Source organism: Lygodium microphyllum, chromosome 27, assembly GCF_053477565.2.
Source record: "Lygodium microphyllum isolate KBCC chromosome 27, Lygodium_microphyllum_v1.1.10, whole genome shotgun sequence".
In the NCBI taxonomy this organism is placed as follows: Eukaryota; Viridiplantae; Streptophyta; class Polypodiopsida; order Schizaeales; family Lygodiaceae; genus Lygodium; species Lygodium microphyllum.
Genome location: NC_141161.1, coordinates 121,665,253 through 121,737,341, shown reverse-complemented (window position 1 = coordinate 121,737,341; position 72,089 = coordinate 121,665,253). Strand labels below are relative to the sequence as shown.

The following is a 72,089-nucleotide window of genomic DNA, read 5'->3' as shown; positions in this document are numbered from 1 at the left end:
TTGATGTTCTTTAGTATGACTTTGAAGGGAAATGCAACTTAGTGTGGTACTATCAAATTACAGCACATTCAATTGCCACTATGCAACCATTCTACACTGCATTTCGTAGAGAGTTCTCTCTTGAAAATGTCAATATTGGCTACATGTCCTATACGAGACTCGATAGGAATTTAATGAGAGTATAAAAGCGTATGCTCAAAATCTATACAAAGTCTTTCAGGATTTGGGTAATACCATCCAATTACTCCATGCCACTCAATTGCAATTCTTCTTGAGAGGGTTAATTTTATGAACCAATTGCACTTGAGCAACATGGCACTAAATGATTTAGATGTAGCTATCACAATAATAGAGGGAGTCGAGTTAAGAATTTAGGCTGCTTATGCCACAAAAGGGCAAGCCCTCTCAATGATGACTAGGATGGTGCCAAATGTAGTACTAATAGGATATAGTTCAATACCTACACCACCCAATAAGATCATGGGTCAAAGTCAAGGGACTTTAAACCAATGGTTGCCTCAATTACCGGCTCTTGTAGGGCTGAATGTTGCCCGACCAAAACCCATGATGTTTATGAGCAATAGGCAGGGATCCACCATAAACCAAGGGTTTGTCTAGCCACCAACCCCTTTACTGATCATAAAACTTAATGTGAAGATGCCTCCTAATGCCACTGGCTACAAATATTTTACATCGAATATTGTTGAGGAAAGATATAATGAAACATTACATCGACATGATTATTGAATAATATTGGTAGATCACGTGGATGTTAATTTCTTGAAGTGTCAGTAAGATCTGGTGGACTCTAAAAAGCCTGAGATGAGGTGGGTCCATCAAGATTTAGTTGCGAGTGGTATGGTGGTCAACACTTCCCTTGAAACTGTTCCAATATTAAATGTGATATATGTGGGAAGTCTGGCCACTTAGCCAACACTTGTTGGAGCAAGATTAGTTCCCTTTAGCAAGGAACGAGATAGCCATGTCCTATTCATCAAGGATAAGAAAACAATATTTAGCAAGTTGAGGGATTGAAGCAAATTTTGCAAAGAGGAAAGGTTGTTGTAGAAGAACTACCTAGTGCTAGTGGCATAAGTCTCATTGAAGTAGTGTGTGTTGATGCCACTCATGCTTTTAGTTTATGAGCAATTATGAGAGGTTAGAAGGCCAAAGATGGAGATAAAAATAATGTAAAACTCGTTGAGAAAAATCTTAAATAGGATGATAAGAGCAAGCGAATCGCTAGCCTTGACGTACAAGGTGTATTCTGAAGGTTGCTGCTGATAGCAAAGCAAACCTAAATAAGGGGCCAACAAAGAAGAAAGTAAAGGCCAAGAAAGAGTCACCTTGAGGGAGTGAGCCCTAAAGTGAAAGCACGGAGTAGAAGCAAGAGCTATGGTGGAAGGAAAAAGAGTAAGAGAGAGAGATTCACAAGATATGGGAACTCCAATAGTCACAATGTGTGATGGCCTTCATGTCACTACAAGAATAAAGAATGAAGTGACAATGATGGGTGTCCTCCACCTGCATTGTATAGGTGTGTGGGTATGTAGGTACTATCAGTGTAAGTAATATACGAGCAGCTCAGTGCACGGGCACCTTTACCCCCCAACAACCTCCCACTTAAAGATGAATGTGTTCCTAGTGAGGAGAGAATAAGAAAAAAGTGACAAAGTACAAATGTACATAAGTACAACAAGATGAGGAAAGATGTCATCTCATCCAACATCCATCAACTTCCTAAAAAAGGCAAAACGTTATGCTAAGAGACTTTTAATGAGCAGATCTATAGGATTTTGATCAGTTGAAATCTTGATAAGCTCAATGGACTTGTCCTCAATGACCTCTCAAATAAAGTGGTAACGCATCTCAATAATGTGCTTTGCCCTCACATGGAAGACCAGATTCTTGGCCCAACTAAATAGCACTCATAGAATCCGAATGCAATGTAGGGATCACATTAGTAATGCTAAGGTCTACCACTAGACAGCCTAACTAGAGAGCCTCCTTGCAAGCCTCACATTGGCAACATTATACTTTGCCTTTTTAGAAGATAGGACATGCATTTGTGCACCCTAGACATCCAAGAAATAATGCCTCCAACAAAGATGAAGACATAGCTAGAGGTAGACTTCCTATTGTCTACATGTCTTATATAATCAGAGTCAGTGTATCCCACAACTCTTGTATCCTCGCAACCATAATAAATGCATATAGCTGATTTGCCATTCAAGTACCTCATGATACCCTTGACGGCATCCCAATGCCATCGGCCAGGTGTAGCCATATAGCATGCCACAACCCCCACTACAAATGATGTGTTAGGACGAGTGGTTGTCATAGCATATAGCAAACTACCCACCATGGATACATAAGGGATCTTGGCTATCTTAGCCTTTTTCTCATTATATTGTAGACAATTGGCCTAACTAACTTTCATGTGAGAAGGTAAAGGACATCCAATAGGCTTAACATCCTACAGATAAAACCGCTCAAGGACCTTCTAGATGTACTCCTTTTGTGAGACAAGTAGAGGAGCCTCTTAGAGCAATCACACATAATGCACATCCCAAAAACATGTGAGGTTTGTCCCATGTTCATCTCAAAGCTCTTCATGAGCTAACCTTTCAAGGCATCCAATTCATCATGAGCACTCCTAGCAATTAACATATCATCCACATAATGACTCGTTTAAAGAGGTGCCACTTTAGCATTAGTGTGGTTAAATGCCAAAAATGAAGTAAAAATGGAAGAATTTATAGTAGAAATAAAGAGGTGTCAGAGTTTTCTAAGTGAAAGCACGTGCCTTGGAATGCGTTGGAAGAGCTTGCTAGGCAATCGGAGTTTGTTAGATGACCCATTTAAAGATGTATAACTTTCAACTTATAAAGTAGCTACCTAATCCAGAAGCTAAAAATAGTGTGCAAGATGCCAACTTAGTAGAAAATGATGCCACAAATGCGGTTGTGTTTTCAAATCTCAAATCTGAGTTTGTTTGGGCCTTTGATTTTAACCAAACCACTTGCCAACACTGTGAACACAAAGGAATAAACTAGTTTTTTGGTTGATTAAGCTTAAGCGTTAAGCGTTAAGAAACTCTAGAATCTCATGATTGGGGGGGGGGGGGGGGGGGGGAGGGGGGGTGGAGAGGGGGAGGTGCATTTTTTGGTGCATCCCCTCAATCTCCATGAATGCAATTTTGGAATCAGTAGAGATTCAAGGAGTAGCCTTGGCCATGAGATGTTGAATTTTTTCACTCCAAATCGCCACAAAAAGCATGCAAAATTATGCATTCTATTGAAAGTTCCATTTTCAGTATTTCTCTCTTCTCTTTCTCTCTCACCATAATTCCTATTCATGTGGGCTAAGAGGATGAGAGAGAATAGGTGATGGAATGTGGTACGATACAAGAAACAGAGCGAAGGAGTATGAAGGTTACTATTACAGTTGTGTGGAGCATTAGCGGGCTACCTAAGCAAGTTTGAAATCATAAAAAACTAAGCGATTTTATGAAATATTTATTGGTAAGTCTCGATTTCAAAGGAAATTTGACTCTATTTCTATTTACATCATGTAATTGAGGTGCATATGGGTCAAAATTCGATATGAAAGTAATATGTATTGCGTTCAAGTGCTGTAACTTCAAACATTTAAATTTTTTGTTATTATAATGCAAAAATTAATTATTCAAGTCATGCAAAACTGGTAAAATCAAGAAATATGATTATAGTTAATAAAATTGATGAAACTAATGGTGCATATGGGGCAAAATAATGCATGCTAGTTGGAATGGTTGTGTTTCTCTATTTTATTATTAAAAATTATAGAATTATCAGTAATTATGATAAAAATGTTTATGCATCCTAGAAAGGCATTTAGGCGTTTAGCGAATACTTAAAGGAGTGGAAGCATGGGTTAGCCTAGTCCCATCTCTTCAATGCTAGACTACGCTAGAATAAATCATGAAAAGAATGATTTTGCAAATCACGTGGTTGTTTTATTAGCCAAAATTGTTTGAGCACCATGTGGCATGACACATTGCACATACATATAAGCATGGTATTGGAATGAATCATGAAAATAATGATTTCGCACATCACATGGTTGTTTTATTAGCCAAAATTGTTTGAGCACCATGTGGCATGACACATTGCACATACATATAAGCATGATATTGGAATGAATCTCCTAGATGCATATCAATTGTCTGCAAACTCATTGACTCATGTGGAGTGAAAGAGGATCCCTAACTGTAGGTTAGAGCGGTTATTTCTTGGGAAACAATTATGTGAGGCTATATAAAATCTCCTAGAATGATAAATCTTAAGAGAGAAGCATGTTATGATGTCTTATATGTTTCAAATGGCACATCTTGGGGACAATCCCTAGGGTGTGGGAGAGTCATAGGGGCCACAACACAATTAGTTGGGGGGATGCCCTTTATATTTGTGATTCAAGGTGAGATAGTCACCTAAGTGTGAGAAACTCCTTTGCTTGGAGTCGAAAGGGGTAGTTAGTTAGACTATAATTTAAAATTATATTTACAAATGCAACAATTGAATGAACTATTTATAGTACCTAGATGCTCTTTGCTATAAGGCTATGTGGGGTTGTTTGAGTGTTTAGGAGTCCCAAGCTAGAGTCATTAGAGCCAGTGTGTTGGGCCCATTTAAGATCTCGACAAATAGTAGTCTCTGAATTTTGATAAAAAAACATTATCAGAGTATATAATGGAATGAAATATTTTCATGCTGTCTTCGACTAAATGCATTAGCTACAACATTAACCTTTCCATATTAGTATTTGACTATAGGATGGAAATTTTGTAAAAAGAAAGTCATTGAAAATGCTTGTCAAATATTAAAGATTGAGAAAACAAATGTTTATTAGCCTATTGATCCATTTTAATAAGAACTACAAACCCCATAAGATAATGCTTTTATATTTCTAAAGCATGCATGACAACTAGTGGTTTCTTACTATACATAATATTTTTACTCAAAAGATTTTAATTTTTGACTTTCATAGACAATTGACCTTTACCCCAAGAACCTCCCATTCAAAAGCGAATGTGCCCTTATGGGAGTATAAGAAGAAAATGAGATACTATCTACTATCCATTAGCACCTCTTGTAGTATGCAAAGCACTCAGAAGATAAACTATTTGTGAGAATATCTATAGGATTATCATCCATATGGATCTTAACAATCTCAATGAACTTGTACTCAAGCACCTCCCTAATGAAGTGATACTTCACTTCCATGTGCTTTGTCTTTGTATGAAAGATAGCGTTCAATGTCAACCGAATGATACTTTGACTATTACAATGCAATGCATGTACCTCTCCTAAAATGGCCAACTCTTCCACTAGATGAGTAAGTCATATATAATTTTATTTGTTAGATAAACATTATAGCTTCCTTGTAAGCCTCAATGACAATCTCACTGTTTTTTTAATAGCTTCAACCCAAAATCCATTAGTGAAACCATCATCAAAGAGCATACTACGGACCCTTTCCTAAATGGTCATGTTTATCTTCTTAGCCCCATCGTTTTGAGAAAGATTCTCAAGAGTTGTCAATTCTCTCTTGATACCACATCTTATACAAAAGTTTGTAAAGGCATGTGAGGTGTAATCTCCACCATTATCAATCCTCAAGCACTTAAGCTTCTTGCTCAATTGATTCTCTACAATTGCTAGGAACTTTTAAAATGCATCCAAAACATCACTTGGCTTGTGAAGAGGATAAGTCCAAACCTTTATTGTGGCATCATCTATAAATGTGAAAAGGTACAAAGCTTCACCCAATGAAATCCTGGGCATTGGCCCACACAAATCACTATGAAACAAATCAATACATTTCTATCTTCTACTCCCATTACTTCTCTTATGCAATATTTTTATTTGGTTTTCAAAGAGATAATGCTCACAAAATCCAACAAATTTTTTTCAAGGAAGATAGTTCAAATTATAAAAAGCTTTCATTGTAATGAGATTGACACATACCCCAAATCGGGATGCCATAATAAATAGATAGTTGTTCAATGATAGATAGAACATGATCTTTAACACCAAAAATATGCAAAGAATACAAAGTACCAGATTTTAGCCTATAAACTTGTTAGGCTATACTTTCTTTTTTGTATAAGTCACTAAGATTTTTCCATACACCATATTCATTTGCCATGTCTTTCACATTAAGATACACAAACTTTAGAGTGTCAACATAACAATAGAGCATGCCAGTTTATCCAATTCCTCCCGTACATTTGTATCCATTTCCTTCGGCTAAATTCCACTATATTTGATCGGCTTTACCTACTTCTTCAGGACTAATACATTGTATATTTGCTCTTTCCAATATGAAAAGTTCATACCATCAAGCTTTTCAATATTGAACAATGTATTCTTGTAGCTCAATGACAAAGCCGTAATGGAAAAAGTATATTTGCACATTAAAAATGACAATATATATCCAACGACAACCTCAAAATAGACCAAGGGACTGCAAAATGGAGTGTCCCACAAATCCAAGTAATGACTATCCAATATCAAACTAGCATACAACTAATGTAAAAATGATATTTTAGCACTTCGAAAGACATGAATTTTTTGCAAGCTAACCTAAGTATTATAACCATCTTTTGAGCATATAACAATCCCTAGAGACCAAGTACATGTAGATTGCCTTTAGAAATTAAATTTAGCCTATATAATCTCTATAAATTGAGCATAAATCGGCATGGAAAATCCTTTGAGATGATAAATGCATAAATTTTTTTGTGTAATCCAAGGTCGAGAGTGATTTGAGAATCTCCCTATGTGCAAATTAGTCATTGTCGATAAACCTTACAGAAAGGTTCTTATGATAAAATGGATGCCCTCTAGCTTTAGATAATAAAAATATATAGGACAATGATATGAGTAGCATGAATGATGAAAATGCATTAACACGGATTTTTAAAACCATAAATAGCATCCTTGTGCATCCAAATTAGTAGTACATTCCATAAACATTGCGATCTTTGAAAATCATCAAATCTCTCCTTCTTTGTGTTTCTCTATCATAGACACAAGTAGAATGCCTACTTCAAAACAAGTAGAGCCTAAGCTTAAGCAGTTCCCTTTCTAGATCCAAGTTGACCTCTTTCTTTAAACCCATTGCTTCTAAAAAGCAGGTTTCCTCTATGCATAAGTATCCCTTGTGGTTGCACACATCAAAACCATATACCAAGATGTCTTCCAAGTATCTAAATCCAAGCTATTTTTCTTCAAAGCTAGACACATATGGTTGTCAAATCACTACAAAAGTGGGCTGTTAAAACCCTATAAAGGACATAGATCAAGCTCTTAACTGCTTTGCAAAGTTATTATTTGTCCTCGAAATTCAAAAGTAATTTTATAGGTGTGATAGTCAATATTAGGATTATATTGATAATGGAATGGTATATCCAAGATAATATTAGAAGACTATAGAGGGGTGACCAAGAAATCATGCTTTTCTTTGTAGAAACCCATGGTTCTTTCCACTCTGTTTATTTCTCAAATACCATTATATTAGATTCCTTGAAATTAGAATTTAATGTCATATTAAGATGATGTGGTTTCTAAATGTAATGTTTTGACCAATTCTTTGGAAATAAAATCATGTGAGGTACGATCATCATATAAGAACCAACATTGGAATCATTGATAAAACCTTTCATACGAAGCAATGCATGTATGGATATAGAACTACCTATTTATGATTTCTCTTCACTAGCTACCTCTTGTTGAAGTGAACTGGTCATCCAATAAAGTGTACAATCTAGAATTTCTTCTATGTTATGTAGCTTTATTGTAGTAGAATTCTTGGGAGGTAACTTTACATGGAAATTAGCATGAATATGGCATAGCTTCCCAGTCGATAGCAAAAAATGTGAGGTCATTTGCATTGAATATTTAAGTTGGTACTTTGGGGCTCCTCTTTAGTTTTAGAGGGTTTTGCTTTAGCTCCATTTTTAAGTGATACATTAGGTGTCCATGGAATTGTGCTTGTGCTATTACACAAAAACAAATGTTAGATCTTTTCAAGGAATGATTAGTACATACTAATGTTTTTTTCCTTGGTTGTTGCGAATAAGATAAGCCATAGTCTAGAATTCTTTATCTACATTGTGAGCATAGGAAATTGCTTTATAAGGCGAAGAAGCTTTGAAGGGTGTTTAACTTTGCTTGAATTCCTAGTTGCAACCAATTTCATATTTTTGTAAGGAGGCGCTGCTAGAATCTCCTAGTATATGTGGCTATAGTATCTCCATCTTACCATGAGAGATTGGCCCAATTGCATCTAGCATATAAATGAACTTGTGTAGCTAATAATGATTCCTTTACCTTGCAATGTAAGTTGCCCCATATACTAGGCTTATTGTCATTATGATGGAGAACATTCCACCAAAGGGAGGCTTTATCAAACAAGTAATTAGTATTGCATTTATGTTTTGTCCTTTTTGGTAAAACATTCCTCGATGAAATAATCATCAAATTGGTTGATACAAGATAAATTAGCTTTGCCATCATTGTGGCTGTAAAATTTTGCAAATTCAAAGGACTTACAGCTATTTCTTTTCTCTTCTTGTACTTGATATGCATCAAAAACACCATGAAGGATGCATGTGATGCAATCATCTTCCTTTTGGGATGCTTGGGCCCAATGTTGTTCACACTCTTGTAGAATGTGTATGATCTCCATTAAAGTGTGTTGAAGAAGATCCACTTGTGGCATTGAGGAGTAATTTTGGGCACATGAATATTACCTTCAATATCATTTGGATCCATTGCTTGATGTTGTGTAGACAAACTCTTGCTAGAGAATTCTTCTTGTCAACTTGTAGAGGTAGTACCACAATAGTGAGATAATGAGAATTTCGGATAGAAGCTTGTGTTGTGGAAGGGAACATATTACCTTCTATACAAATGAACTCTTCAATATACTTACTACAACTTAGAGTAGTAGCACAGTAGCAATGAGATATTGAGATAAAGGCTTGTGTTATTAAAAGGGAATATCAATATACACACAAGCTCTCAAGTCCTCTCATACTTGAACAATGAGATACCACTAGAGGCAAATTATTTGGGAAGTGTGTACTACCATAATCAAAGGGGATAGAAGCCTTGGAAGTTGACCAAGAATTAGTTTGCAAAGGCTTTAGGATAGTATAATCTTTGTATAGCTTAATGAAGCTTTAATGTCTAATAGTTTTCATAAACTATCAGTGAGTAAACTCCATGTGGGTAAAGCAAGAAGGATAGGATTAATATCCTTGTTCTGCCCTCCCTCTAATTTATCAATGTTTGAATGGTAATTTGTTGTGCAATGTGATTTTTGGGGCCTCATAGCGCATTTTTCAAGAGGAGGTAGGATTGTGGTAGAGAAGTTGTGGTAACCATCAGAAAATTCAAGGCAACATGGAGACCAAAGGAAAATAGTAAGAAATTCAATCAAAATGGAAGTCAATAATAATCGGGCTTCTATCTCTTTTCACAACTTCGGGAGTTGGAGGGATTTGAACTTGTACCTCTCATGATTTTGCATACTTTTCCTACTTCCCTTTGTTTGCATATTCTAATGGAACCCTCGAAACTATACTTATTTTGCACTTCTGGTCCTCTTGAAAACAAACCACTAACAAGAGAAGCAATTAGTTGATCATGTGAAAGAATAATACAAAATTGACAAGTTATTCTAGACAAATCATTCTTTAGAGAAGAAGTATCTATTGGTCAAGGCTATCTAGCCACAATATTTGCAATCTATATTCTTGACTAGACGTCAAACAACATGCAATCTACATGTTTTTCATGTGAGATAGGCTTGGTGTATAGACATCCTTTTAGGTGCCTATGATGTAGGAGGATGCTTGATCAACAACACAGAATCCATATATGCCTTGAATATGATTTATCATGATTGGTTGTCCCAATGTTTAAAAAGGCATAAGGCTTCCAACACCCATCTAATTAGGTGTGCATCTATATAGTCACATGTAGGTGCCCCACTTTTCATAATAACAATATCCCACTTCCACTTACTTTGCTTCTTCTCTCTCTCTCTCTCTCTCTCTCTCTCTCTCTCTCTCTCACACACACATACACATGTACACATAGAAAATGTTATGATATTTCATGCTTGAACATGTGTATGCAATGTGTATGTACTCTAAAAACATTAACCAATACACGTACACTATTAAAAAAGAGTTGAACATATGGGATAGAATGATACTTTTAATAGTTGAGCATGTTTATGCAATGTATACATGCCTTAAAACTTACATAAATGTAGACTATAAAAACACATGGACAATACATGCATACATACACAAGTACATGTGTACATGTACATGTACATGCACACATACTTGCACATAAATGTATATGAGAGAAAAAATGGAGAGTGAGTGTGCAAAGGAGAAAAAATAGATACACACTAAAAAAACACATGAACACATGCACATATACAAATACATCCACACAAATATATGTGTACATATATATAATCTATACATATACATCCTCATATATACACATGCGTACATATGTACACATGAGATGAAGAAATACAAGTCGAGAGGAAGAAAAAGAAATGAGCGAAAATAAAAATGATGGAAGAGAGAGACTATACATATTTATAAGACCACATAAATAGATACACGTATTAAACACATATATATACATTTATGAGACTACACAAATAGATACACATTAAAATGCAAACATATATATGTATACATATACACATATATGCACACAAAGCATAGGAGAAACAAAAAGAGACAAAAAGAAAAAAATGTGTATAGATACTATATATGTATGTGTGTGAGTGAGGGGAAAAAAAAGAGAAAAAAATAATGAGTATGCATTTTTATGAGACTATACAAATGGACACATGTATAAAATACATGCACACATCTTAACATGAGTGAAAAAAATAAAAAGATAGAAGTGAAAATGAATACATACTTATAATCATGCACATGCCCACATATCTAGACACACAAATATATACATGTATATTTACATGCAATGCATATATACGTGTACATATATATACACATGCATATATAGTATACACACATGAGATAAGAAAGATGAGAAAGAAGGAAAAAGAGAATAAAATGATGAGACCTAAAGAGAGGACCCATTTATGAGACCACCACACATGCATACATATACATATGTATGAGAGAGCATATAAAGAGTAAAGAGAAAAAAAAGAAAAAAAAAATGTGAATATATACATATATATCATTCATACACGTATACACACACACATATATGAATGTGTGTGTTGCCAAAGATTTCAAAGTTTGGATATTTCATAGTTTAACCTCCCATGAACCCTCTTGCCACATGAAACATACCTTTGAACCCCAGTGCGAAGCATCGGGAGAACACCAGCACGAAGCACAGGGAGAATCTAAGTGCGGAGCACCTAGTACCTTTTAAGTCCAAAATAAAGCACAATATAAGGAACAAGCTATAAGGTAATGCTCGGACACACCTCATTCGCTCTTTGCAAATGTGATGATGCTTAACAGAGGGGGAGTTGGTCACTCAAATTGTCGTACATGGGTAGTGTCATAGTAAAATCCAAGGTCCCTTCAAATGATATGCAATACTCTTAAAGTGCAGGCTACCCTGAGGACCCGTGCAGATGGGAGACAGACAGACTGTGGCAAAAGGGGAGAGAAATGAGCTTAAGGCATCCATTTTTGCATTTGTTCTAGCAGTCGATTAAGAATGGGGAGAACCAGGCAAACAGGAATAGTAACCGTAAGTTTCAGGGATGGGTCCCCCTTAATCACATAGCCCAACAAGCACAGCAAGACTGGAGGTGGTTGCAACAAGTATGAGTAAGCTAGCATTGCAAGATGAGCAGTTATGGCCAGCTGACAAGCAGACACGCATGGTGGGTCGAGAGACACACAGAGATTGGATGTCCCCATACAACGTACATTCAACAATTGTCTTATATCTTCAACCATGTACCAATGCAAGTGTATTGCCTATGTAGTCAATCACACAATTTACAAGTAATGTTTCTACACAGGATGTGTATGCAGAAACTCGGTACCCAAGATTTTGTTATAATCAAGAGCTACGGAGTATCAGGGCAATTACATTCCATTGCAGGAATCAGTCAGCAGAGCAAACTGATTACCAAGGTGTGGCCGATCTATGATTAGTGAACAATGAAGGGATTTAAAGCTTCTATATTTCTCCCCTTGCAATGTGTCTAATCCCTTCAACCACCGTAGTCAGACAAAGACTTGCTGGGGAGTCTTTTTGGCCAAAACAACTCGCCTCCTCCTTCCCAACCATTTGCTCAACCACAACGGATCCATGGAGATTATAGTATAGCCTGCCCTTGCATAGAGACACCTTGCCGCTTTATCATCCTCATACGCCTGCAGCACCAAGTACTCGAAACCCCATTCCAATGCTGTCAAATCACATGCTTGGAGCAAAACGGTAGCAATTTTCTGACGCCTGTTTCCACATGATGACTTATAAGCATATATATTTTCATGGTAACCCACATTTTCATGCACATCCATATCACTTGCAGCAGTAATAGAATTACTGACAGAAGAATTAACAAGAAGAAATTGCAGGAACGCATAAACAGATAAGCAGAGAACAATGGGAGAGCAATTTCTACCTGTAAAGCCCAGTGTTCTACTCTAGTAATTTCATATATTGAACACCTCAAGACATAAACAAGAAGAATTAACAAGAAGAAATTGCAGGAACGCATAAACAGATAAGCAGAGAACAATGGGAGAGCAATTTCTACCTGTAAAGCCCAGTGTTCTACTCTAGTAATTTCATATATTGAATAATAAACATCAGTAGAAACAAATGTGGAAGAGTGATAATACCTACTCCCTGACAAGAGAGTGACTCGTGAGGGCAGATATGCATAACAATCCCTCTAGGGGTGAGGGAAGATGCAAGCAAGATGTACATACTCTTAAGGAAGTGTATGAACACAACCCGTGTAGTATGAATAGTCAATTGTGAGACCTGATCCTAGGTGATATAGATCATAAGATAAAACAAGAGGCTAAAGGAGGATGCTCACCAATTCATTCATTCATATGCATTCTTAGGTGAGAACTTGATCATTTTCTGTGGGCTTTTTTTAAATTTGGATAAGTTCACCTTGATCATTTCTATGTGCTCCTCTTATAATTTGCTTGTGTATGCTGTTTTTGTAATTTGGAAAATGTGTCAACTTTTTGTGCACACTAGATTAAGGTTTTTAGCAATGACCAGGTAAAAACAAGTTTCCATCTGCACCTTGCAATTTCAAATCATATACAACTTCTATTTCTGAAAAGAACTGTTTTGCAGGTATAGAAGACATTACAAAAAGCTGATCCAAAAATTGCCAACAAATGACATGGTTGAGCAGATAAAACATATAGCCACTGCCAAAATATCGGAGTCAGGAGCCTCCTAACAAATCAAGTCAGTGTTATCCCAGCCAAAAGTGAAAACATATTGTGCAGCTTTACCTCAGTAGTATGCAGACAAATGGACAAAGCTCCTAATATCCCCAACTGACTCAATGATGGAACAGACTAACAAGAGATAACTGAAGCTTAGACCCCTTCTCAAATTCTGGAATTAGAAGGAGCATTGATTGAGGCAAAGGAAGAGATTTCATTAAGAGTTTCACCTCATCATCCCTTGTGGGATAATATACAGGCTGTAGCTCTTGCTTTAGGACCCAGTTCCAAAGATAATGAGCCTATGTACTTCTTGTGAGCATGAAACACCAAGCTTTTTATAACAAGGAAAAAGAAAATTCCATTATAGACACCTTAGCAATAATAATGATCAAGGTGCATATGAAATAACAAATCTGACCTCTGATAGTGCCAAACCATATAAGGTGCAAATCAGGTAGTCAAGTACAATCAATGAGACCAATCCATCCAATCCACAGCAAACGTACAAAAAAATTGACAGATAAAATATGGTGATTTGTACAGTCATTTAAAAATACACAAGAAATTAAGGGTTAATCTAGTAAATTTTACTTTCTCAACATGAGAGTTATGACCCAAGAAAGAAATAGAGTGTCACAAGGCATTATCTATTCAGTACTAACTTTGAGCTTGTTGCTTCAACAATGAACAGGACAAGAGTCCAAAGACCAAATGTAAATACTTCAACCCAACGAGTACTAATAAAGATAGGGCTGTAACTTGTAAGAGAGAGGTAGAGGAAGAGGAGTTGGTAAGGGAGGTAGGCCTAGAGGTGGAGGAAGACGACAATTTTCGATCTTTCTTTCTTTTTTTTCCAAATTGGCAAGGTCTTTTTTTTTTTGGGTCTAGCCCCGACTGGATGGATCGGACGAATCCGACCAGACTAGATGGATCTGACAAATCTGTTCCGTCTATGAATGGAATGCAACTATGGTGCAAAAGTCACAATTTTGGTGATCTTCCCAAACTCGCCATAACTAGGAAAGGATGCATTACATATTAAATCTTCATTAGCTCATTAAAACAGCCCCAAAACTCATTGATTAACAAAGTTATATGTCCCATTAGCCAAAACCCTAACTTTGGGAGGATCCACATCTATAAATAGAAGGCTGCCCAAGCACTTAGTCCAACCCCTAGCAATTGCTGCCACATCATCTGCATCGCCTAGCACCTTGTCCACTCTTGCCATCTACTATTCCAACAACCACTCCTAACAACATTTTCAATCAAAGCGGGTCGCCCTGCTGTCCAGCCACTTCCAATACATGCTGCAGCTTGCATTTACTAGAGTGCAGGCTCAATCAGCATTATCATCACCTAGCCTCCTACTGCTGTTGATGATCAGCTGACATCATCCTCAAGTGATTACATTGCTGCATTGTTCTATTGCTAGAGACTATTGTGGTTACATTGTTGCATTTACATTGTTCCAACCCCAAAGATTGCTGTGCTTTGGTTTCCAGCCTATTGCCTTTCCGTTTTCAACATCACTACACACTCCAACTAGCATTACAAACCTAGGGATCTGCCTTTGGTGGACATCACCCTCCAACTACTCCTATTGCTTTGCTTTTGAGCATCTATACACTCAATCATTCATTTGCAGCATTCATTCATTCACTTCAAAGTTCTCTTTCTTCTCTATTTGTTGGGTGTAAAGTCCCTTCGTCTCCGTGTAAATAGACTTATGGGTGTGAACACATCCTTAATGTAGCCTAACATATAAATACATTCTTTTTATTCTTTGTGTACCATCACATCGGTACACCTATCTCTGCGTTCACTCTTCCTCTAACTCTCAGCTCATCTCTACTCTTCAGCTAACACTTTGACCTTGCATGCCATTGCGCACTCTCACCCCTTCAAACTGGTATTAGAGCACGACGGTCCAAGCTCGCAGACGAGGCAGGTGGAAGCAACAGCCAGCACGATAGGTGCAAGCAACAGCCAGCACTCAGTAGTCGTAAGTGAGGGATAACAATCGGGCAGAACAGACAGCAGGTCCATCATGGACCAGCGGTCAACAGCGGGCAGCAGAAGGCGTGACGGAGCATTAGACAGGCGTCAGACGAGGCGTGACGGCGGGCATGACAGGTGACATGTGTCAGACGGGTGTGACGGAATCAGGCGGTGGACTTGCGACACACCAACGCCACAAGGCACACCGCGACCACAGGCGGGAGTTGGGCAGGCGTCGCGTCGCTTGACAGGTCACGGACCTGAATGTCGAGTCAACGGACCCATATTCCGTTTTTTTTTTCAGAAATATTTGAGATTATCTTTACCTCCTCTCTTCCGGGTGTTCCCACGCGCAAGCACAGTGCACAGATTTGTGTAGATTTAGGCCCAAAAATTTGGGGCTTTTCCAAATTGAGTGCTACTCATGCAAGATCGAGGCATCTGCGTCAGAAATTGCAAACATTATGCGCATTTGAATTGGAGATTTCGCCAAATTTATTGAAATTCGCTCATCCAAGTGAAATTTCTCAACATTGGACCCATAAAATTTGGGGCATTTGCTATATTGGCAAAAATTTGGTCAACTGAGTCAGATTGGCTGACATTGGTGCACAATTGGAACCGAGAAATTTGGGGCTTTTGCAAAATTTTGTGAAATTTTGCTAAATTTGCCTGTTTTATGCTTTCAAGAACATGTATTAATGCAATAGGGGCAGATTGGTCAGTGAAATTTTGGGGTTTTTTACTGAAATCTGTGGATTTTGGCAAAATTAATGCGTGGAATGCACTTTGGGAATATTTCTAAAGCAATCTTGTTGCCATAAGCAAAGTGATTTGAGCATTTTTTATCTCCCATTTGTGTGATTTTGGAGAAATTGCAGAGAATTCTTGGTGTTTTGGGGTATCACAAGTTGATACGAGCACATATGTATGCAGTACACATGTTGGGCAGCTCCCATTGAGTTGATGTATTGCTGATTATTCATGTTGCAAGAGTCTTAGTGATCATTTGCAAATCTGGGATTGGTGCATATGTATTTATGGTGATATTGCTGAAGTGGGAGTTATCTGGCAGTGATGTATGCATTTATTGTATGCTGAAATCGCAGTCATACTGCTGAAAGTCATTCATTCTACTGCTGTACATGTACTTGGACCGAATCTTGCTATTATTTGCTGAAAAATTGGGCTGAAATCAGCTGAATATTCAGCTCATTTTTGCTGTCATAAACTTTTGCTGTCATAAATTGCAACATTGAATTTCTGGTGCATTGATAAAAAATGGCTGCAAATGCTTCTAGCAGCAGTGACACAAAATCCCTCTTTGAAATCAAGAGGTTTGATGGCACTGGCTTTGACTTGTGGAAGGATAGGATGCAAGGCATTTTGTTTCTCAAGGATTGTGAAGATGCTCTCTTTCATAAAGGCCCTTTCCAATAAGAAAGTTCGTCACATGAAACTTCCACAAAGGGCAGTTGTTCTTGTCTAGCTTTTCAATGATGGGATTTCCATTGTTCTCTGTCATTATCACACAAAATGATACAAAATGGCAAGCAAGTCTTCTGCAACTTTTCACAACAAGTGCACAAAAATACACCAAGCAACCTTTTTCACCAATTGCTCAATAGTGTTAGCAGAGTATTTGTCAGCTCATGTGTGAGTCTGAGCTTGATCTGGGCTGGGCATTTTTATTCGGTATTTTAGGCATTTTTCTGGTGTGGCATTTTATGCCAGTGGAGCATTTTTATGCACCAGTCGGCCAGCATTAATGCTGTCCGACCAGCATTATTGCTCCCCACTTTTTCAGCCTATTTATACTCAGTGCTCCTCCTCAGTCAGTATCATCATCTGTTAGCAATCATGTTTGTCATGCCTTGTCATCTCCTACCTGTGAGCCTCAGTCTGAGTCAGACGAGGACTTTAGGAGCTCTGACTTGTCTATCACTTGTTTTGACGGAGGAGGTAGCTCATTCTAGAGCACTCATTTTATTGCATTTCAGTGCATTTTCTCCTCCAGTCGGGTTTTTATGTGCATTTCCCGGGGCAGTTTCTGCATTTTTCAGCCTGCCTCACCTGCCGGACATTGTCCACCCTTACCGGGATTTTTCTGAGCATTCATGGCATTTTTACCAGCATTAAATGCTGGTCGGACATATTTACGGCCTCAAATTTCAGGTCGGCCTGTTTTTGGGTTTTTTGGCTATTTATAGCCATTTCCCACTTGGCAATCAATTGTATTATCATCTTCCCCTCTTCTTTGGCAGGTGCACACTCCGACTCCGTCATCTTCCTCCGTCTTCGGTGCTGCCGTCATCATCAGCCTGATCTGGTGCCCTCACTGACACTTCGGGCTGCGTGCAGGGACTGATCAGTCAGTGCAGATTTTCTTCCTTCATTTTCTGCTGTCTCTCTCTCCTCCTCCGTGTTCGTGTTCTTCTTCCGTTGCGCACTCTCACATCATCATCATCTTCACCATCTGCAAACTCTGTGGAGAGAGAAGCCAGTGCCAGTGCCCACGCAGCCAGTGACTCACTGTTGTATGCGACTATCTCGTGTTCAGATATATGGATTCCATTTCCCGTGCATACATCTGAGTTCTCATCCGTATCATTTTCTTTTCTCTTTTTGTCTTGTGTTTCAGCAGTTTATTTCAGCACATGTTTATGCTTCCACCGCTGCCCCACTTCTGACATGGTATCAAATTTCAGGATCTGTGCTCCTGCTGTGTTTTCTTGCTGATTTCAGGACTGTTTTGTACCCCTACTGATCAAACGACTGCTGTCGCAGCCAGGCGACCTGTTTTGGGGCTGTTTTCAGCCTGCGTTTTTTGCAGTTTTGCCATCGTCTGCTGCCTATGCACCCTCTGCTGCCTGCGTTTTTTATCTGCAGCTGCTGGCGACAGTTTTCTACCTGCTTTTCTGCAATTTACAGCTTGCGTTTTGCAAATTCAGCATCTCTCTGGCTGGGTGACTATTAATTCAGGCCGTTTTTGCTGTTTTTGGCAGTTTTTGACTGATTTTTTGACTTTCTGCAACAGATTCTGTCTTCTATTGATCAGATTTTGGGTTCTATTGCATGTGAACTCTCATTTTCTGCAGTCTGTGCTTGTGTTTTGGCTGTGTTTCCTCTCTACATTCCATCTCTTCTCTACTTCTCTTCTTATCCTCTCCATATGGCTCCTCCGTGCACTTCCACTGATGATAAGTTACATGGACCTGATTATCTCACATGGAGTGCTGTCATGAAAGCTTGGTTTGTGCAGAGGCGGTTATGGTACATCGTCTGTGGAGCTATTGCTCGACCTCTCCGTCCTTTTCCTCTTCCTGAAGACTTTGATGAGGACAACCATGAGGAAGCGGTGCTCACATGGGACTCGAACGATGCCCGTGCTTACTCGGCATTGCTTCGATGTATTTCTAAAGCGGTCTTACCGGCAGTTACCTCCTGTAGGACATCTCCTGAAGTATGGCAGAAGTTGCAACAGATGTACGAGGCACCTTCCGCCATGCGGGCAGTCACACTTTATGGCCAGCTCCAATAGATGAAGTTTGAGCCGAAAGATACTATTCAGTCTTTTCTTCTTCGTGTTACGCAGGTACAGGACCAGCTTCGGCACATGCAATCTGCTCTTCCCGAGGCGCATCTCGTCGGGACGGTCCTCTACAAGCTCCCCCCGGAGTTTGATGGAGTGGCCAATGCTTTGCGGGCGCAGACATCATTGACTCCTGTCAGTTTTACACATATGACCTCGATGCTTCTTGAGCATGAGACATCCTTGAGATTACAGGGGCGGCTTCCGGCACATTATGGAGGCGAGGCTGATGTAGCTTCAGAGAGGGGTAACGGGAAGAAGAAGTTGAAGGCCCAGTGTTACCACTATGGCAAGAAGGGACATTTGCGGAAGGACTGCAAGACGTTAGCGGCTTCCAGGAAGAAGGAGCCAAAGACGAAGCGGGCTGTTGACTCTACTGATGAGTCCTCTCATTCATCAGATTCCGACTCAGATCCTCCGACCACGGTGAAGTCCAAGGCGCGGAAGGGATCCTCTTCTTCGGATCGCGGGAAGGACTTGGTGGCCCCTTCCTCGGCTGCTTTCTAGTAGTGGTGATGAGGTCATCCCTCACAACTCTCGTGCCAAAGAGGGAGTGTGAGCGGGTGTTCAGATGGGGCAGCCGCGCCTCATCTATACTTTTATATAGGTGCACAGGTTCTAGAGAGGGACGTCCCTGACGCATCGATTTCAGTCTGGCGGAATCAAATCCTGGAGCTGGGATTGACATCCAGGTTCATGCTGAGCTGGTTATCTGACAGAGAGCGGGAGGCTTTCGTCTGGAGCTCACATGAGGGGACACTTTGGCAGTCTGGCCAAAGGCAGGGAATCCATGGTCACCTATGTTCCGGGGCATTTTTGACAGGATGGTCTTGTATGCTCCTGCGAGACATTGGTGATGGACACAGAGACATGCTATGATCTTCTCTATTTTCAAGTATTTAGTACGATCGACATCAAGTTCTCTCCGAGGCACCTTGGTGGTGGCTTGATCACCCCCACTGCTTGGGTATCCATGGTTCTACTTGGTGGTTCTATAGTTTCTCATCCCTTTTCATTGTACTATTGTATTGTATCAGATCACCCATGATCTGAGAGAGGGTGTTAGCAGAGTATTTGTCAGCTCATGTGTGAGTCTGAGCTTGATTTGGGCTGGGCATTTTTATTCGGTATTTTGGGTATTTTTCTGGTGTGGCATTTTATGCCAGTGGAGCATTTTTATGCACCAGTCGGCCAGCATTAATGCTGTCCGACCAGCATTATTGCTCCCCACTTTTTCAGCCTATTTATACTCAGTGCTCCTCCTCAGTCAGTATCATCATCATCACCTTCACCATCTGTAGACTCTGTGGAGAGAGGAGCCAGTGCTAGTGCCCACGCAGCCAGTGACTCACTGTTGTATGCGACTGTCTCGTGTTCAGATATATGGATTCCATTTTCCGTACATACATCTGAGTTCTCATCTATATCGTTTTCTTTTTTCTTTTTGTCTTGTGTTTCAGCGGTTTATTTCAGCACATGTTTATGCTTCCACCGTTGCCCCACTTCTGACAAATAGTACATGTAATCTGCAACTCTTTATAAATACAAAGTATGTTTTCTTCTTGGCAAACACCTCAAAAATTACAAATTTAAACTTGATCCTCACACTCCAACCACTACAAACTGGTATCAGAGCAGGCAAGGAGTGTACGCTTCTCGAGACATCAAAAGTGAGCCAACTGACAAGCGAGCTCTCAATGGGCAGCAAATCAACAGTCGATAGGAGGGTTGACTGTCAGATGTAGACCAGGTGACGTGCAACAAGATACGTTTCCTGTAGGCGACAACTGGCAGTGCTCTGTGTGTTGATTGCTTTTTAATTAAGATGGCATCAATGGCTATAGCAGTCTTTCCAATCTATCAGTCGCCAATTATCAATTCTCATTAACCACGACCTATAGGAAACGTTTCCTGTAGACCAGGTGACGTGCGACAAGATACGTGTCCTGTAGGCGACGACTAGCAGTGGGGCGACGACTAGCAATGGGCGACGGATGGGACTAGCGGGACGTGCCAAGGATGGGACGAGGCAACCACCATGCAAACGTGACCAACTGACCAGCCCAGCACAACCACCGCACGCGACGGACAAGACCAGCGGGACGTGCCAAGGACGGGACCAGTGGGACTCACCGGCGCCAACTGACGGGTCAACAGACCTATCACCCATCATCCTTTCTTTTTTTTTCTTCAAAACTTTTTTTGAAATTCCTCTTCCCCTACCGAGGGTTCAAGCATGGAGGCACAACTTCAAATTTTCGTAAAATCTAAGCCTAGAAATTTGGGGCTTCTCCAAACTAAGTATTGTTCATGCAAAATTGAGGCATCCGTGTCAGAAATTGCACACATTGTGTGCATTGCAATTGGGGATTTCACCAAAATTATTGAAATTTTGCTCATCTAAGTGAAATTTCTCAACATTGGACCCATAAAATTTGGGGCTTTTACTATATTGGTGAAATTATTTTCAAGTGAGTCAGATTGGCTCACATTGGTGAACATCTGGACCTGAGAAACTTGGGGCTTTTGCAAAATTTTGCGAAATTTTGCTAATTTAGCCCGTTTTATGCTTTCGAGAACATGTATTAATGCAATCAGGACAGATCGGTCAATGAAATTTGGGGGTTTTTGCTGAAATTGCTCTATTTTGGCAAAATTGACCTATTCTATGCATGTTAGACACAGTGCAGATGTATTGTTAATGCTTTGAGCACAAAAATTTTGGGGCTTTTGATCGTGCGTGTCTCAAATTTTATGCTCATGGGTACGTGTACAACAGAAATTACAGCTAAAATTTGGGACTTCTCATGTAATGTGATGTGTATTTGCCCTTGGAACAGCTGTAATCAGTTGTGGAATGCTGTAGCACATGGTTGGGTGCTTTTGAGAATTCACTTACAGATCTGAAATTCCTGCTTCTACGTGGTCATTTATTTTTGGTTGGTACTTGTTTGTACCTTGGTCACTTGTGTGACAGTTTGGGCCTGTATTTGCTGAATTTTTTGGTCACATTTGGGCTGAAAATCATGGCTGGAAGCAGTGAGAGCAGTAATCTCATGCACATAAAGAAGCTTGAAGGAGCACATCACTTTGCAGTTTGGCAAAAACAGTGCTACAATATCCTGTAAAGCCGATTAAGACAAAATGGGCAAAACCCGCAGATATGGAATAGGACAATTGGGATGAGTTAAATGAGCTTGCACGCTCAACCATCGAGCTATCGATTTCTGATGCCTTGTTGTTTAAAATTGAAGGTTTGGATTCTGCAAATGCTATTTGGACTCGACTAGAAGAACTGTATGCACAGAAGAGTGCTGCAAGCAAAGTGTATTGGTTGAAAAAGCTTATGGATTTGCATACGAAAGAGGGTACAGCAATGTCTACTCACTTGAGTGAGTTTAACTCCATTTTCAGCTAGTTGGTTGCCTTGAAATTCTTGATTGATGAAGAATTTAAGGCTATGTTCTTGCTTTGCACTCTTCCAAAGAGTTGGGATACATTCAGGACTGCTATAAGCAATTCTAATGTGATTCTTTTGTATGCTGATGTAGAGAGTGCTCTACTCATGAAAGAAATGAATCGGCAAAACAATGCATCCAGTAAGTCTTCCACTGCTTTGCATACTAGGGCCAGATCACAGCAGAAAGGCAAATCTGATAGCAAGGGACGTAGTAAATCATGTGGCAAAGATGTTGAATGCCATCAATGTGGCAAGAAGGGTCACTTTAAACATGACTGCTACAAATGGAAGAAAGAGAAAGGAAAGGGCAAGAAGACAGACAATAGCAAGGAAGAGAAAAAAGAAAGTCAACCTACGAAGAGCAATGTCAAAATTGAAGAGGTGAATGCAATCACTCATGACAGTGACAGTGGGAATGACCTCTTTGTCTCTTCACACTTTGGTGCATATGCTTTACTTGCAAATACAGATGATGATATGCATACCTAGATTCTTGATTTAGGTGCTTCCTTTCATGCCACCCCTCATTGTGAGTGGTTCTCTGTCTATACATGGCGTCGACATGGTATTGTCGATCTTGGGGACAACTATTCATGTGACATTGCAGGTATTGGCAGTGTGCAGTTACAGTTTCAACATGGTTCTGTCTTCACATTTCAACATGTACGGCATGTACCTCAACTCAAGAAGAGCTTGGTTAGCATAGGGCAACTAAATGATGATGGATTTCATACCACCTTCAGTGATGGGAAATGAAAGATCTGTAAGGGATCTAGAGTGATTGCCAGATATTGTAAAAGTGATACCTTGTATCCTCTCCATGTATCTAGTATGAGTGATCATGTTGTTGTCATGACCGAGCAGCCAAGTGTTTCTTTGTGGCATGGCCAATTGGGACGTATGAGTCAAATTGGAATGAAAGTACTCTCTGAGCATTATGATCATTGTGTTTATGGTAAACATGCACAGAAGTCTCATAAAAAGTCTCTTTCGCTGAAATCTTCTCCTCTAGAGTTAGTACATTCTGATGTATGTCAGATGCCATGATTATCTTTAGAAGGAAAGAAATATTTTGTCACCTTTCTCGATGATGCTACACGGAAGGTATGGGTTTACCCTATTCGTAGCAAGGATAAAGTGCTTGACAAGTTTAAAAATTTCTTGGCATTGGTTGAAAATCAAGTTGATAAGACACTTAAGTGTATTCGCTCTGACAATGGTGGAAAATATGTGTCCAAAGCCTTTCAGGCATTTTGTGACAGCAAAGGGATCAAGAGGGAGCTCATTGCCCCTCATAATCCACCCCAAAATGGAGTTGCAAAGCATATGAATTGGACCATATAGAATAAGGTCCGTACAATGCTGTCTCATGCTGCATTACCCCATGGTTTTTGGGCAGAGGCTGTTATAATAGTCGTACACTTGATTAATCGGTCACCAAACAGGTCTTTTTTTTGGAGGGGGGGAAGAAGTTCCCCAAGAAGAGTGGTTGGGAAAGCCACCTTCATATGCTCACCTGAAAGTATTTGGCTGCAAGGCTTTTGTGCACATTCGTAAAGAAAAACGCAAAAACTTGAGCCAAAGTCCTATAAATGCATTTTCCTAGGATATGGTGACGAGGGTGAATTGGGATATAGATTATGGAATCCTGAGAAAAGGAAAGTAGTACGCAACAATAATGTTATCTTCCGGGAAGATCACATGCATAAACAGCCCAAAAAGACTAAGGAGGTCCGTAGGGTTGTATTCCGGAAAGAAATACCTTTTGGACAGCAAAATGTGCCCACTGTACAACAGCAAATACTTGCTGTAAATGAAGCTGTAAATGCAAAAAATAATGCTGGAAATGATCAGCCAGCTATTGCCCATGATAATGAGCCACTACATGAGCAAGAACAGCAAAACAGCAAGCTATTAATGCTAATTTGCAGGCTGAAATGCCAGGACAGCAAGCTGAAAATGCTCAACAGCCAGCAAACAATGATCATTGGGTTAGGAGATCATCTAGGGCTACTAGACAACCTAATAGATTCATTCCTGGTGCAAACAATGTGGCTGATTATGTCATGTTGACAAACTGTGGTGAACCATCTTGCTTCAAGGAAGCAATGGACAGACAGGACAGCAAGAAATGGTGTAAAGCCATGTTATCAAAAATGGAATCTCTTGAGAAAAGTGGCACTTGGGACTTGGTGCAGTTTCCTAAAGGGAAGAAAACACTTCCATGCAAATGGGTTTACACGATGAAGGTCACTTCTGGTTCCTCACCAAAGGATAAAGCAAGATTAGTTGCGAAGGGGTACAAGCAGGAACATGGAATTGACTTTGATGCATCTTCTCTCTTGTAGTCAAGATGACTACATTGAGAACCATTTTGGGCTTGGGTGCAGCTGAAGATATGGAGCTCATACATATGGATGTAAAGACTGCATTCTTACATGGTGATCTGCATGAAGACATATATATATAACAGCCTGAAGGGTTTGTGGAAAAATATGTAAACTCAAAAGAAGTTTGTATGGGCTGAAACAAGCACCAAGAGAATGGTATCATAAGTTTGATACATTTATGCAATCTCAAGGTTTCCATAGAAGTCAAGTGGATCACTGCTTGTACACCAAGAAGGCACAGATAGCAGCCTGATTATCTTGGTTCTCTATGTTGATGACATGCTAATTGCTGGTAGGGATACTCATGTCTTGGACTCATTGAAGCAAAGTCTTCATGGCAGCTTTGACATGAAGGATCTTGGTGATGCAAATCACATTCTTGGCATGCGAATACTCTGAGATAGGTCGAAAGCATTACTCTATCTATCTCAGCAAGAGTATATCTCCAAGGTTTTGCAGTGTTTCAATATGGAGGGGGGGAAACCATTGGGTTCCATTGCCTTTATATGTGAAACTCAATGCAGAGGCAACCCTACATCTAATGATGAGACAGCTGAAATGGCCAAGATACCATATGCTTCAGCTGTTGGCAGTTTGATGTATGCTATGGTTACTACACGTCCTGACATTGCCTTTGCAGTAGGAGTAGTTAGCAGATACATAGCAAACCCTGGTAAAAAGCATTGGGAAGCAGTGAAAGGTATTATGAGATACCTCAAAGGCACAAAGGAGTTGTGCATCTACTTTGGAAAGCAGAATGCATTTGTGGTTGGCTTTACAGATGCAGACTATGCTGGTCATGCGGATTGCAGAAAGTCCACTTCTGGGTATGTGTTTACCTTCACAGGAGGAGTAGTCTCTTGGATCTCCAAGCTACAAAAGCGTGTTGCATTGTCTACTACAGAGGTAGAGTATATGGCTACCACTGAGGCATACAAGGAGGCTTTATGGCTTTCACGTCTGATGGGAGAGCTTAGCATTACAGACTTAGCTAATTCTTTTTTCCTCTTAAGGCACATTGCCTTTAAGTGGAAGGTTGTTGGAAATAAAGGCCCTCGTGCCTTTTAAATGTGCTCAGGTGTGAACACACCCTTAGCACTTGTACTTTCATATATATATATATATATATATATATATATATATATATATATATATATATATATATATATATATATATATATATATATATATATATATATATAAACCTAAAGAGGTACACACCCTTAGCCCTATTTTGGGCCTAAGAGGGGGTGTTGAGCTAAGAAATGCATTCCATGTTGATTGGCCTCCTAAACAGTCCCAAAACATACTTATTTGATTAAAAATGCAAAATGGTATGCAATTTGAGAGTTTCAATGAAACCTAATTTGGGAGGGTCTATCAACATCTATAAATAGATAAGCTGCCCCAATTCAGTCTTCATCCTTTTGTGCAAGTTTCGTACTCTACCATGCAAATTTCAACCATCAACCACCTACCATTTTCTACTATCTAGCCATCACCGACCGTAGCCCATCAGTATCCAACCCTGGGTGGCTTGTTTCCAACCATTGCCCTACAGTTTGGAGATCTCCATCTACTATGTCATCATAGTACCTGATCAACCTACATTTTCAGCATCTTATGCCAAGCCACATGCTATTGCCATCTCTCCCACCAGGCAACTACTCTAGTACTTGCGTTTTTCCTATCCAACAGACCACCTATATCACCAAACACCTCTCCTATTGTCGCTTGACAATTCTCTCCCTCGGATGATCAAATTTTAGCCTTCTCTAGTGGTACACTGCTGCGTTTAACAAATTTCAGCTTCAGATTGCTATGTTTGGGTGACCAGCCTGCTACCCTTCATTAGTCAATACTCTCTCATCTCCAACTAGTGGTTAAAGCACTCCGGATGCATCTCCGATGGATGTCACACTCTGACACACTACTACTCTCTTATACATTCATTTACTGCATTAATCCATTCACATCAGAGTTCTCCTTCTCTCTTTGTTTGTGTTTGTGTTTTTGTGTTTTGCATTTAGGGTTTGAGTTTTGCACATCTGTGTCTATATCATTGTATTTCTATCATGGTTGTACACTCTGTATTTCCTTAGTGCAAACCCTAGCACCTACTCCACAATTGCTTCACAAAAAGGCCATTTGTGAAAGGACTACAAGGAGTTAGTAGCCTCACATAAGATGAAGAAGGAGAAGAAGAAGAAGCAAGATGTAGACTCCTTCGAGGAGTCATCCTCTTCCTTAGACTCTGACTCTGATCCTCCGCCCAAGGCAAAGTCCAAGGCTCGAACGGGATCCACTTCTTTAGATCAAGGGAAGGGCTTGGTGGCTGAAACCAACCTTTCTTCTGTGGATGGGTGGTAAATCCCTAATTACAACTTAATTACAACAATAAACAATAAATGCAAATCTGAAAAATACAAATTTACCTATTGATCTTGGACATTGGACACCCTGTTGGCCCCAAAAATTAGCGTCCCTTTCGGTATTTATTTAACTTAATTGAAAAAGAAGTTGATGTACAATGGGATTCTCCCAATCCCTTTCTATATTCCAACTTCCCTTGCTGCCCAAAATGACCAGCAAGTCTTCAATCTGATTTGCCCCTTGATTCGGGCAACCAATTGGCCTTCACCTGCTTTGATGGAGATAAAAAATGCCCCGAATTCAATTATTTGTTGATCTCTCCACTTGAATAGACTAAAAACAGCTTTAGCCCTGTTGAATCCAAGTCTTGGAGCTTCCAATTTCTAGCACGCTTCCCAAGGCTGCTACTAAACCCTAATTTCTACTGCAAATTAGGCTTTACAGCAGACAAATCTGAAATTTCTCAACCTCTGGTGATCTCAATGCTACAATCGTTGGAGCAAGGTTGTAGAAAGGCTAGGAGTTGAGAGAGAATGCTAAGGAGAGAGAAAATTCAGACTTTCTTTACGAAGAACTGAAGAAAATCTGTCATTTACAACTGCTGCGCTGTCTTAATAGCTTGTAGATGCAAAGAACTAAAGAAAATCAGTCATTTACTGCTGCTGCCCTGTCTCAACAGCATGTAGATGTTGTCACCTGTTGAGCTAAAATATGCATTACTTGCTGATAAGCCTCTTAAACAACCCCAAAACACACTAAAAATGCTCTTTTAGAGTAAAACCCTAAAACGGGGAACGATTCGAGAGAGTTCTGTGGAAACCCTAAAACGGGGAGTGGTTCTAAAAAGTTTAGTGAAAGCCCTAATTTTTGGGGCGTCCTTCCATACCTATAAATAGACAGGCTGCCCCCATTCAGCTATAATCCTTGTTTTGCAAGTTGCACCAGCCCACACACCCTCTGCTGCTGTTGGCACCTAGTTTCCAGCCTACAGCCCGCCTCCATCTGCTGTCCAGCCATCATCGACTACAGCCACCTCATCTTCAGCCTATCCATTGTTGTAGGCGACAGCTCTCAGCTGCTGGCGACTGCTCCAAACTGTCCCAAACTGCTGTTCAGCCTGCTGTCCATCATCTCCAAGGTCAGCCAGCCTGCGTTTTCAGCATTGTAAGCCCTGACACTCTCAGACACTGTTTCAGCCTGCTGTTTACAACAGACTGTGCACAGTTTCCAGCCCCCGATCGGTGGTACACTGCTGCATTTACTAGTTTCCAACCTCCAGACTGCTGCGTTTTGGTGACCAGCCTGCTGCCATTCACTATTCAGCACTCCTATACTCTGACTACTGGTCACAGACTTGGAATCCGTCTTCGGTGGACATCACACTCCGACATTGCTCTGCCCTTGAGCGCACTGTACACTCTTACATTCATTTACAGCATTCATTCACTTCAGAGTTGTGTTCTCTCTCTCCCTTCTTCTGTTTGTGTTTGAATTTTGAGTTTTGCGTTTAGGGTTTGAGTTTTTCCCTCTGTGTTTGTGTCTGTGTCTTTATGTTTCTATCCTGGTCGTACACTCTGTGTGTCCTCAGTGCAAACCCTAGCAGTCTTCTTAACATGGTATCAGAGCCAGTGCTCTTGTAAAGAGTATCCTGCGGATATTGTTGAGAGCTAGTCTTTGTGCGAGGCACGCAATACGACTCGTAACCGAATCACAATGTCCCAGACACCTTCTTCTCCAGTTCCTATGATGTCTTATCAGGCTTCTCCATCATTGGAGGCCCTGAGACAGCATTATGGACTTGGTGAGGAGGCCGACACTCCACCTTCACCAGATTTCACTAACATGACAGAGGAGGACTTTGAGGAGTACTATCGTAATAAGTATGGTGATGTTTACACCCCTCCTACCAGTTTTGATATCACATCCGGACCGGTTGGTGAGACTGGCCACCTCTCCGATCATGGAGGACATACGGCATTCGGAACGTCTGGCGATCCATCTTCATCATCTCAACCACGTCCAATGTCAGGTTTGTACAACTCTTTTGTGTTGCATGAATCAAAACCCTCGCCTATTTCTTCTTTTGAGGTACAAGATCCGGATGGCTTTGAGTATGTGAACTTCAATAGAGGGGGCTCACGAAGCAGACGGAATTCAAGTACATCTACAGCTTCTGTTTCATTTGAGCATATCACACACACTTCTCACTTCCCTCCCATCCTACCCTCTTCTATATCACACCTTGATCATCTCTCATCCTCTTTCCAAAATATTGGATTACACTCCACATCTACTTCACACACCCTAGGGGTTAGATCTTCCATCTCCGCTCCTAGCACTTTTTCCTTCTCCACCCCATTCTCTACCTCTTTGCACTATGGTACTTCATTAGGGGGAATGCGACCCTTTAACACAGTGTCTCTCACCTTTAAGCAAATGAGCACTCCCATAACTCCTGGGTCGACTGTGATGGGCATCCCTCTCACTATCCCCAGCTTCACATCTCCCATGACCACTCGTACGCAGGGGTTTCCATCCTCAACTTATGGTGCGTCTTCACACTCTCCTTGGGTTACACCTACGCAGGGATTTCCCATCTTCTGCTCCCAGTGTTCTCATCCCACCTCCTTAGGTTAGGTTCCTCATGTGGCTACCATGCCCATGCCTAGTCAGCCCATCCCTACCTATGGATCCACCTTTCACACTACTTGCATGCCTGGTGGGCACTCTGGGGCCCATTCCCAAGTGTACACTCCCACATCCTACCACCACTACACTTTTTCACACTATCCATCTCCGAGCACTACCACTCCTGTTGCAACGGCCAAGAATGCCTTCACGGATAAGACATGTTTTAACGGGTCAAATTTCACTACTTGGTTGAATTTCATGCAACAAGTGCTTGAATCTCGAGATCTTTGGGACCTCGTCATTGGTCTAGAGCCTATGCCGGACCCTCGACTAGCTCACCCTGACTACATCCGTCAATGGAGAGTCCGCAATGCTACAACCAATGTTGAGCTGATGCAGGGATTGCTTCCTGAGTTTCACTCTCAATTGCAACACTTCTTGCTCGCGTCAGAGCGTTGGAGTCACCTTCTCGACCGCTATGCGGCTCGGGATCGTACTCAGCGCATCAATCTCGACTTTGAGATTCAAGAGTTCTCTATTAAGGAAGGGGATGATCTGAAAGTCAAGCTAGCTGAATAAAGGCAGTTACTTGCCGAGTTCGCCACTACTGGCTCTCCAAAGTCAGATGACGATCAAGTTACATTCTTCTTGAATAAGTTGCCCGACAAGTACTTCAATTTCATTCAACACATCATCTCCCAACCTAGATTGCCAACCTTCTACGAGTTTGAGTGCCAGTTCTTGCGTTACGTGAGACTGTATGATCAAGTCCACAAAAAATCCTCATCACAGCCTTATTTAGAGCAGAGGGGATTGGTTACCTCTTCTTCGAGAGGGAACACCACTAGTGGCAAGAACTCGCTAGATGCGAAGGCAAGCCAATCAAAGGGCAACTCCTCTTCCTCAGATGAAACTAAACTATGCATATATACACGTGCAAAGATTCCAAAGAGGGACGCCCCTAATGCATCAACTTAAGTCTAGTAGATTCAAACCTTGGAGTTGGGATTAACATTCAGATTCATGATGAGCTAGTATTTGACAGAGAGTGGGATTGGCTCCTAGTTTAAGCTCACATGAGACAACACTTTGGTGATCTAACCAAAGGTGGGGATTCCATGGTCACATATGTTTAGAGGCATTTTTTACAAGATGGTGTCTTGCATGCTATTGCAAGACATCAATGACACACACTGAGACATGCTATGGTTCTTCTCTATTTTCAAGAGCTAGTACGATCGGCATTGACATCAAGTTCTCTCAAAGACACCTTGATGGTGGCTTGATCACCCATTGCTTGGATACCCATGGTTCTGATCTAGTGGTTCTATATTGTATGGACTATGATACGTCATTACCATTGTATCCCTGTATTGTATCAAATCACCCATGATCTAAGGAAGGGTGTTAGCAATATTGTCAACTCGTGAGTTTGGACCATGCCTGGTATTAGTAGCTATTTCAAGCATTTTATTGTGGCTTGTATGATGCATATTTGAGCATTTGTTGCTCGTTGACCTGGAGCATTATTTGAATTCTTTTTGGCCTATTTATTTGAGCTCCTCCTCCACATTCAACCATTCATCACTTGCAAATCCAGTGCATAACTTGGTGGAGAGAGAAGCCAGTGCCAATGCCCACATAGCCAGTGTCTCATGTTGCACGTGATTGTCTTGTGTTTGGTATATGGATTCCATTTTCCGAGCACATCTCTGAGTTTCATTTTGTAATATTCTTCTGTATTCTCTCTTTCTTTTTCTTCAATCTTGTGTTCAACAGTTTATTTCAACACTTGTTTATGCTTCCATTGTTGCATCCACTTCTAACACCTCTCTCCAATAGAACATGTTGCAACAGTATGCCCAATGAATGCATCTAAGGAGGAAGGAGTCCAACCTATAAATAAGAAAATTAACATGATTAGGTCAGCCAACTACAAGGGACCAAAATAAAGTCAACCAGCATCAAAAGAATGCAATTGGCCACATACAAGCCCCAATAAGGCACTCATCAACATTGAAAATAAATACTTAATTCATTAGGAACTATTAGGAGCCAAGGTTTAGTATAAAAGCTGAGTTGTAACATGGCTCATTAATCTTTTGTTCATTAACCAATTTCACTCTAGAGGATTCCAAGTTTGGACCTCTCACCATAGCAAGAGGATGTATACCTTGCTCCACCATAGCAAGAGGTGGGTATCTGCTACTTTCTGCATTTTCCCCATTGTAGTACTTCATGATAATGAGATTCCAAGCTATGGCCACCCTGGTTAAGGCTTTTGTCACAAGACTGTGACAGCTATTACCTTTTTTGTTGATTTCTTTATTACATATTTTATTTGGTTTTTCTTTTTGGAAGGATCCCTCTTGAAATCTAAACGCCTGAGTTGCATGGCCAGTATGTGGACCGGAGAGGAATGTTCAGTGAGTCAAGACTGGACAGTTAAGGTCCAGTATAAGTCTGGAAGAGACTGATGGCACTATAGATTGACAAGCCTGGAAGAGACTTGTGAAAGTGTATATGGACAAGTGTGTTGAAGAACTAGCCTGGAAGAGACTAGTTCAAAGTGAAGATGGACAAATCTTCAAGAGATTAGTCCATGTGAGGTCATCAGTGGAAATTCACTTTCAGTTGAGCTACATTACAGATTTGGATGTAGCCATAGTCTCCAAAGATGGTCAGAAAACTAGTGGGGATGCAATGGAAGCAACTCCTAAAATTTAGGGAGTTACTATTTTTGGACCCCAGAATCTGTTCGCGTCATTATCTTCGTTTTTGTATGAGGATTAATCCTCTGGTCTGTGCCAAGGTCAAATTTTGAACCGAGGATGGAGAATTTTAGACCGAAAGGTTTAAACAGGAAAATTGTTACATGTATGCCATGTGTCACAATTTGGGCATAAATTCCCAAAAGAGAGAGAGAGAGGGCAGCACAAAAACGAGTTTCAATGCATGGGGGGGTTATTTTTTGTGAAAAGGAGATGGATCGCTGCACATGGAGAGCTCTTGAGAGCTGATCTACCTTGTCTATGGTGCACAGAGGGCTGAGCTTGCTTCCTACTCTCTTTCTCTCCCTGACAGTATGGTTATGCTTCAAAATCAAGGGCCTTTCTTCTGATTCAGGTGCAACTGTGTGGAATATCCTGTTTTTGCATGAAAAAGAGTGAGCCAGGGTTTGTTTGAGTGTAAGACACAGAATTGTGCATTATGGCTGATAGAAAGGAAGACACCAGAGAGGAAGCATCTGCATCACAGGAGATCCTTGTTGTTCATGAGGTGGGAGAGTCTTCTAGACCTCCACAGTTTGTTACTCCTCCTGTTATGGTTGAGCCACAAGTTCATACGGCTTCTTCTATGGATGAAGACATTTTCAAGACTCAGTTAGTTGCTGCCGTGAGTATGTTTACTCAAGTGATGCAAAATCCAAGGTTTTTGGCATTTTTGCAGCCTTCCCTTCCTTTACAGCAAGTGGGGCAATCTACAAAGATTTCGGATCCAGTAGAGGTCCAGGATAAGGGTAAGCATGCTGCAGATTCAATGGAAACACCAAGGCAGCTCGCAGAGTCAATGGAGACTCCAAGATTAGTTCCGACTGTCCAGGAACAGGTGGCGGAAACGCTAGTTACACAGGCATTGCCAGTTCAGCTCGCCACTTTACAACAGCCAAATGTTGGTTTAAATGGACAGGGAAACAGTTTTCAGGCTTTACCACAGGTTTTCCCACCGACCTCTGTACATCCTAGGTACTTTGGAGGTGGATCTGTATTTCAGAGTATGGCTGGTTATGCGACTAGAAACCAGATTTATGTACCAGGAACAGTGTTTGGGGGTACACAGGGTTTTATGCCAAACCCCATGTATGGTAATATAGGCATGCAGCTTGGATTTCAGGGAGTTCAGGGCAGTTTTGGCATGCCACTGGGCACTTTTGGTATGGCTGGTTATCAAAATCAGCAAGCAAGTATTGTGTCTACAAGCTCTGTAGTCAGTGGTCCGGCAACTTCCATGCCACCTGTTAGTGTTCCTATGTTACAGGCATATCCTACGGACCCTTTGATGGCTCATGAGAAGCCAAAGCCATACAAGGAGGGTGGTGCAGCCATGCGGTTTGACATCTTTCGAGGATTTGAAGATAGGACTAAGGCTCTCTCTTTCTTACAGCAATTTGATGCTGCATTTGCAGGAGGGAACTTTACAGAGCCTTCTAAGGTCCGGAAAGCTGCCACTTTTCTTAAGGACAATGCTAGTCAGTGGTGGAGTACACTATTGATGCAAGAACAGGCTCCTGCCACTTGGACTTACTTCAAGCAAGTATTTGCTTCTGCTTGGTTGACCAATGAATTTGAGATTGATGTTATGTCAGCTTGGCACAATTTGGATGCATCTAAATGCAGGAATCTGGAAGATTATAACAAGAAGTTTTGGGAGGCTTTGCTTCCAGTCACTTCTTACAGGGTTGTGCCATTGACCGAGCAGATAGAGAAATATTGCTATGGGCTGCCCAAGGAACTTTGGAATTATTGTACAAAGACAAAGGTCACCACTTTGACTCAATTAATTGAGAATGCTACCACAGGAAATGCATTATTGTTGGGACAGTCAAGTGGTTTTGGGGGCAACATTAAGCAGGACAAATCTGAGAAATTTTCAACAAAGAAGCCATTTGGTGAACAGGTTTCCCAGATTTCTCAAAGCACAGATTAACCTTGGCAGTTCAAGAAGAAGCCAGCCAAGTCCTTTGGACAGCAGTCAAAGGACCAGAAGAAACCTTTTGTACGCAAGTCTCTTGAAGAGAGAAAGGCTTTAATGGCTGAGAGGAAGTGCTTTATCTGAGAGCAGACTGGTCATATTGCGTCTAACTGTCCGGACAAGAATAAGAGATCAGCTGATGATGATAAAGAGGACAGGAAAGGAAAGAAGCCCAAACCTTCAGCAGGTTTAGTGCCAGATATGCTGGGAGACAAGCCACACTCGGATGCTAATGAGCTCTGCAGAGCTTGGGGTAAAGTTAGGGATCAACATGTACTCATTTTCTTTGATCCTGGAGCTAAGGCAAACTTTATCTCACCAAAGTTGGCTTACTTTGGGCATCAGAGCATATGAGATAGGCTACACAGCAGAGGCAGGGTTGGCATGTCCTGGTCACTCTGAGTCTGTGACACCCATTCTTGGAAAGCTGCGTCTTCATGTACAGTCTTATGTTGATGCAGAAGAATTTTACATCATGCCACTTGAAGGCTGTGATGTCTTGTTGGGAATGCCATGGATGTTCAGAAAGCATGGTGTGATGGATGCCTTTAACAAGACACTGACTTTGGAACGTAGGGGAAAGACTCATGTGCTTGATGTGAAGCTTAAAGGAGAGTCTGTACCTGTTGTATCGGCTTCTGCCATTACATCTGTAATAAAGAATCATCTTTCTGCATACTTGATTTTTGCACGTGATGTCAAGGATAATGATGAGTCAAATTTTTCTATGTTAGATAGAGACAAGTCTGCTTTCTTGTCTCAGTTCAATGATTGTTTTTCTGACTCATTTTCATCACAGTTGCCACCAGAGAGGTCTGAGGATCATGCAATAGATTTGGTGCCAGGCAGTAGCCCACCAAATAGACCTCCGTATAGGGTTAGTGCAGCGCAACAGAAAGAGATATTGAGCCAGGTGAATGAGCTGTTAGAGAAAGGGCTGATTCAGCCAAGTTCATCTCCCTTTTGCTCACCAGTGCTCTTAGTGCAGAAGAAGGATGGCTCTTGGCGCATGTGCATAGATTATCGAGTGTTGAACAAGAGTACCATCAAGAACAGGTTCCCCATTCCAAGAATTGACGACATTCTTGACCGTTTGAAAGGAGCGTCAATTTTCAGCAAGATAGATTTTAAGAGTGGATACCATCAGATCAGGATTAAGTAAGAGGATGTGCATAAGACTGCATTTAGGACCACGTTTGGTCTCTATGAGTTCTTGGTAATGCCATTTGGACTTACTAATGCTCCTGCTACGTTTAATCGAATGATGGACAAGATTTTTCGTCCATACAGGCAGTTTGTTGGTACATTCTTTGATGACATGATTGTCTTTTCAAAGAATGAACGGGAGCATAGAGAACACTTGAAAACAGTCTTTGATGAGCTTTGCAGTAATAGGTTGCTTATCAATGGCAAGAAGAGTGAGTTCTTCTTGGAAGAAATCCAGTTTTTGGGGCACATAGTGTCAAAGGATGGTGTCCGAATGGGTCCTGCTAAGGTTGAAGCAATTAGAACATGGCCAGATCTGAAGACTGTCCATGATGTTAGAAGCTTCTTGGGTTTGTGTTCTTACTATAGGAGGTTCATTCGCAATTTTGCAGAGATTGCTTCACCTTTACATGCTTTACAGAAGAAAGGAGTCTCTTTCCAGTGGACACAGAAAGAGATTTCAGCTTTTAATCTTCTTAAAGAAAAGATGACTTCTAGTCCAGTGATCATTCTACTAGATCTTAGGAAGTCACTTGTTGTCCAATGTGATGCCTGTGGCAATAGCTTTGGTGCAGTGTTAATGCAAGATGGCCGGGTAGTGGCTTATGAAAGCAGAATCTTGCGAGGGCCAGAGAAGACTATGCAGGTCTATGAGAAAGAATTGCTGGCTGTGATTCATGCGCTTTCTTGTTGGAATACTACCTACTTGGGGCAGATTTTGTTGTCTAGACAGATCATCAGACATTGCGTTATTTTTTAACTCAGACTAAGCTGTTAGAAAAGCATATGCATTGGGCAAACTTTTTGTCAATGTTCCATTTTCAGATTATGCATGTGGAAGGCAAAAAGAATGTTGTGGCTGATGCTTTGTCAAGGAAGCCACAAATTTCAGCTATGTCAATTCCTTATCATCATGAACTTGATGATATGAAGGAACAGTATGCTGATGATGAAGATTTTGCAAGGATCTTTGATCAGCTTGTCAATGGACAACATCATGAGCATTATCTTCTCAAGGATGGTTTCATGTTGATGCATGGTAGACTATGTGTAACTATGCCATTGAGACGGAAAGTTATGACAGAGAGTCATTCTCCACCATATGCAAGGCATCGTGGTATTGATGCAACAGTCAAAGCAGTAGATTCTTTTATTAGCCTACTTTGAGAAGAGACGTAGATGCTTTTGTGCGGCAGTGTTTGATTTGCTAGAAGGTCAAGTTTGACAGGTAAAAAGCACCAGGGCTTTTACAGCCATTGCCTATTCCAGATAAACCATGGGAAAGTATAGATATGGATTTTATCTTTGATCTTCCAAGGACACAGACAGGAAATGATGGGATATGGACTATTATTTGCAGGTTTAGCAAACAGGCTCATTTCATTCCTGTCAGGAAGAAGATAAAACCAAATCAGATGGCACGTTTGTTTATGTGCAATGCCTTCAAGTATCATGGTATGCCACAGTCTATTGTCAGTGACCGTGATCCACGGATGACAAGTCTATTCTGGAAAGGCATATTTGAGAACATGGGCACAACGCTTAAGTTCTCATCGTCATTTTATCCACAGACTGATGGACAGTCAAAAGAGGCAAATTCTACTGTCTTGGATCTGCTTAAGTGCTATGTGTCAAAACACAAGTCAAAGTGGGAGCAGTATTTGCCTTTGGTCGAGTATGCATACAATAATACTGTGCATTCATCAACAGGCAAAGCCCCTTTTGAAATTGTTGAAGGAGGTAAAAAGGTTCCTCCCATTTTGCATACAAAGAATAAGATCTTTCAGGCAGATCAGTATGTGCAGAGTATGGGGGAAATGTATTAGAAAGTTAAGCATGCCCTTGAAAGGACTCAGGCAAAAGCAAAAGAAAGCTATTGATCATGACCGTCGTGAATTGATATTTTCACTTGGTGATTGGGTACTGTTGCGGCTTGAAAAGGCACGCTTAAAGAAGCAGAAAGGCAAGGAAAGTCTTTTCACTAAGCTTAGTATGCGATACTATGGGCCTTTTCAAGTAACACAGAAGATTAGTGATGTCAGTTATAGGCTGAAATTGCCTGACAATTGGAAGATTCATAATGCTTTCCATGTAAGTCTTCTTAGACCTTATGTGGGTGATGTGCCAGAAGATATGCCAGCTGAGGAACAGCCCGAAGTTGAGGAACTTGATGAAATTCTTGTTCCAGAACAGGTACTGGCACACAAAAAAAGGAAAGTGAAAGGCAAGGTTGCTAGAAGGTATTTGGTTAAGTTCAAGAACTATCCAACCTAGATGCTAAGTGGATGGACGAAGGTGAACTTGTAGAGTCACCTAATGTGTTGGAATTTTACCTTGAAGCATTTCGCTTGCAACCTACCTTGACCCCTTGTATCTCTAAGCTGAAATAGATTGTCAAAGTGACAATTGCTCAAGAAAGAAATTATGTACAGAAACAGATTTTGTACAAGTTAACACTTATTGTGTCCATATGGTTTTCTCAATGCTAAAGAAGTAAGTATTGCTTGCAAGAATACAGTTTTTACTTCTATTGAATTGAATACATGTTGTAACAATGGTTACTTGATCGGGCATGTATTCTGTGAATTGACTCAGTGGGGATATCATTTTGATGTACCGGCCACTAGATCTCTAGTCAGGGTGATGTGGAGTCATCAAATGAGAGTCTGCCACTATGGGGATATCATTGTGATGTTCCGGCCACTATATCTGGAAACAGTGATGTGGAGTCACGTGATGATAGTCTGCCATGTTTCACAATTAGAACATACATGTGTTAACAGTGTGTTCAGTTCACAATGTTGACTGATAGCATGTATGTGTTGTACATGTGCTGCCAAGTGTAAGTTCACTGGGTTAGCTGGAAGCATGTATGATATTCATGCAAACGAGGAGGTTTGCAATTTCGAGAGGGAGATATGTCACAAGACTATGACAACTATTACCTTTTTTGTTGATTTCTTTATTACATATTTTATTTGGTTTTTCTTTATGGAAGGATCCCTCTTGAAATCAAAATGCCTGAGCTGCATGGCCAGTATGTGGAACGGACAAGAATGTTTAGTGTGTAATTGGCCTGTTCACTGGGAAGGGCGGTAGTGTACAACCAAAATATATAAATGCTTTCACCCAATTAACAGTCGCCCACTTTACCTGATCTTAAAGACACATAATCAAGAAGAAAAACAGGAAGCTAAAATGCTCATGTTGCCACACAAACACCCTGTTGGCCCCTAAGTTAGGCGCCTCTTGCGGTATTTCTTTATTTCTAAAAAGAGAGAGAGTACAATGGGCTGTCTTTCACCTATTCTGGGTAAAATTTGGCAACATAACAGTACAATTACTGACCCAAAACAAGTTGACCAGGAGGGGAAACTCTGCCCAAGTCTGAATCTTCTGGTTGGAGTGCAGAATTGACCATTTCAGCCTGCTGTATTTACTGGTTCAGACCTGTTCTGAAACCTGTTTACAACTCTTACTGTTCCCTGTACTATTCAGCCCACTGTAATTACTGGTTCAAACCTGTTCTGAAACCTGTTTTCAGCTCATATTGTTCTCTGCACTGTCCTGCATCATCCGGGCCAAATGCCCCTTGATTCTGGCATCAATCGGGCTCTGAAATAGCCTCTGAACAGTCCAGAATCAGAACTGGTTTAGTGCTGTTTCAGGCACTTGCTTGGTGAGGTTACCACTCTCACCTATCCCTGCTGGGAACTGCAAACATCTGCTCCTGTTCCTGGAGAAAAGAGGCTCTTGCCTCATGCAAAAACAGCATATTCCACACAGCTATACCTGAATCAAAAGAAAAGCCCTTGATTCTGCAGCATAACCGTACTGTCAGGGAGAGAGAGAGAGAGAGAGAGTAGGAAGCAAGCCCAGCCCTCTATGCACCATAGACAAGGTAGACCAGCTCTCAAGAGCTCTCCATCTGCAGCAATCCATCTCCCTTTCACCAAATGAGTCCCCCATGCATTGAAACTCGTTTTTGTGCTGCCCTCTCTCTCTCTTTTGGGAATTTATGCCCAAATTGTGACACATGGCATACATGTAACAATTTTCCTGTTTAAACCTTTCGGTCTAAAATTCTCCATCCTCGGTTCAAAATTTGACCTCAACGCAGACCAGAGGACTAATCGTCGTACAAAAATGAAGATAATGACGCGAACAGATTCTGGGGTCCAAAAATAGTAACTCCCTAAATTTTAGGAGTTGCTTCCATTGCATCCCCACTAGTCTTCTGACCATCTTTGTAGACTCTGGCTACATCCAAATCTGTAATGTAGCGCAACTGAAAGTGAATTTCCACTGATGACCCCACATGGACTAATCTCTTGGAGATTTGACCATCTTCACTTTGAACTAGTCTCTTCCAGGCTAGTTCTTCAACACACTTGTCCATATACACTTTCACAAGTCTCTTCCAGGCTTGTCAATCTACAGTGCCATCAATCTCTTCCAAACTTATACTGGACCTTAATTGTCCAGTCTTGACTCACTGGACATTCCTGTCCGTTTCACATACTAGCCATGCAACTCAGGCGTTTAGATTTCAAGAGGGATCCTTCCAAAAAGAAAAACCAAATAAAATATGTAATAAAGAAATCAACAAAAAGGTACTAGTTGTCACAGTCTTATGACATTTGTGGCTTCCTTGACAAAGCATCAGCCACAACATTCTTTCTGCCTTCCACATACACAATCTGAAAATGGAACATTGACAAAATGTTTGCCCAATGCATATGCTTTTCTGACAGCTTAGTCTGAGTTAAGAAATAACGCAATGTCTGATCATCTGTCTGGACAACAAAATCTGCCCCAAGTAGGTAGTGTTTCCAACAAGAAAGCGCATGAATCACAGCCAGCAATTCTTTCTCATAGACCTGCATAGTCTTCTCTGGCCCTCGCAAGATTCTGCTTTCATAAGCCACTACCCGGCCATCCTGCATTAACACTGCACCAATGCTATTGCCACAGGCATCACACTGGACAACAAATGACTTCCTAAGATCTGGCAGAATGATCACTGGACTAGAAGTCATCTTTTCTTTAAGAAGATTAAAAGCTGAAATCTCTTTCTGTGTCCACTGGAAAGAAATTCCTTTCTTTTGTAAAGCATGTAAAGATGAAGTAATCTCTGCAAAATTGCGGATGAACCTCCTGCAGTAAGAACACAAACCCAAGAAGCTTCTAACATCATGGACAGTCTTCAAATCTGGCCATGTACTAATTGCTTCAACCTTAGCAGGATCCATTCGGACACCATTCTTTGACACTATGTGCCCCAAGAACTGGATCTCTTCCAAGAAGAACTCACTCTTCTTGCCGTTGATAAGCAACCTATTACTGCAAAGCTCATCAAAGACTGCTTTCAAATGTTCTCTATGCTCCTGTTCATTCTTTGAAAAGACAATCATGTCATCAAAGAATGTACCAACAAACTGTCTGTATGGACGAAAAATCTTGTCCATCATTCGATTAAACGTAGCACGAGCATTAGTAAGTCCAAGAATGGCATTACCAAGAACTCATAGAGACCAAACGTGGTCCTAAATGCAGTCTTATGCACATCCTCTTGCTTAATCCTGATCTGATGGCATCCACTCTTCAAATCTATCCTGCTAAAAATTGACGCTCCTTCCAAACGGTCAAGGATGTCGTCAATTCTTGGAATGGGGAACCTGTTCTTGATGGTACTCTTGTTCAACGCTCGATAATCTATGCACATGCGCCAAGAGCCATCCTTCTTTTGCCCTAAGAGCATTGTTGAGCAAAAAGAAGATGAACTTGGCTGAATCATCCATTTTTCTAAGAGCTCATTCACCTGGCTCAATATCTCTTTCTGTTGGCCTGCACTAACCCTATACGGAGGTCTATTTGGTGGGCTACTGCCTGGCACCAAATCTATTGCATGATCCTCAGACCTCTCTGGTGGCAACTGTGATGGTAATGAGTCAGAAAAACAATCACTGAACTGAGACAAGAAAGCAGACTTGTCTCTATCTAACATAGAAAAATTTGACTCATCATTATCCTTGACATCACGTGCAAAAATCAAGTACGCAGAAAGATGATTCTTTATTACAGATGCAATGGCAGAAGCCGATACAACAGGTACAGACTCTCCTTTAAGCTTCACATCAAGCACATGAGTCTTTTCCCTATGTTCCAAAGTCAATGTCTTGTTAAAGGCATCCATCACACCATGCTTTCTGAACATCCATGGCATTCCCAAAAGACATCACAGCCTTCAAGTGGCATGATATAAAATTCTTCTGCATCAACATAAGACTGTACATGAAGACGTAGCTTTCCAAGAATGGGTGTCACAGACTCAAGAGTGACCAGGATATGCCAACCCTGCCTTTGCTGTGTAGCCCATCTCATCTGCTCTGTACCCAAAGTAGAAGCCAACTCTGGTGAGATAAAGTTTGCCTTAGCTCCAGGATCAAAGAAAATGAGTACATGTTGATCCCTAACTTTACCCCAAGCTTTGCAAAGCTCATTAGCATCCAAGTGTGGCTTGTCTCCCAGCATATCTGGCACTAAACCTGCTGAAGGTTTGGGCTTCTTTCCTTTCCTGTCCTCTTTATCATCATCAGCTGATCTCTTATTCTTGTCCGGACAGTTAGACGCAATATGACCAATCTGCTCACAGATAAAGCACTTCCTCTCAGCCATTAAAGCCTTTCTCTCTTCAAGAGACTTGCATACAAAAGGTTTCTTCTGGTCCTTTGACTATTGTCCAAAGAACTTGGCTGGCTTCTTCTTGAACTGCCAAGGTTAATCTGTGCATTGAGAAATCTGGGAAACCTGTTTACCAAATGGCTTCTTTGCTGAAAATTTCTCAGATTTGTCATGTTTAATGTTGCCCCCAAAACCACTTGACTGTCCCAACAATAATACATTTCCTGTGGTAGCATTCTCAATTAACTGAGTCAAAGTGGTGACCTTTGTCTTTGTATAATAATTCCAAAGTTCCTTGGGCAGCCCACAACAGTATTTCTCTATCTGCTCGGTCAATGGCACAACCCTGTAAGAAGTGACTGGAAGCAAAGCCTCCCAAAACTTCTTGTTATAGTCTTCCAAATCCTTGCATTTAGATGCATCCAAATTGTGCCAAGCTGACATAACATCGATCTCAAATTCATTGGTCAACCAAGCAGAAGCAAATACTTGCTTAAAGTAAGTCCAAGTGGCAGGAGCCTGTCCTTGCATCAACAGTGTGCTCCACCACTGACTAGCATTGTCCTTAAGAAAAGTGGCAGCTTTCCGGACCTTAGAAGGCTCTGTAAAGTTCCCTCCTGCAAATGGAGGCATCAAATTGCTGTAGGAAAGAGAGTGCCTTAGTCCTATCTTCAAATCCTCGAAAGATATCAAACTGTACGGCTGCACCACCTTCCTTGTATGACTTTGGCTTCTCATGAGCCATCAAAGGATCCGTAGGATATGCCTGTAACATAGGAACACTAACAGGTGGTATAGGAGTTGCCGAACCACTAACTACAGGGCTTGTAGACACAATACTTGCTTGCTGATTTTGATAGCCAGCCATACCAAAAGTGCCCTGTGGCATGCCAAAACTGCCCTGAACACTCTGAAATCCAGGCTACATGCCTGTATTGCCATACATGGGGTTTGGCATAAAACCCTGTGCACCCCAAAACATTGTTCCTGGTACATAAATCTGATTTCCAGGTGTATAACCAGCCATACTCTGAAATACAGATCCACCTCCAAAGTACCCAGGATGTACAGAGGTCGGTGGGAAAACCTGTGGTAAAGCCTGAAAACTCTTTCCCTGTCCATTTAAACCAACATTTGGCTGCTGTAAAGTGGCGAGCTGAATTGGCAATGCCTGTGTAACTAGTGTTTCCGCCACCTGTTCTTGGATAGTCGAAACCAATCTTTGAGTCTCCATTGACTCCGCGAGCTGCCTTGGTGTTTCCACTGAGTCTGCAGCATGCTTACCCTTATTCTTGACCTCTACTAGATCCAAAATCTTTGCAGATTGCCCAACTTGCTGTAAAGGAGGGGAGGGCTGCAAAAATGCCAAAAACCTTGGATTCTGCATCACTTGAGTAAACATACTCACAACAGCAACTAACTGAGTCTTGAAAATGTCTTCATCCATAGAAGAAGCCGTAAGAACTTGAGGCTCAACCATAACAGGAGTAACAAACTGTGGAGGTCTAGAAGACTCTCCCACTTCATGAACAATAGGGATCTCCTGTGATGAAGACGCTTCCTCTCTGGTGTCTTCCTTTATATCAACCATAATGCACAATTCTGTGTCTTAAACCCAAACAAACCCTGGCTCACTCTTTAGGGAAAAAGTGATTCGATCCCGGCGATGGAACCATGAAACCGGCCTGTTCACTGGGAAGGGCGGTAGTGTACAACCAAAATATATAAATGCTTTCACCCAATTAACAGTCGCCCACTTTACCTGAACTTAAAGACACTGAATCAAGAAGAAAAACAGGAAGCTAAAATGCTCCTATTCCCACACAGACACCCTGTTGGCCCCTAAGTTAGGCGCCCCTTGCGGTATTTCTTTATTTTTAAAAAGAGAGAGAGTACAATGGGCTGTCTTTCACCTATTCTCGGTGAAATTTGGCAACACAACAGTACAATTACTGACCCAAAACAAGCCGACCAGGAGGGGAAACTCTGCCCAAGTCTAAATCTTCTGGTTGGAATGCAGAATTGACCATTTCAGCCTGCTGTATTTACTGGTTCAGACCTGTTCTGAAACCTGTTTACAACTCTAACTGTTCTCTGTACTATTCAGCCCACTGTAATTACTGGTTTAGACCTATTCTGAAACCTGTTTTCAGCTCATATTGTTCCCTGCACTGTCCTGCATCATCTGGGCCAAATGCCCCTTGATTCTGGCATCAATCGGGCTTTGAAATAGCCTCTGAACAGTCCAGAATCAGAACTGGTTTAGTGCTGTTTCAGGCACTTGCTTGGTGAGGTTACCACCCTCACCTGTCCCTACTGGGAACTGCAAACATCTGCTCTTGTTCCTAGAAAGAAGAGGCTCTTGCCTCATGCAAAAACAGCATATTCCACACAATTGTACCTGAATCAAAAGAAAAGCCCTTGATTCTGCAACATAACCATACTATCAAGGAGAGAGAGAGAGAGAGAGAGAGAGAGAGTAGGAAGCAAGCCCAGCCCTCTGTGCACCATAGACAAGGTAGACCAGCTCTCAAGAGCTCTCCATCTGCAGCAATCCATCTCCCTTTCACCAAATGAGTCCCCCCAATGCATTGAAACTCGTTTTTGTGCTGCCCTCTCTCTCTCTTTTGGGAATTTATGCCCAAATTGTGACACATGGCATACATGTAACAATTTTCCTATTTAAACCTTTCGGTCTAAAATTCTCCATCCTTGGTTCAAAATTTGACCTCGGCACAGACCAGAGGATTAATCCTCGTACAAAAACGAAGATAATGACGCAAACAGATTCTGGGGTCCAAAAAATAGTAACTCCCTAAATTTTAGGAGTTGCTTCCATTGCATCCCCACTAGTCTTCTGACCATCTTTGCAAACTATGGCTACATCCAAATCTGTAATGTAGCTCAACTGAAAGTGAATTTCCACTGATAACCCCACATGGACTAATCTCTTGGAGATTTGTCCATCTTCACTTTGAACTAGTCTCTTCCAGGCTAGTTCTTCAACACACTTGTCCATATACACTTTCACAAGTCTCTTCCAGGCTTGTCAATCTACAGTGGCATCAGTCTCTTCCAGACTTATACTGGATCTTAACTGTCCAGTCTTGACTCACTGGACATTCCTGTCCGTTTCACATACTGGCCATGCAACTCAGGCGTTTAGATTTCAAGAGGGATCCTTCCAAAAAGAAAAACCAAATAAAATATGTAATAAAAAAATCAACAAAAAGGTACTAGTTGTCACAGTCTTGTGACACAATGAGTCAAGACTGGACAGTTAAGGTCCAGTACAAGTCTGGAAGAGACTGATGGCACTGTAGATTGACAAGCCTGGAAGAGACTTGTGAAAGTGTGTTGAAGAACTAGCCTGGAAGAGACTAGTTCAAAGTGAAGATAGACAAATCTTCAAGAGATTAGTCTATGTAGGGTCATCAGTGGAAATTCACTTTCAGTTGAGCTACATTACAGATTTGGATGTAGCCATAGTCTGCAAAGATGGTCAGAAGACTAGTGGGGATGCAATGGAAGCAACTCCTAAAATTTAGGGAGTTACTATTTTTGGACCCCAGAATCTTTTTGCGTCATTATCTTTGTTTTTGTACGAGGATTAATCCTCTGGCCTGTGCCGAGGTCAAATTTTGAACCGAGGATGGAGAATTTTAGACCGAAAGGTTTAAACAGGAAAATTGTTACATATATGCCATGTGTTACAATTTGGGCATAAATTCCCAAAAGAGAGAGAGAGAGAGGGCAGCACAAAAACAAGTTTCAATGCATGGAGGGCTCATTTTTGTGAAAAGGAGATGGATTGCTGCACATGGAGAGCTCTTGAGAGCTGGTCTACCTTGTCTATGGTGCACAGAGGGCTGAGCTTGCTTCCTACTCTCTTTCTCTCCCTGACAGTATGGTTATGCTGCAGAATCAAGGGCCTTTCTTCTGATTCAGGTACAGCTATGTGGAGTGTGCTATTTTTGCACGAGACAAGAGCCTCTTTTCTCCAAGAACAGGAGCAGTTGTATGCTGCCCCAGCAGGGACAGGTGAGGGTGGTAATCTCACCAAGTAAGTGTCTGAAACAGCACTGAATCAGTGCTGTTTTTGGACTGTTCAGAGGTTATTTCAGAGCCCAATTGATGTCAGAATCAAGGGGCACTTAGCCCAGATGATGCAGGACAGTGCAAGGAACAATATGAGCTGAAAACAGGTCTCAGAACAGGTCTGAACCAGTAATTACAGTGGGCAGAACAGTGCAGGGAACAGTATGTGTTGTAAATAGGTCTCAGAACAGGTCTGAACCAGTAATTACAGCAGACTGAAATGGTCAATTCTGCACTCCAACCTGAAGATTCAGACTTGGGCAAAGTTTCTCCTCCTAGTCAACTTGATTTGGGTCAGTAATTGTACTGTTATGCTGCCAAATTTCACCCAGAATAGGTGAAAGACAGCTCATTGTACTTTCTCTCTTTTTAAAAATAAAGAAATACCGCAAGGGGCGCCTGACTTAGGGGCCAACAGGGTGTCTATGTCACAACAGAAGCATTCTAGCTTCCTGTATGTCTTTTTGATTCTGTGTCTTTAAGTTCAGGTAAAAGCTTTCTTGTCATATTTTGTGTATTTCTTGTTCCAAAGTAATTGCCATCTTTATGTTGGTATTGGAGCAAGTCTTTGATCCAACCGTGTTTTGTGTATGAAAGATTGGTTAGTAGTTGAAGATCTAGTATTTGTCTAGTTATTTTCTCTAACTGTGACTGGTAGGCTTTGCTACAGTAAAGCATGGTCATTTTGAGGCTTTTGGCCAAGAGCAAAATGGTGGTCTTCTTGTTAGTTTAGCAAGTTGTGGTCATCTTTTGAGTCATTTTTTGTGTGAGTCAACTCCCTTCTTCTGCTTAAAATCCTTAGCGACTAGTTTGGCCTTATATGTTGACTTAGGGCAAGCAAAAGTACTCTTCAACTTGCACACCCACTTGCATAGCAATGCATGTTTTCCATTAGACAAAGGAATCAAATTCTAGGTACAGTATTTTTGCAATAGATCATACTCAAACTGCATGGCCCTCTCCCAAGAGTGACTATCACCTATTTGCATAGCCTCGCCAATCTCCTATTTTCAGTAGGGTTTCATGAAAAAGACCATCTTCTTCTCCTCATACAAGCTGAGAATACCATGGCAATGTTATTCACTTCACTCACATGCTATTGAGTAGTCATTTGTGAATCTTTGAAGCAACCAGCCATGTGGAGCAATTGGCGCATTTTGTGTTGTTCTACAGGCTTAAACAGCAGCAAACATCTCTTAATCTTCACGTTTTTTTATCTTGACTTCCTTCTAAGCATTGTAAGGAGCCATGGAAAGCTTCATTCTTATGCACTCAAAGCCTTGTCTCACTTCTTGAACCCTATCCTATACCCTATGAACCAATCCAAGCAGGACAGCAGTATAATATCAATATCACAGTTTTGAACACTAATCTCAGCAGTATACTATCAATATCACAGATTTGAACACTAATCTCAGCAAGGTGAGGCTATTGTTCTTTGTCAAGGCCATGGTAAGCTTCCACAATAGACATTGAAGACTATTGATCACTCTTGGAGCGAAAAGGGGAATCAATCATTGCTGGAATGATAGGGACAGCCATGTAGAAAGGAACACTACACATAGAACTTAGAAGCAAGGAGATACTCGAGAAATGGAATCCATATACCAAGATATGAGACAGTACAAATCCAACGTGAGTCACTAGTTGTCAAGGCACCAGCACCGGCTCCCTCTCTCCACCAAAACCTAAAGGAGGTTAATGATAGATGATGATTAGAATGAGTGTGGAGAAGTGCCTAATATAGGGCACAATAAATGCCAAGAATATGACAAATCGGTCAGCAATAAATGCCCTAAACACCATGAAAATGATAAATATAAAATGCCTAAAATATCTAGAATATGTTTGCCCTCTTTGGCATGCATAGAATCACACATAAAACGACATATCCGCTAATACCCTCTCTCAAATCATGGGTGATATGGTACAATAGAATGATACTATGATAATGAGAACCCATCAAAGTCCATACAACAATAACCACCAAAAGAGAACCATGGATATCTAGATAGGGAGTGGCTAGCCCACCATCAAGATGCCTCAAAGAGAATACGATATCAATGTCGATCGTACCAACTCCTGAAAATAGAGAATAATCATAGCAACTCTCAATATCTGTCAACAATGTCTTGTAATAGCATACAAGACCATCCTGTCAAAAAATGCCTCTGAACATATATGACCATGGATTCCCCGCCTTTGGCCAGACTACCAAAGTGTCCCCTCATGTGCGCACAAGACTAGGAGCCAATCCCGCTCTCTGTCAAATAATTAGCTCATTACGAACCTAGATGTCAATCCCACCTCTAGGATTTAAACCTACCAAACTTCAATCAATGCATCAAGAACGTCCCTCTCTGGAACCTATGTACATGTATACTTGTATAGATGAGGTTCACCGACCCCATCTCACCACCCTTTCACACTCCCTCTTTGGCACTAGAGAGTTGTGAGGAATGACCGTTGTCATGGGATTTTATGTTTATAGTGTGAAAAATGGAGATACTACGGATCATGTAGATCTGCATACTTGGTCTACAAGAGTTTCAGGGCACGTCACAAGATAGAATGCACGGACTCTTTAAGTTCATTTTTGCTTGGAAGTCACTAAGTTCAGCAAGTCAACTAGGTTTGAGCATGGGACATGGAATAAGGCCTGTTAGTTACTTAGGTAACTGAAGAGTGACTGTGTGAAACCTGAGAGTTGTGTGGGAGTGAGCAAGGAGATCAGCGTGATTTGCGCTGCAAATCACAGGCATGAACTACAAGGGCAGAGCTGGACCATAGGTGGAGCTACCAAAGGCATGCAACTGGACTTCCACTAAAAAACAGGCTCTAACAAGAGGAGAAAGTAAGGTGTGTCTATTGTATGCATTTTTGGGAAGAAGAGAGAGGAGCTATGGTGCTGTCCTGAACAGGAAAGAACAGGATATCCATAACCAACAAGGTTTCTTCTTGTTTCATCTCCATTCACAGGGCTTTCTTGATGCCCAAAAGCTTGAATTTTGCCCCCGGGCTCTAGTGAACCATTTGGGGCAGCCAAAGGAGTGATTTTTATTGGTCTATGGGTTGTTTTGGACTGTTTAAAATTGTCATAAACAAGACAGCCCACAGTCCACTCAATTTGGAAGAGCTTGCAAGTGATCTTAATGCATGTATGTATTGGATACGGTCCCCAAACAGCAGGGCAACCTTGGGCAATCATTAAAGGATCTTATGATTGAATTTGTATGCATTTTGAAGCCTTGATTGAGGGCTGGAATACTCTGTTATTGACAAGGCTGAAGTATTTCATTAGCTTTGACAAGGATTTGTCAAAAGTTTTTGATATATGTCCTAATTGCAAAGGCTTCTACCTCTATTAGATTGAAGCCACATGTACTTTTGAGGTGAATACCTATAACAGTCAATGGATGGCAGTAGCATGGATCATGGATTATGTTATGTATTTGTGTATGAGCTTGACTATTGTCTTAGTTTGTCTTGGGCTTCAATCCTCCCTTGTTTGGATGTATTCACTTATGAGCTATGATCATGAGTTGATGTCTTCCATATATAACAGGATGCTGAAATAATTTGATTGGATTGACCTCCATCAATTCTCTTCCACATCTCCTATTTCTTTAATCCCCTTCTCTTTTGTCTACTCCTCCCCCTAAAGGCTGAATCTCCCTTCACCCTACTGTCTCTTGCCCCCGTGGTAGACTTTCGACCCCAAACACTCAGACACCGCATCACTTATACTAGCAACCTGAAAAGGAGGCCCTTGCAACCATCGGTGGGGCCACATAGCTAAAGACAAAATTGGACCTAGAGATGAGGAAGACTTGCTGAGAGACTCATCACCGTCTGCACCTGCTCTTGTCATAAAGTTGCTAATGTCTTGCAGTCCTTCCGAAGGTATCACTTCTTGCCACAATAATAGCACTATGACTTCTTCTTCTCTAAGATGGCACCCCTCTCTGAAGTTGGAACATCTAAAGCACCAAGAGATAGCATCCTCATAGAAACCTGCAACTGAACATAGCAAGTGTCCTACATAACACTTGTAGATGAGGAAAGAATGTTTGCATATTGACCATCAGGAGAAGATGCTGGAGGAGCCATGATGAGGGGGATACAAGGAAGAGGAAGAAAAACACGGGATCTTCAAGGAGAAAAGTATGCTAAAAATGCAGGCTCACAAGGATTGCACGATTTCAAAACAATAAAGAAAGTACATAGAGAAAAGATCAACAATAACTAGAGCGTAGTGATGAGAACACGACAACCAGATGCACATGAACCCTCTCTAAGCTGTATAGTGTACCATAAAGTGAAAAGACATACCAAAAACAGCCTGAACCAGACTGAAATACTATTGCCCAGCCTTGCACAGAAGCAAACAAGCAAAACGCAGATGCTGATGACAAAACGCAGTCACGAACTGCAATAAATGCAGCTGACCTGCAGAAAAACAGGTCCCCTCAGACAGCAAACACCAAAACATTGATGTGGAAGGGTCAGTGTAACAGGTCCCCAGCCCTGAAACAGCCCCAAAAAACTGTAAAGACAGATGCCAAACTGCAAAACGCTGATTTAATAGTAGAAAAACAGGCCGAAAATTAGCAGAGGATGGTCGTCCGGGCTGGAGAGCAATCGTGGCAACAAGAACATGTCCAAACAGCAGACGAAAAGTAAAACCTCAAACCTGAAACAATGGAAAACAGCAACACGAATAGTGATCTTGCAATCTGATACCATGTCGAAAGTGGATGCAATGATGGAAGTGTGGAAAACTGCTATAATAGACTGCTGAACATAAGAGACAAGGGAAAAGAGGCACTTCTAAAGAAAAGAACACTGCACAAAGAACTCAAAAGCAAGGAGATACTCGGGAAATGGAATCTATATACCAAGATATGAGACAATACAAATCCAACGTGAGTCACTAGCTTGTAAGGCAGCAGCACTGACTCCCTCTCTCCACTAGAACCTGAAGGAGGTGAATGATAGATGATGATGATAATGACTGTGGAGGAGTGCCTAATATAGGGCACAATAAATACCAAGAATATGACAAGTCGGCCAGCATTAAATGCTGGTCAGCCAGCAATAAATATCATAAACACCATGAAAATAACAAATATAAATGCCTAAAATATCTAGAATGTGCCCAGCCCTCTCTAACATACACAGACTCACACATGAACTAATGTATCCACTAACATGAAGGACAATTGAGATCAATTCTCTCTCAATCAACTCTTCATCCATTCATTGCAAAAAGTACTCCTACATTATCTTACTCGTAATCTCCACGGTAGAAACACTCGATGATGAGGTAGCAGATGAAGGAGCTCTCAAGGGTGGCAAGGGAGAAGGTGAGGGAGAAGAGGAAGGAGGGGGAGGAGTCCCAAACCAATAAGGGTGCCAAGGGGTAACCTAGAAGAAAGGGAAGGGACTCATGGTGAAAAAAGGGTCACGCGATGATGAAGAACCACCTGTACCAAACGAACCATCAATTAGATCTTCGAAGGCCGCAGCCTCATTAAAGATCACATCCTTGCTTGCCTCAATCTTTCGTGTCTTCGAGTTGAAGAGCTGACAGTCATTTGTGGTCGTGCTATAGCCCATGAAGATAAGCTTCTTCAACTTGGGGTCAAGTTTGCTCTCTCTTTTCTTCTTATCCACATGGGTATATGCCTCACACCCAAAGATGTAAAAGTGGAAAACTGAAAGCTTCTTACCACAAAAAGCCTGGTAGGGAGTCATATCCTGCAATGCCAAAGTAGGGGACCGGTTGCAGATATGTACCACGGTAGCCACTACCTCACCCCATAAGAAATAGGAAAAACTCCTATGCTTCAACGGGCCATTTCGAGCATGGTCCAATTTGGCGCTCCACCACACCATTCTCTGATGGTATGTTCGGATGGGAGTAGTCCACCCGAATACCATGACCCCTGTAAAACTGAGAAAATAGGTCAGAACAAAACTCGCCACCATTGTCTACTCGTACACCACAAACTTTGAAAGAGGTTTGCATCTTCACAAACACCTTCCACTCGTAGAAGTGAGAGTACGCCTCACTTTTGTACTCCAAGAAATAGGGCCACACATAACGACTAAAGTCGTCAACAATCAACATGAGATACTTGGCCTTCCCAAGGGAGGCCGTGTCCAACCCTTTGAGTTGTCAAAAGTGGATACAACAATGGAAGCATAAACATGTGCTGAAATAAACTGTTGAACACGAGACAAAAGAGAAAAGAAAGAAGGAACGCTAAAGAACACAACATAGATAAGAACTCAAATGTATGCTTGGAAAATGGAATCCATATATCCAACACGAGATAGTCGCGTACAACATTGAGTCACTGGCTATGGACACCGGCACTGGCTCCTCTCCCCAGCAGAAGATCCATAAGTGTGATGGTGAGTGAGTAACTGACTCACTGAGGAGGAAAAGCCTGAATAAATATGACAAAAATATGTCCTCAATATGATCAGGTCAGCCAACAATAAATACTAAATATGACCAATATGGAGACCATAAAAAATGCCTAAAATAATCTAAATAATGCTCACCCCTAAAGCATGCATAGACTCATACATGAGCTAGCATATCTGCTAACACCCTCTCTCAGATCATGGATGATCTAATACAATACAATGGTACAATGACAATGAATCATAAACCATACAACATAGAACCACCAAGTAGAACCATGGATACCCAAGCAGTAGGTATGCAAGCCACCACCAAGGTGCCTCAAAGAAAACCCGATATCGATGTCGATCGTACTAGCACCGGAAAATAGAGAAGATCATAGCATATCTCTATGGTTGTCCCAATGTCTCTCAGTAGCATACACAAACATTCTGTCAAAAATGCCGGTGGAACATACATGACCATGGATTTCCCGCCTTTGGCCACACCGCCAAAGTGTCCCCTCATTTAAGCTCATGACTAGGAACCAATCCCATTCTCTCTCACACAGCCCATCATGAACCTAGATGTTGGGAATAAAGGCTCATCATGCCTTTTACCGTGTTCGGGTGTGAACACACTCTTACACTTGTACTTTATATATATTATCAAAACCTAAAGTGATACATATTGTCATTGTACCAAATACTCTATGTGTCATGCTCTCTCTCCTTTAACTCACTCTTCCTACTCTGAACTCTGCACTCAGTCTATCATGTGCTCTGTCTCAATCCTAGCAAGTCGACCAACAACTTGGTATCAGAGCGAGGTTAGAGGCAACCTGGACGGGCACACTAGTCAGAGGCGACAGGCAATAGCGCAAGCACGAAATTAGAGGCAATGGGTTCAACAGTCGACGAAGTCGGGACATGTTGTCAACCAACAGGCCAGCGAGCCAGCGGCCATACGGAGCTAACGACACATGTGGGCAAGCGGAGCCGACGACGCACACAAATAGGTCAATGTGTTAAGTCCCAAATTTGACAGATGTCCTCTTTTTTCATCTTTTTTTTTCAATTCTTGCAATTTTTCTCCCCTTTGCCGAACATTCGTATGTACTATGCACAAGCACATTGTGCAATTTTGACCCAGAAAATTGGGTCTTTTTCTGAATTTGGGAACTTTGATGCAGAAAAGACAATCTGCCTCAGAAATTGCACATTTGCTCAAGAAATTTTGGGGTTTTTCACATTTTAGTGAAATTTCTTCAATTTCACTAAAATTTGTGCACAACGAACACAAGAAAATTGGGGCTTTTGCAAAATTTATTCAATTTGTGCAACAATTGCCTAGTATATGCACTTGGGTACATGTATTGATGCAATCTGGATGGATTTCCTTCTAAAACCTTGGGGCTTTTGACAAGAATTGTCAAATTTGTGCCCGTGAATGCTTTTGGAGCAGAATTTGCAGTCAAATTTTGGGAATTTCACATGTAATTGGTGCCTTGGCCTCTAAATGTGGTTGTAATTGCTTGTGGAGTGCAACGATAGACACACTCTAATTCTGAAAATCTATTTGCAGATCTGAAATTTCTGCAATCTTTGGATTTTCACTCCTAGTTGGTACTTGCAGTGTACCGTGGTTACTTATGTGACATTTGGGCTTGCATTTGGTGACTCTTGAGTTAATTTAGTGCTGCAGATTATGGCTAGAAACAGTAACAGCAGCAATCTTTGCACATCAAGAAGCTTGAGGGTGCACATAATTTTGCAATATGGCAAAAATAGTGCTACAATGTTTCAATGCAAAAGAAACAAGTGAAGCCGATCAAAGCAAAGGGAATAAAAATAGCATGTATGGAACAAGAAGAGTGGGATGATTTGAATGAGCTTGCGCGTTCTACCATTGAGCTCTCAGTGTCAGACAACTTGCTCTTTAACATTGAGAAGCTGAATTCAATATATGCAATGTGGCAAAGAATTGAAGAATTGTATGCTCAGAAAAGTGCAGCCAGCAAGGTTTATTGGCTAACAAAGTTAATGGACTTTCCCATGAAGGAAGGTACAGCCATGTCTGTACATTTGAATGATTTCAACTCAATTTTCAGTCAGCTAACTACTTTGGATTTCCATATTGATGGTGATTTTAAGGCTACTTTCCCCCTATGCACTTTACCTAAAAGTTGGGATACTTTCAAGACAGCCTTGAGTAACTCAAATGCTCAGTTATTATATTCTGATGTGGAGAGTTCTTTGTTGATGGAAGAACTCAACAAGTAAAATAATTCAACAAACAAATCTTCTAATGCATTGCATACTCGAGGCAGATTTCGGCAAAAGGGCAATTCTAAAAATAGAGCACGCAACAAGTCTCGTGGCAAAAATGTGGAGTGTCATCATTGTGGCAAAAAGGGGCACTACAAACGAGATTGTTTTCAATTGAAGGAAGAGAAAGGCAAAAACAAAAATACTAAAGACAACAAGGTTGAGAAAAAAAACCTGGCGCCTACAAAGAAAAGCAATGTGAAGATAGAAGAGGTAAAAGAATGACAGTGACAGTGATGTACGTCTTGCTTCTTCTTTGAGTGCATATGCATTGATTGCAAGTTCTGAGGGTGAGATGCACACTTGGTTACTTGATTCAGGTGCGTCTTTTCATGTTACACCACACCATGAGTGGTTTTCTGACTACAATGGTGGTGCACGTGGTGTTGTCCACTTGGGGGATAACTATGCATATAAAATTGCAAGCATTGGCAGTGTGAAACTAGTATTTCAGCATGGCTCCGTGTTTGTTTTGCATAATGTGAGGCATGTACCTTAGCTCAAGAAGAGCTTGATAAGCATAGGGCAGCTAGATAATGAAGGCTATCACACCACCTTTGGGGATAGCAAATGGAAAATTTATGAGGGCTCTCGCATTGTTGCCAAGGGCTCCAAAAGTGATACCTTATATCCTTTGTATATATCTAGCGTGCGTGACCATGTAGTTTCCATAACTGAGTAGCCAAGTGTTTCTTTGTGGCATAGCCGGTTGGGACACGAGTCAAACTAGAATGAAAGTGCTTTCTCGCTTGGCTTATTTGTCGTCTTTGAGGCATGCTAATTTTGAACAGTGTGATCATTGAATTTATGGTACGCATCCTCTATTATCACATAAGAAATCTCTCCCTGAAGTCTTTACCCTTAGAGTTAATACATTCAAATGTATATCAAATGCCAGGGTTATCTCTAGGGGGGAAGAAGTATTTCATTACCTTTGTTGATGATGCCACACGCAAAGTATGGGTTTATCTAATCCGTCGCAAAGACAAGGCCTTGGATAAATTTAAAAAAATCATGGCACTTGCTGAAAATCAGACCAACAAGACATTAAAGTGTCTTCCCTCTGACAATGGTGGGGAATATGTGTCCAAAGCCTTTCAAGACTTTTGTGACAACAAAGGGATTAAAAGAGAGTTCACTGCCCCTCATAATCCACCCCAAGATGGTGTTGCAGAGTATATGAACAGGACCATTCGAGACAAGGTCCACACAATGCTGTCACATGCTGCTTTACCTCATGGATTTTGGGCAATGGCTATTATAATAGCCATACACTTGATTAATCGATCACCAAACAAATCTTTGGTAGGGGAGTTCCTCAAGAAGTGTGGTCAAGCAAGCCACCTTCGTATGCTCACTTCAGAGTGTTTGGTTACGAGGCATTTGTGCACATTCGCAAGGAAGAACGTAGCAAACTTGAGCCAAAGTCCTATAAATGTATTTTCCTAGGATATGGTGATAAAGGTGAAATGGAATATCAATTATGGGATCCCGAGAAAAGAAAAGTAGTACGCAGCAATGATGTTATCTTCCGAGAAGATTGCATGCACAAACAGCCTGAAAAGACAGAGGAGGTCAGAAGGGTTGTATTCTGGGAGGATATACTAATAGGACAGCAAAGAATGCCCCTTAGACATCAACAAATACCTACTGTAAATGTCCCTAAAAATGCAAGGAATAATGCTGAAAATGATCAGCAAGATCTTGCCCATGATGTACCACAAATTCAGCAAAAGTAGTTGCCTTTGAAACAACCAGAACCAGCTGTACAGCATGCTGAACCTATAGAACACCAAGCTATTAATGCAGATTTGCAGGCTGACCAGCCAGCAAATCTTGACCATTGGGTCCATAGATCGACTAGAGTGCAAAGACAACCAAATAGGTTTGTTCCTGGTGTAAATTATCTGGCTGATTATGTCATGTTGACAGATTGTGGTGAGCCGTCATGTTTCCAAGAAGCAATGAACAAAAAGACAACAAGAAATGGCATAAGGCAATGCTGTCAGAGATGGAATCTCTCATGAAAAATGGCACTTGGCATTTGGTGCACTTTCCTGAAGGGCAAAAAGTGCTACCATGAAAATGGGTTTACAAAATGAAAGTCACCTCTAGTTCTTTGTCGAAGTACAAGGCACAATTGATTGCTAAAGGATACAAGCAAGAACATGGAATTGATTTTGATGAATTATTTTCTCCTATAGTCAAAATTACTACTTTGCGAACCATCTTGGGCTTGGTTGCATCTGAAGATATGGAACTCATACAGATGGATGTAAAGACTAATTTCTTACATGGTGATCTACATGAGGAGATCCATATGCAACAGCCTGAGGGTTTTGTTGCAAAGGGGAAAGAGTACATGATATGTAACCTCAACAAGAGTTTGTATGGGCTGAAATAGGCACCATGCGAATAGTATCATAAATTTGATACATTTATGCAATCTCGAGGATTCCATCGCTCTCAAGTTGATCACTGCTTATACACCAAGAAGGCAGCAGATGGCAGCCTTATTGTCTTGGTTTTATATGTGGATGACATGCTGATTGCACGCAGGGATGTCCATGCCTTGGACTCCTTGAAGCATAGTTTACACAATAGCTTTGATATGAAGGATCTTGGTGAGGCCAATCACATTCTTGGCATGTGTATACTCAGGGACAAATCAAAGGGTCTTTTATCTCTCACAGCAAGAGTCTGTCACTAAGGTCTTGCAATGTTTCAATATGGAGAGAGGGAAAGCTATTGGTGTACCATTGCCTCCATATATGAAACTTAGTACAGATGACAGCCCTACATTTGATGATGGAAAGGCTGAAATGGCCAAGATACCTTATGCTTCAGCTGTTGGTAGCTTGATATATGCTATGGTTGCTACACGTCCTGACATTGCATTTGCGGTGGGAGTGGTTAGCAGGTACATAGCATATCCTCGTAAAAAGCATTGGGAAGCAGTGATGGGTATCATGAGATACCTTAAGGGCACAAAGGATTTGTGCATCTGCTTTGGTAAGCAAAAGCTATTTGTTGTTGGTTTCACGCTTGCAGACTATGCTCATCATCCTGACTACAAAAAGTCTACTTCAAGATATGTGTTCACGTTCACAAGTGGAGCAGTCTCTTGGATATGCAAGCTGCAAAAGTGTGTTGCATTGTCTACTATAGAGGCAAAGTATGTTGCTACCAATGAGGCATGCAAAGAGGCATTATAGCTTTCACGTCTGGTGAGAGAGCTTGGCATTATAGAGGTTCCTATCCTCCACTGTGATAGTCAAAGTGCTATCGTGCTAGACAGAATCCTATCTTTCATGCAAAGACAAAGCACATACAGGTGAAGTATCATTTTATCAGGGATGTACGTGACAACAAGACCATTGAGCTTGTCAAGGTACACACAGATGATAACCTTGCAAGCCTTCTCACGAAGGGTATTCCAGCAGAGCGGTTTGCTCATTGCCGCCATATGATGGGGGTTAGATAGTATATGTGTATTTCACTTTGTACATACGTAGACTTAGCTGATTCTTTTTTCTACCTTTAGGCACATTGCCTTTATGTGGGAGGTTGTTGGGAATAAAGGCTCATCGTGCCTTTTACGATATTCGGGTGTGAACATACCCTTGCACTTGTACTTTATACTTTATATATATTATCAAAACCTAAAGTAATACATAGTCATTGTACCAAATACTCTGTGTGTCGTACTCTCACTCCTTCAACTCACTCTTCCTACTCTGAACTCTACACTAAGTATGTCCTGTACTCTGTCTCAATTCTAGCAAGTCGACCAACATTGGATATCAATCCTAGCTCTAGGATTTAAACCTACCAGACTTCTATCAATGCGCCTTAGATGTATAGATGAGACGCGACTGCCCCATCTGTCCACCATCTCACACTCCCTCTCTGGTGCTAGAGAGTCCTGAGGGATGCCATCATCACCACCACTAGTAAGCAACAGAGGAAGGGGCCATCAATCCCTTCCCACGATCTGAAGAAGTTGATTCCTTCCGCGCCTTGGCCTTCAGTGTGGTTGGAGGATCGAAGTCAAAGTCTATGGCAGATGATGACTCGTCCGAGGAGCCCGTATCCCACTTCGTCTTCTTCTTTTCCATCCTGGAAGCTGCTAACTCTTAGCAATCCTTCCGTAAATGACATTTCTTCCCACAGTAATAACACTGGGTTTTCTTCTTCGAACCCCTCTCCGAAACTGCAAAAGCCTCACTGGAACCTCCATAAGATGACAAAAGCCACCCCTATAACTGCAAAGATGCCTCATGCTCAAGTAGCATCGAGGCCATGTGAGTAAAATGAACAAGAGTGGATGATATATGCGCCCGCAAAGCATTCACCACTCCAAACACTGGAGGGAGTTTATAGAGGACGAGTCCAATAAGATGGGCCTCTGAAAGGGCAGACTGCATTTGCCAAAGGTTGTCTTGGATCTGGATCACACGAAGTAGAAAAGACTAGACAGTATCTTTCACCTCAAACGTAATTTATTTGAGTTGTCCATAAAGAGTGACTGTCCTCATGGGGGAAGGTGCTACGTACATCAGCTGCAACTTCGTCCATACTTTAGAAGATGTCCTGCAGCAGATAACCACCAACAAAACTTCTTTAGAAATACACTGAAGCAAGGCCGAATAGGCACGGCCATCATCCAAATCCCATGTAAGCACCGTTTCCTCATGGTTCTCTTCATCAAAATCATCCAATGTTGAAGTAGGACACTGAGGACGAGGAATAGCTCCACACATGACGTACCATAACCACTTCTACACAAACCAAGCTTTCATCATAGCACTCCATGTGAGATAGTTAGGTCCATGTAACTTATCATCATTGGATGTGCACGGAGGAGCCATCTGTAGAGGATGAGAAGAGGAGAGAAAAGAAGGTATTTGGAGAGGAAACACAACCAAACCACAAGCATAGACTACAAAAAATAGAGTTGACATGCAATATTCACCAAAATTTGATCAAAACAATAAGAAATCTACTACAAAAAGTCAAAAAAAATCAGCCAAAAACTTCCTAAAACAGCAAAAATGACCTAATAATGCAATCGTCTAGCAAGAGGAGATGTAGAGACACCAAAACGCAGATTGAAACATACACGCAAGCAGTAGAGGTGCCAATGCACACTGTATAGATGCTGACATCAGCAAAAACGCAAGTAAACAGGGAGCCTGGTTGGAACAACACTCGCATAATCAATAATGGTCAATTTGAAATCAGCAAAGAAAATGCAACAGGAGCACAAAACCTAAAATCTGATACCATGTCAAAAGTGGATGCAATAATGGAAGCATAAACATGTGCTGAAATAAACTATTGAACACAAGACAAAAGAGAAAGGAAAGAAGTAACACTAAAGAACACAATACAGATGAGAGCTTATATGCTCGGGAAATGGAATCCATATATCCAACACGAGACAATCGCAAACAACAATGAGTCACTGGTTGTGGGCGCTGGCACTAGCTCCTCTCCCCAGCAGAAGATCCACACGTGTGATGGTGAGTGACTGATTGACTGAGGAGGAAAAGCCTAAATAAATAGGACAAAAATATGTCCTCAATATGATCACGTCGGCCAGCATTTAATGCTAGCCAGCCAGCAATAAATGTTGAATATGACCAATATGAAGACCATAAAAATGCCTAAAATAATCTAAATAATGCTCAACCCTAAAGCATCCACACCGACTCACAAATGAGCTAACATGAGTAGCTACCTATGGATGAGGCTGCCTATGCTAGTTGTCCCTCAAGCAACTAGGGCATAGAGTGTGAACAAGAGGGAAACCATGGAAGTCCCTCCACCATCTTCTTCTGAGGAAGTCTACCAAATAGCATCAAGGTTTAAATGCCCATAATGAGCATGCCAAAGTAGAGTCCAAGCTCGTGTGAAGCCCGTGCAACAAGGGCTGTGAGCGTGTAAAGCCCACCCTCCTATGTACCTATCCAAAGAGTAGAGTAACTCCTATAAATGCATCCTCCACTATGGCTGCATCCTAGGTGAAGATGACTTTGGTACCTAGCTGTGTAAGATCATAAATAGATAAGAGGTTAAAATCATAGCTATATGGAACGGGAGTCACGTAGGGAACAAGAAAACAAGATCAAAACGCAGAGGCCCCATACCGGGAACAAGGGGAACAAGAAAAAAAAAATCAATATATTTAAATAATTCTGCATTAAGCAACCTCATAAGTACTCATAGATACTCTAAAAGCACACTTTAAAGATATATTAAGGCCCAATGCTGGCAGCTGCAAATAACTTGATAAGACTTGAACAATGAAATTATAAATACATGTACATTTTACACAATTCCCAATGATGAGTCACAAGTGTACACGACTAAGAAAACTCTAAATAGTAAATTCTAATGAATTATGATTAATGTTTAAACTTTAAAGATTAATCATTGACGACTCGATCACTCGTGGCTCAAGACTCAATACTCAAGAACCATAATGATGATTTATAATTGTCTAAACTTTAAAGACCCGAGTCACAAGTGGCAAGTCCCAAGGCCAACAATATATACATCAAAAAGATGATAGATCAAAAAGATACATGTAACATCACACTCTAAGTCTCAAGATCATATGACAAAATGAATCATGAAAGATCATAGACGTCCAAACTCCATGGACCATGGACCACGTGGCAATGTGGCATGCTGCATAACCATATTAGAATATCCTCAAGCCTCAAGGGCAAAGGCTCACAAGATGTCTCCTAGTGCCATGTCACCGATGCTCTCCTCTACTGCCTCCTCCTCAGTCTCTCTTACGTGTAGGGCCTGCCCTGCTTTCTACTCCTCCATCTCCCACCGAGTAAAGGGATCGACCTTCGCAATGACTATTGCAAAGCATATGTAAGTTTGCACTAAGAAAGACAAGATCACTAGCCTTCTACACACCAAGGCAGCTCCTTTTCTTGGATGCAATGTGGCTCTAAGAGCTCCACAATTGCTCCAAACAAGAGGAGCTAACAACCTGGCTCAAATGCAAATTGTTGTGTGCTAAAGCTCAAGGCCATCATATCCATAATCCTCCCACCACAAAGCACCACCTCTAATGAGCCTTCTATCTTTGCATCACCATTGCCATATGAACCACGACCAAGCCTATACAATGTAAGTTGATCCCTCATTGTGCACCTCACATCAATATCACAAACCATGCGCTCCAAGGTGCGCATGGTTTCTTTTGCCCATGACCCTGAAACTCAAGGTCCCCAACATGTATCCTCCTAAATGCAAAGAAGATGCATAAGCATCCCATCGTGTCACACATAAGGTGCAGATCTCATCATATCGATCCTCATCTAACACCAGCTCTTACATGCACTCAATCATCCTATCCATAGCCTTGTAGAGACCTTGCCAATACATGGCTACATCACATCTACAAGGCACAATATGTGTATGATTAGATAAACCATGGCAACAAGCCTCTTCACCTCATCCCAAAATCCCATGTCCTCAACTATGGCCATGCATGACATCCTTGTAGAAGTAGAAGCCCAAACAGTGCTTCAGAACTCATCGCTGATGAATACCTATCTCACTACACCACTACACTCCCTCAAGCGAGCCAGCATCAAGAAGTTGTAAGCAAAGCGAGTGTTAAAGTACTTGAGGAAAATAGTTTTAGACTTCTTCGAAAATTCATGGCAAACATACTAATGGTTAAGCACGAAGGTCACCATCTCAGTAGCTTTGGTGATAGTCGACTCAATCCATGAAAGCTTATCAGCCAATATCCCTGAGAAGATTATTTAAATAGTCAATCATACAATAACAAACTATAATGTGGGGGTAGTAGCTCTCAACTATAGCACCCACAGCTCTATTTGTTGGCTCAGCATCTACAATGAATGCCACAACTTTCTACGGCCCAACCATCTCAATGTTGTCTATCCACTCATGGGCAAGTACATTAGGCACTCTTACATGTGCCTGAAGCATCATGTGATGAAACAAAGTACATCTCGCCACAAGAATATGCTAGTAGCCCATGAATGGATCTCCTACGACTATTGCTTCATGCATCTGCAGTCTATATGAGAGCGGAGTTTTGAGCCCGGAATGTGCCTAAAATTTGCCAAAAAATCTGGAATTTAGGGAAAAAATATTTAACATCAAAGGCGGCGGCTGCAACTAGGACGATTTTAAGCACCAAGTGAAAGACGGCTTTTAAAAGGCGCCCGAGTGACACTTGTGAATTTTTGATAATTTTTCCGACTGCCGTGCGGGATGCCAAGAGCTGCCAGTCAGTGCGGGATACCGAGACGGACGCGCAGGATTTTTCAGAGGCTGAAACGGAGTCCGGACGCGGAAGAGGCCAAAAATTGGCCAAGATTTGAAAAGGTGAACAAAGATAAGGACCAAAGGGGGGGTGCCCTTTGGGACCTTGAACCCCCCTCCCTTATTTTATCAAAAAGTGGCGTGGACATGGCGGCAGCACGCAGAGAATGGCGCCGATTTTTTCGCTACCCCCCCCCCCCCAAATCGAATTCGGGGCTGTAAGCAACCCATGAATCAAACATTGGGCATCAAATTCTCCCTCTTTCCTAACTCTATCGCCGGTCCTCGCACGAGATATGGCTGTCTGGATGAAGAGATCAGAATCTAGTCTTTCTCTCTCCTCCCTCTCTCTCCCCTCTATGGGCTGTTCATGTGCACCATCTTGAAGGAGAAATCGGGAGGGAGAATGAAGGAAATGATGATAGAGATTGATAGAGATGCTGAAGATTGATGTACAGCATTGGATTGAGAGCAATGCAGGCTCCGTCTGCTGGTTATACAGTCATTTAAGGCGTCTCGGGTTACGTAAAACCACGGTATGACCATTTTTATGAAGAAAATGAAGAATTTTTTATAGTTTATGATGATAATTATATTCTTATTGGATGAAAATTTGTTTGTGTGCTAGTTGCATCATGATTAATTGCTGTGTATCAGAAAATTTTGATTTTTGCAATGATTTACATGCTCTATTTAATTCTTGTAAACCCGAAATGCGGTTTTTAAGCGGTAAAATTGTAGTTTTTCCGTTTTGGGTGGGTAAAAGATGTTCCCATGGAGGGAAAATGGAAGATAAATTGAATGTTAGTATGCTGAAGTGATTGGAACAAGAAAAATCAAAAAATAGCATATTTTATTGCCAAATAAATCAAGAAAATGAAAAAAATAAGGAAACAAATAGAAATACGTCTTACAAAAATAAGGAAAAATATGATGATTGTTTGTGGATATATGGTAGTGGCAAAGCATGAGGTTTAGCCTCAGTTTGCCCTATCTCCTTGTCAAAATTTGTGATTTATCGCTTTTTATGCATCAAAACATGACAAAATGAACCTCTACACCTATGCAATGAAAGCAATACCTAAACGTAGGGGATTGGGATATTTGAATGGTGTGATTTACGCACTAATTGTTGCTGATTTTCTGATGCATATCATGACATAGAGTTCGTTGTATTTTAATTAAGAGGATAGTAGCACGGGCGTTGTCTCGGTGCTATCCTTACATCGCCGCAACGAGTTAGTGAATGAGCATTGGAAAGCCTGGTTGTACACAATACGTGTCTCATTGAAAATTATGTTTAAGCACTTTAGGATCATCCACTTTTGCATGTCCATGTCAACCATGGTATCAGAATAAGAAGGACTAGATGCATAGCACTTGTTTTCGATTACGATGACCCACGCTTGAGTGTGGAAAGGCATCCTAAGCCATAGGATAGACGTTTGTTTCTTGGGGGATTATTTGGTAAGGACACATGGTATCTCCTGGAATACTTTCAAAGTGAAAGAGTGGAGTTTGTTCGTTTATTTTATATGTTAAGCAGCGCATCAAGGGGCTAATCCCTATGATGTAGAAGAGCTGCAGTGGGGCCGCAATGTTTCCACCGAGAGGTTGCCTCCCATGTATATAATTATCGTGGCATTTATTGTCAATGTGTAAGGGTTCTCCCTCTGTGGAGTTTATAGAAAGGAAAATGTTGGACTACAAAACTATAAACGTATAGATTAGGCTTTAGGACAGTTCGTCCTTTAGCAGCAGATAGATGCTCCTGGCCTGCGAGACCGTGAGGGTGTGTTTGTCTGTCATGAGCATAAGGTCCGGCTAGTGCCATAGCCAGTACCGGCCCATTTGAGGTCCCATCACTACATCACACCATGGCATACCCAAAGCCTCCCGGTATCCTCTACAGCCTACTCCACCTTACATCTCTCCCTCTTCCAAGAGAGTAGTATGCAACTGCTATGATGATAGTGGTGTGTACGAGGGGCCATATATGGCAACCTTTTTTAGCATTTCCTTGAAGAACTCCAACCTAATTGATAATTAAACATAATGCACATCATGACTCATCAAATGCTCATGCATGGGATATTGAATTATGTATACAACATAGTACATACACATTACAAACTTCAAAGATCAAAATCATGATTAAAGATTTATCATTAAAAGTTATTGCAACTTCCATTTATAAATAAACAATGAAATTATGAATGTTTATTCCTCCACAAGACGAGGTACAAGATGGGAAACAAACTTCCAAAGGTCAAAGGTGTCAAGAATATACTCCACCTTACATGGCTACAATGAACAGTTGGAACCATCCAAGCAGTCCTCCTTGGGTAGAGAAGGAAAAACAGCACTTGCACGGAGGGTGCCATAGGAGGCATCTTAAGACCATGGCGATGGATCTTGTGTGAAACATAGAGGGAGGGGAGAGAAAAAGGTTGTTGTAAAAACAAATTGGGTGACCCCCATTCTTCTCGAACTTCATGAGAACTAGTGTAATAATCTCTCCCGTGTTCAAAGGAATAACGAAAGACCTTGTCGTCTAAATCATCAAAGCCTTCAAACTGGTGATAAGACATCTTCAAGGACCCGCAAAAGAACCAAAAAACCTACATTTACTGTAGATAGCCTTCAAACAATGAAATCAGCTATAGGTTCGTAAGAGGAACGATGTAGATGGCCCGTCGGGAGGAGAAAAGCTATCACATGACAAGAAACTGATGCATCTTCAGCAAAACACAGACGAAAATCAGCCACTTGATAAGTAGGAACTATGGCCGCAACAAAATGCTGCATAAGAGACTGTTGCCCAGCGGCAAGAAGTTATGTTTCAAAAGCTGATCTGGGAAGGCTGCGTCAACAATGTGGGATACGCCTCAACAATGGAATGGTCACCTCAACTCTACATAGCTCTATGTCCTCTCGTTTGGCGATGATACCATGTGAGAGTGTGCAATTGAAGAGTAACGTGAACACAGAGAGAAAGAAAGAGAGAGACAGGAGGAAGAAGAAGGAAGAAATCTACTGGGACTGAAAATGAATGCTGAATACAATAGTGTGGACTAATCAATTGTTGAATGCAGCCCGAGGCGTCAATGAGGTCACCACATTACTGAGAATGATGATGGCAGCAATAGCACCAGCACCAAAGATAGAGGAGAATGCCAGAGTCAAAGGAGCAACCTACAGAAGATATGTGTGCCAAGTGAGGAGGGTTAGCTATAAATAGCTAAATATCTCCAACTCTGGCCAACCTACCAGATTGGCCTCAAAATCTAACCGACCTCTTGAAAATAGCCTATAACTACGATAAATGCAATCCAATTGCACAGAAAAATCTAGAAAATGATAATGTGGCATCTTTGTTGGTAGTCCAAAGGCAAGCAGACACTGGTAGGGGGTGTCAACCAACTGACAAACGTAGAAAATGTGCTGAAAATAGAAGAAATGCACATTAAAATGCCAGAGCCCCCATGTCTCTTATTAGACTCTAACAAGAGCTCACAACCAAGAGATGACAAACTAACAACACTAAAATAGGTAAGCTAACACTCAAGACATGAGAATTCGAAGTTTAGTATTCATTCCCTACACAGTTTGTTTGTTGCATGAGAATTGTATATTGATTCATTCGTTTTAGATCTTCGCTGTGTTCACTACCTCTGAGTTAGCCTAACCTTAACTCTGTTCTGTGTTGAGTTTATGCTATGTCACACACTTTTATTTGTGTTTCTGCACTGGGGTATTTCTTTACAAGTGTTAGCGGTGTATGATTCATGGATCTTAGGCTCTTTGCTAGGCTTGTTGTTGTGGAAAGTGAGGAGATCCTATAGTCCAAAGGTACTCCACTCTTGTAGAATTGAATCACATTCACTTGGAAAAAGGGACATCATATATACTATTGGTCATCACATATACCATCACTTGTGTAGTTTGTAGGGCATATCTCATGTCTTGTGTTATGGATTCCATTGCCCATTCATTCATTTGTTGAATTCTATGTTCTCTCATTTACTATTCACTCTTTATACTCAGCAATGTTGGCAGTCATGTGTCATGCACAATGATCTCCTACCTATAAGCCTCAGTCTTAATCAAGCGGGGATATTACGCACTCTGGCACTTTGTCTATCATGTGACAAAGGATGCAGGTCTATTTAGAGCATGCATTTCCTTTTTAGCCAATTTTAGGCGTGTTCACACTAATCGAAATTATTTTCCCACACCACTACATTTCTTTTTCAGTGGGACAAGAGACTACGTTCAGACTGGACAGGTGGCAAGACCAGCTTCAGTATGCAGCAATCAGCATTTTTCAAGCCACCTGTATTATTTTATTCTTATTTTCAGGTCGGCCAGTTTTTTTACCTCCTCCAAGATCAGGTCGGCCAGTTTCTACCATATATTTGGCCATATATAGCTTGCCTCCAATGGTTGCCATCATGATTCTTGCAAGTTTTGGCACACTCTGACATGCAAGGTTTCCCCTCTGTATTTCGGTGCTGCCTTCTATCATCAGCTTGATCTTGAGCCCTCACAAACACCTTGGGCTGTGTGCAAGGACTGATCGGTCCTCTTTGTATTCAGCATTCTTTTTGGAGCTTAATGCAAATTTTCCTTCTTCCCTTCTCTCTATCTTGTTTGCTACTACATAGGTCCTTTACACCATAAAACAAGCTTATTATAGTTAACAATATAACATGTTCATGCTCAGTTTAAGACCAAAGCCAAAAGCAGTGTTTTCCCCGGGTAGTTTCAAATGAAAGAAAAGAAAGGCAATTCTGCTTCATAATCTAGCTGAGCATAGTGTGTATACCTGTAATCAGGATCCACTGCCATACCACTGATATATAAATATTCATCAACACCAGGGAGACTCCTCAAGACATGTTTATCCCCCATAGCTGCTGCATCCACAACACCTACAACCTTTCTTTTGGTAACCTGGGAGTTGTCAGATATAGCGACAAGACATGCAAACCTGTCAGAGTTCCAACACCATAAGTTTGCATACTAAGACAAACTTCTCAAGGCTGAAAATTGCATCAAAAAAGTGAAATGGCTTCTGCACCTCTTCGGAGTGGCATGTCTCATCTTGTAAAGAAGGCTGCTTAGGACTTCAGCCTGTCATGCAGAGAAAGCTCATTACACCTACATAGAGGAAAACTGCATAACTTCTTTCACTGTTTTAAAAAGAGCAGAGTCCGTGTGTAGCCGAAGTGTCAATGTACATGCAAATAACTGGCATTGAAGCAGGTATGTCAGGTGTAATCCGTGACAAGTACCTCTGACATACATTGATTTACAAGCTTGCAGATTCTAAGGACATCCTTACCTTGAAGAGAGAGTAGAAAAAGTCATTGAATATGGCAGCCGGGATATGGAAAGCTTGCGCCTGCACATCTGCGAATTGTTGGATAATGTCCATGTCATTGGGATCCACTCTGAGTACCCCCCATCCATTTGAGTTGATTAGGAAGCCCTGCCGCTGTTCATCACCCTGCCATTGTTGATCGGCCACGTCCTCCAGGCTCTGCATTTTGCGTGCGGGGGTGGCCGACAATTGACCAATTCCTGCATTCTGAGACGCATGCGCACAGCAAATAGTAAGCGGAGGCTGCCTGGCTCTTGGCTTTGCGGCAGGTACGCTTTCCCAAGCAAGGATGTTGGTGCTACAGCAACTAAGGTTGAGCTGGATGCTGCAAACCAATGGAGGATGGGCGTCGAATGCTTGGCAAGACAACTGCAACGACAGGACGTTGATGGTACATGGCGTAGTCATCATCTTTCGTTTGCCTGCTTCGTAAGCGACGAGCGTCTGTGCATAAAGGAACAGAAGTCGATCAAGCCTCCTTGGCAGGGCGAGAAGTCGGGAGGAGGGAGAGAAAGAGAGAGACAGAGAGAGAGAGATTACTTAAAGTGTCAATCGGACGCGATGTTCGAATCTTTTGTGGGATTGCTGTAGTGCGCAAAGTTGCTCGTCTATCCACTGACTAGCCTAGTCAGCCTTGTTGGCTAAGAGCCGCACCATGCCCAAGTACATGGACTTGTTAGTGTGTTGCAAGGACTTCATAACAACACAGTCGCACTCGAGTCCACGTCGTAGAGAGCGAATGCAAAAAAGAGGAGAGAGAAGGTCTTATCCCCACCAATTTCCCAATCGAGAACTCTTGTGAACCGTTGCAAGTTCCTGGATGGCACTCCATCTCATCTTTGTAAGTGATGACATATAAGTTGCAATAATTAAAGTGTGCCAACCAGTCATGGACTCATGCAAGTAGAATTTACTTGTGTGTATCCTAATTCTAAGCAAGCTCCTCAAAAACAAGAGCCAAAGGATTTGATATGGCCCTCACATTTAAAGACAAAGGTAAAGAATAGAGAATATCTTCTCTTCTCTGCTATTTATTAATGGAAGGTTTTTTTAACGAGAGCGCTAACCTTATTAAAGTGAAAGGTTTTTAAAACTACCACTTTGGAAGGACAAAGTCGAAACAAGTCAACATGCAAGTGTCATAATTTGTTTTGGAATATATGTTGAACTTTGGGCTTCATCAAGTTATTCTGGACACTTGTAGTATTGTTTATGGATATTATATTTATTCTTGTATCATTTTGCAAGACGCAAGGACACTAACATGAAAATAATAATATTTCACATGGATGTATTCAAACCCACACACGTTTCAAGGGTTGCAACAATATATTCTATTCATTTTAAGTCTAGACTAGGTCCCAATAATCTTAGGAAGAAACATGCATAGGAAGGCTAAAAAGTGGTGTGGAAACCCTAATTCGCAAGGGGTATAATCCTGACCTGACCCTTGATTTTCATGTTTAATGGCACAAGCTATCCATGTGTGTGCAAACTTAAGCAACTTCTATTCATCTTACTTATATTCTTCTTATGCAACCATTGCTTACAAGTGAAGGAGAGGGTGAGTGAAAGTGTAGGCACAATTGAGGGACTTGGTAAGGTGAAGCTCTTCTCCATTTTAGCTTTTCCTCTCTCCATCCCATCTTGGTAATAATTTGAGTTGAGGTTGTGTGTGAAGACTAAGTTGTGAGAGAGTGAGGAACTTACTTCTTCTTCTTTATTACCTTCTCCTTCTGTATCTTCTTATCTTAACATTAGTGTGCTCAAGGCAAATGTGAAGGAGTTGAATTGTAACACTTGGATCATGAAGCTATTAAGCCTTCAAGCTTCAAACTACAACACAAAAAGGTACATCAATAAATTCACTACATCTCAATACTAACCTTGTGTTCTTTCTTTCATTCGTAGTAGGAAGAAAAGATGCATGGTTAGTTTTAAGTGGAGCATGAGAAAACTAGGTGAAAGATAGTTAGCCAATGAGATTGAAGCTTCTAAAAGAATAGAAGTTTTGTCCAATGTCTCAACTGTTATGCATCTAACTCAACATTTTGGTTTTGCTATTGGGACCAATGACAAAATCAACCACCAAAGTTCTTACACTCTTGCTACATGGCAAAATAGGAGGCTTGTCCACTTGAGTGTGGATGGAACAATAAGGATTTGATCTCCCACACTTGCGACATGCTAGCTTTGAAATGCAAACAACTAGATTAGGAAGGCTAGATTGATGAGGAATCAATTTAATGGATTGAGTAAGATTGAGTAGGATAGGATAGGATTAGGGAAGAAGAAAACACAAAACACCCCCCCCCCCCCCCCCCCAAAAAAAGGTACTCCTATCTACATAAAATCATCAAACATGCACTACAAGCATAAACATCCCTATGTGTGGGGCAAATGGGCATTCAAGGTGCAAACAAGCAAAGAGGAGCCAATAGCTCAACCTCACATTTTGTCATCTGAATGTTATGTACTTGGTGTGTGAACACATTGTTGCATGTGCAAGCATGTACTTACGTTAAGGTGGACAATTAATGTACCTGTTGCATGTACCTATGGTGTTTGACATAAGTACCAAGGCTTGAGAAAGCAATACTTCCAAAGAGGCAATGCTTCATGAAAAGCATTTGTCTATGTCTAAAGCACGAGTGATCAAGATGGCAATATCCAAGGTTAGGAATGCAAAATGAGGAGAAGGTAGCATCATCGACCATCAAGCCCTCTCATCATCAATATCATGCACATATATGTTATTCTTCACCCCTTGTTTCAATCTAATATGGTCTATGTGGCTCGTATGGTTTGGAGTTAGGTTTTGCATCATCTTGCATTCCCTTGATGTTCAAAAAGAGCTTGCACTCATGTGTTATGTTAGCCAACCCATGTTTGCGATCATCATGTTATGTTGCACTCATGTGTTATGTTAGCCAACCCATGTT

At 41.2% G+C, this 72,089-nt stretch overlaps 1 protein-coding gene across 2 annotated transcripts; it reads right to left on the bottom strand.

Moving 5' to 3' along the window:
- Positions 1 to 12,102: 12,102 nt before the first annotated feature.
- Positions 12,103 to 69,687, bottom strand: LOC148012769 (Acyl-CoA N-acyltransferases (NAT) superfamily protein). 2 transcript variants are annotated; one of them, XM_087668816.1, is made up of 4 exons: positions 69,109 to 69,677; positions 68,845 to 68,897; positions 68,590 to 68,754; positions 12,103 to 12,536 (listed from the first exon to the last, which is right to left on the bottom strand). In XM_087668816.1, the coding sequence occupies exons 1-4, from the start codon at positions 69,556 to 69,558 to the stop codon at positions 12,305 to 12,307; spliced, it is 900 nt and encodes a 299-aa protein (XP_087524942.1). In that variant the 5' UTR covers positions 69,559 to 69,677; the 3' UTR covers positions 12,103 to 12,304. The 2 variants fall into 2 exon arrangements, with proteins under 2 accessions (XP_087524942.1, XP_087524943.1); XM_087668817.1 differs by lacking the exon at positions 12,103 to 12,536 and adding an exon at positions 13,511 to 13,924 and having other exon boundaries at positions 69,109 to 69,687.
- Between the last annotated feature and the right edge of the window lie 2,402 nt (positions 69,688 to 72,089).

Excerpts from the sequence above, each read along its gene's own strand:
- LOC148012769 (XM_087668816.1), bottom strand. The coding sequence starts at position 69,558 with ATGATGACTACGCCATGTACCATCAACGTCCTGTCGTTGCAGTTGTCT. Across the intron at positions 68,898-69,108 it reads TTTTCTACTCTCTCTTCAAG|GCTGAAGTCCTAAGCAGCCT; the intron begins GTAAGGATGTCC and ends TCTGCATGACAG. Across the intron at positions 12,537-68,589 it reads GCAGTGGATCCTGATTACAG|GCGTCAGAAAATTGCTACCG; the intron begins GTATACACACTA and ends ATGTGGAAACAG.